The sequence below is a fragment of the Suncus etruscus genome, chromosome 8, assembly GCF_024139225.1.
Source record: "Suncus etruscus isolate mSunEtr1 chromosome 8, mSunEtr1.pri.cur, whole genome shotgun sequence".
In the NCBI taxonomy this organism is placed as follows: Eukaryota; Metazoa; Chordata; class Mammalia; order Eulipotyphla; family Soricidae; genus Suncus; species Suncus etruscus.
The window spans coordinates 97,179,134-97,251,222 of record NC_064855.1 but is presented as its reverse complement, the minus strand read 5'-3'; positions in this window follow the sequence as shown (position 1 = coordinate 97,251,222).

Genomic DNA, 72,089 nt, shown 5'->3' with positions numbered 1-72,089 from the left:
AAGTTGTAGATACTATCAAATACTATACAACCATAAAAATATTAAATAAGGCTATTCTCTGCAAATTTGATGGATTTGGAGGGCAATATCATAAGCAAAATGAGTCAGAGGGTAAATAACACTATTGAAGAACTCACTCATGTGTGATATAGTGAGAAACATGAGAGATGTATGGACAATATTAAATGATGCAAACCATTGATCCTAAATGATAGTGCCCAGAATGTTAATTAATGTAGTGAGTGAGTGGGGGGAGAGATGAGGTATACTGGAGGTGACATAATGTTGACCAAACACCTTGGATACTTTAATGGTGTATAGGTAAAGAAATTATGTGCATCAAAATATGTGCATTATAAGCATCACCACTAATGTAACATATGGTCCAAACTATCATAACAAAATTTGTTTAAAATTTTTTGATTTGGAGTCACAGTAGGCGATGGTCAGAGGTTACTCTTTTTTTATAATATCTTTATTTAAACATCTTGATTACAAATATGATTGTGATTAGGTTTCAGTCATGTAAAGAACACCCCCCTTCACCAGTGCAATATTCCCACCACCAATGTCCAAATCTCCCTCCATCCCACCCTACCCCCACCTGTACTCTACATAGACTTTCCAGTTCCCTCATTCATGCACATGGTTATGGTAGTTCTCAGTGTTGTTATTTCTATAACTGCACTTACCACTCTTTGTGGTGAGCTTCATGAAGTAAGCTGGAAGTTCCAGCCCTCCTCTCATTGTCTGTGAGGATTGTTGCAAAAATGACTTTTATTTTTCTTAAAACCCATAGATGAGTGAGACTATTCTGCGTCTCTCTCTCCCTCTGACTTATTTCACTCAGCATGATAGATTCCATGTACATCCATGTATAGGAAAATTTCATGACTTCATCTCTCCTTATGGCTGCATAATATTCCGTTGTGTATATGTACCACAGTTTCTTTAGCCATTCGTCTGTTGAAGGGCATCTTGGTTGTTTCCAGAGCCTGGCTATTGTGAATAGTGCTGCAATAAATATCGGTGTGAGGAAGGGATTTTTTGTATTGTATTCTTGTATCCCTAGAAGTGGAATAGTTGGGTTGAATGGGAGCTCAATTTCTTGTTTTTGGAGGAATCTCCATATTGCTTTCCATAGAGTTTGGACTAGACTGCATTCCCACCAGCAGTGGATAAGAGTTTCTTTCTCTCCATATCCACGCCAGCACTGATTGTTCTCGTTCTTTGTGATGTGTGCCAATCTCTGTAGTGTGAGATGGCATCTCATTGCTGTTTTGATTTGCATGTCCCTGATGATTAGTGATGAGGAGCATTTTTTTATGTGCCTTTTGGCCATTTGTATTTCTTCTTTGTCAAAATGTGTCCATTTCTTCTCCCCATTTTTTGATGGGATTAGATGTTTTTTTCTTGTAAAGTTCTATCAGTGCCCTGTATATTTTAGAGATTAGCCCCTTATCTGATGGGTATTAGGTGAATAGTTTCTCACGCATGGTGGGTGGCTCTTGTATCCTGGGCACTATTTCTTTTGAGGTGCAGGAGCTTCTCAGCTTAATGTATTCCCATATGTTGATCTCTGCTTCCTCTTGTTTAGAAAGTGCAGTTTCCTCCTTGAAGATGCCTTTAGTTTTAATGCCATGGAGTGTTTTACCTACGTCTTGTTCTATATACCTTATGGTATCAGGTCTGATATCAAGGTCTTTAATCCATTTGGATTTTACCTTCATATATGATGTTAACTGGGGGTCTATGTTAGCTTTTATGCAATTGGCTAAGAAGTTCTGCCAGCACCACTTGTTGAAGAGGTTTTCCCTGCTTCACTTCGGATTTCTTGCTTCTTTGTCAAAAATTAGGTGATTGTATGTCTGGGAACATTGTCTGAGAACTCAAGCCTATTCCACTTATCTGAGGGTCTGTCTTTATTCCAATACCATGCTGTTGTGATAACTATTGCTTTGTAGTACAGTTTAAAGTTGGGGAAGTAATGCCTCCCATTTTCCTTTTCCCTAGGAGTGTTTTAGCTATTCGAGGGTGTTTATTGTTCCAGATGAACTTTATAAGTTTTTTTATCTACTTCTTTTAAGAAAGTCATGGGATGTTTAAAGGGATCGCATTAAATCTGTACAATGCTTTGGGGGAATATTGCCATTTTAATAATGTTAATCCTGCCAATCCATGAGCAGGGTATGTGTTTCTATTTCAGTGTGTCCTCTCTTATTTATTGGAGCAGGAATTTATAGTTTTCTTTGTATAGGTCCTTCATGTCTTTGGTCAAGTTGACACCAAGATATTTGAGTTTGTGTGGCACTAATGTGAATGGGATTGCCTTCTTTTTTGGGGGGGGGTTTGTCACACCCGGCAGTGCTCAGGGGTTACTCCTGGCTGTCTGCTCAGAAATAGCTCCTGGCAGGCACAGGGGACCATATGGGACACCGGGATTCGAACCAACCACCTTTGGTCCTGGATCGGCTGCTTGCAAGGCAAACACCGCTGTGCTATTTCTCCGGGCCCGGGATTGCCTTATTAACATCCATCTCTTCCCTATCATTATTGGTGAATAAAAAGGTCATTAATTTCTGTGTGTTAATTTTGTAGCCTGCCACCTTGCTATATGAGTCTATTGTTTCTAGAAGCTTTTTAGGGTTTTCTAAGTAGAGTATCATGTCATCTGCAAACAGTGAGAACATGACTTCTTCCTTTCCTATCTGGATTCCCTTGATATCTTTTTCTTGCTTGATCACTATAGCAAGTACTTCCAGTACTATGTTGAAGAGGAGTGGTGAGAGCAGACAGCCTTGTCTTGTACCAGAATTTAGAGGAAAGTCTTTTAGTTTTTCTCCATTGAGGATAATATTTGCCATTGGCTTGTGGTAGATGGCTTCAACTAGATTGAGAAAAGTTCCTTTCATTCCCATCTTGCTGAGAGTTTTGATCAAGAATGGGTGTTGGACCTTATCAAATTCATTTTCTGCTTCTATTGATATGATCATGTGATTTTTATTTTTCTTGTTGTTGATGTTTTGTATTATGTTCATAGATTTATGGACGTTAAACCATCCTTGCATTCCTGGGATGAAACCTACTTGGTCATAGTGTATGATCTTTTGATGATGCATGGATCCTATTTGCCAGGATTTTGTTGAAGATCTTTGCATCTGCATTCAGCAAGGATATTGTCTGTAATTTTCTTTTTTGGCAGCATCTCTGTCTGGTTTTTGTATCAAGGCGATGTTGGCTTCATAAAAACTGTTTGGGTGTGTTCCCGTTTTTTTTTTTTTTTTTTTTTTTTTTCAATTTCATGTAAGAGCCTGCCTAGGATTGGTAGTAGCTTCTCTTGAAAGGTTTGAAAGAATTCATTAGTAAATCCATCTGGGCCTGGGCTTTTCTTTTTAGGCAGATGTTTGGTTACAGTTTCAATTTCCTCCATAGTGATGAGGGTGTTTAGATATGCTACATCCTCCTTAATTAAATGTGGAAGGTTATAAGTGTCCAAGAATTTATCCATTTCTTCTAGGTTCTCATGTTTAGTAGCATAAAGTTTCTCAAAGTAGTCTCTGATTACCCTTTGGATCTCTGAAATATCTGTCGTGATCTCCCCCTTTTCATTTCTAATACGGATTATCAGGTTTCTCTCTTTCTCTCTCTTTGTGAATTTTGCCAATGGTCTACAATATTGTTTATTTTTTTCAAAGAACCAACTTCTGCTTTCGTTGATCTTTCGGGTTGTTTTTTGGGTTTCCACTTCATTGATTTCTGCTTTCAGCTTTGTTATTTCCTTCTGTCTCCCTATTTTTGGTTTCTTTTGTTGGTCATTTTCTAATATTGTGAGCTGCATCATTATGTTATTCAGGTATGCCCCTTCTTCCTTCCTGATGTGTGCTTGCAAAGCTATAAATTTTCCTCTCAGGACCGCTTTTGCTGTGCCCCATATATTCTGGCAGTTTGTGTCTTCATTATCATTTGTTTCCAGGAAAGTTTTGATTTCCTCTTTGATTTCATCTCGGACTCACTGGTTGTTCAGTAGCAGACTGTTTAATGTCCAATTGTTAATGTTTTTCTTCTGTGTCCCTTTATAGTTCTCATCTAAATCCAGAGTCTTGTGGTCAGCAAAGTTAGCCTGCAAGATTTTTATCCTCTTTTTTTTTTTTTTTTTTTTTTTTTTTTGGTCTCACCCGGCAGTTGCTCAGGGGTTACTCCTGGCTCCATGCTCAGAAGTTGCTCCTAGCAAGCACGGGGGACCATATGGGACGCCGGGATTCGAACCGATGACCTTCTGCATGAGAGGCAAACGCCTTACCTCCATGCTATCTCTCCGGCCCCATTTTTATCCTCTTGATTTTATGAAGGTATGTTTTATGTGTCAGCATGTTTTCTATCCTGGAGAATGACCCATGTACACTGGAGAAGAATGTGTATCCTCTCTTTTTGGGGTGGAATGTCCTATATAAGTCTATTAGACCTTTTTCTTCTATTTTTCTTTTCAGGGCTAGTATGTTTTTGTTGAGTTTCAGTCTGGTTGACCTATCAAGTGTTGACAGGGCCGTGTTGAGGTCTTCCACGATTATTGTGTTATTATTGCTGTCTACTTTCAGATTTGTCAATAATTGTATTAGATAATTTGCTGGTCTCTCATTGGGTGCATATATGTTTAAAAGTCTGATTTCTTCCTGTTGCACATATCCCTTGATTAGTACAAAGTGTCCATCTTTGTCCCTTACAACTTTTCTGGGTATAAAGTTGGTGTCACCAGATATTAATATGGCCACCCCAGCTTTTTAAGGGTGCTTGGATGATTTTTCTCCAGCCTTTGATTTTGAGTCTATGTTTGTTCTGATTATTCTGGTGTGTTTCTTGTAGGCAACAGAAGGTTGGATCTGTCTTTTTGACCCATTTTGCCACTCAGAGGTTACTCTTGACTCTGCACTCAGATATCACTCCAGGCAGAAATTTAGGGACTATAATGGATGCCAGGAATTTGAACCTGAGTCAGCCACATGCAAGGTAAACTACGTACCCTCTTTGCTATCACTCCTGCCCTTCATAATAAAATTTTAAAAAGTAAAGTAATTTCCCAAAGGGTTAAGGGGGGATGGGGTGAAGAAGTTTCTTAAGACATTGGAGGGAAGAAAATACTGGTGTGGGGTGGGGTGTGGAGTTGAAACTTTATATACATAAAACCCTAATTAATGGTATTGTAAATCACTGACCCTACATTTAAAAAATTGAGAGAAATTTTGGGAAATTCTCAGTATCATCAGAAGTCAAGATAACTTAATCAAATATAATCTTTTCATGGTCATATTGACCTAGTTTAAGAAGCCACTCTGACTTAAAAAGCTGTCACCTGAATGTTATGATATTCTTATACATTATGAAAAGAACAAACTAAGAATTAATATTTTCATGATAGCACAGTGGTGGGGCATTAGTTTTCCATTCAGCCAACCTGGGGCAGACAGGGGTTCAATTATCAGCATCCCATGTGGTCCCACGAGCCTGCCAGGAGCGATTTCTGAGCATAGAGCCAGGAGTGCTCAGTTCCTGAGCATCATCGTGTGTGTGGCCCAAAATCCAAAATAAATTTTTCATGATAATTTCCACCTTCCAAAATAAATTCACTTTCCCATCCTGTCTTCATGCAATGAAATGCAGGAGATGGAAAAATATATAACTGCATGCCTTTATTTATCTATTAATATTTAAAATAATTTTTGGTAAAATAATATCAAAATAAACTTCAATTTACTATAAATTGTACAATGAAACACATTGACACTATATAGTAAAATAAAAATAAGAAAAGATTTTCAAAAAATAAATACAGGATATAGTGCATATAGAACAGGTGTTTTGTTTTGCTTCATTATCCTTTATTATATAATTTTCTCACCATAGGAAATATTAAAAGCACACTACAGTCTACAAATTCTAATTTTGTCCAAAATATAGAGATTGACATACTGGAAGATTTAAAGTGTTTCACGGTTAAGAGAAGATATACAAGTTGCACCTGTACATCTAAGGAATGAACTGGAAATAGTCATTCTTCTGCATTCTATTTGGGGCTGTAAAACTGTCTTAGGATGTAGTGTGGAGAATTCTAATTGTGTGTGAACAGAAACATGAGAGAAATGCAGAGAAAAGAGAGTGAAGGAAGAGACCTAAAAACTGATATTAGGCCATGAATTAGAACCTTTAAAATAGTCCATAATTCTTGTGATATTTGTTTTATATAAACTCCACATTTTCTCATATAAGTTTTTCTTTTCTCTTCGTTCAACAGACCCTACTGTCTGTTCCTTCTAAAATCAGAGCATCTCTGTAGAAAACTCCCCTGTATTCATGGACTTGTGCCTCTAGTCCTTCCCACATTTTTTCCTCACCAATTATCAATTATAGAGAAGTCTCCAAGGTCCTCCTCTCTCTTTATGTTCACCCATTCCAATTAGATTGGGAATATCCTGGTAGTCATTGCAATTATAAATACTGCCTTTCATTCTCAAATTTGCCCTTTTGGAAGAAACTCATTTATTTGGTTGCTCTGTTTGTGTTTTGTTTCGTTCTTGCTTTTCTTATCCTGATTTCTTCTATAAATCTGTAACTATTTCTGCAACATCAAAATACCATGTCAACATGATTATTAGCTCTGATCTCTCCAATTTCAGAAAGACAGTTCCATTGTGGTGCTATATATGATATTTGGGAACCATAGAATTACGAAGTTAAAAAAATAAGAAATCAAGTCATCTGTCCCTCTTTCTTGATTATCTGGCATTATTTTTCTCTTAAAAAGAAGTCAGTAAAGCTCAATACTTTAAAATGATCTTCTCAGTCTAAACCCAGAAGTTCTTCTAGGTCAAGATGTCCCAGTCTCATGTTTTTCATTTCTCTACAAAAGCACTTTTGACCTTAATCTCCTCTCTTCCAGCTATTACAAAATGCTTGCTCATAGTTGCTCAAAAATTAACAGTGATTTCAAAGAATTGCTAAATTAATTTAAACCTCTTAGCCTGGTTTTTGTAGTTTTGCATGTTATGTCTTCACTAACTTGATCTTTTACAGCTTTACTTTCAGAAATTTATGACTCTATCTACCCTTATTTTTTCATAGTTGACCTTGTCTTCTAGACTTCAAGTGTATCAATATACTTACATACAGGCCCATTAATTCTCTACTAATGATATATAATTTTTTATACTTTATTGCCTCATCAATGACATTACTTCAGCTAATATTCTTAGGTCCATTTCTATTGATGGAATCTTCACCTTCTGAGAAAGTCTTTCTTATTTTTTTCTATGCACTCAGAAATCACTCCTGGCTTTTCCTTTATATATGTATATGTGTGTTTGTGTGTGAATATATATATATATATATTCTTTTTTATATTTTTAATTTAATTTAATTTAATTTGTCTTGCTTCTGTTTTCTTCTCTTCCTTAACGTCACCTGTTTTGGTTTTGCTTGGCTACAAGAAAAAGTCTTGCCTGGGGTAATAGCTCAGATCAAAACCAGAGCACAGAGATGATGAAGCCTAACACTCTCACCCCCAAATGTACCAGCAATATAACATAGCACTATTTCTTCTTGCAAAGGCATACTAAAAAGGGAGAAATTTTATGTATAGAATCAAGCTCTTATCTACTAGGGATAAGAACTCATATCTTTCACAATATAGGGGCACCTCCCACCTTGAACGTATGTCATGTGGACCCAACTTAAACTCCAGGTGATTAGACAGCAATCATCCAAACCCAAATTCTAGATCCCAAACATAGAACTGACACAGTTCTCCACAACAGCTCCAGAAACCAAACTCCCTCTGGGATATTCTTAATACTGCTCTGACACCAACATGGGCCAGTTTTGATATGACATCCTGACAATGAGGAAATGGCAACAACTTGATAAGAGCAGGTTGTCTTACCTCACCACCTAATGATAAGATAAAATCAGAAGACACGTCATCCTTTGATCTGTGAAAAAAACCAAGATTGCTATCTACAAAAAACTGATTGTGACAACCATGACTGGGCAGAACTTATTCTGGGACCAATAAAAAGACCCTACGCCAGGCTTTGGCCTAAGACCTGTACAACAGCCAATATCTCTAATTCCAGAGGTCTGACTGTGACCACTGCAACTGAACAGAACTTCTGAAAACAATGAAAGACTCTATCCTAGGCTTCATCCTAGGATTGATGCAAAAATCAAGACCATCAACTACAGAATACTGATTAAAACAACAGTGATGGAACAGAACTTCTAGAACTGTAAAGAAAGACTCCATCGTAGGCTCCATCCTATGACCTGTGCACATACCAAGATCTCTAGCTACAGAGGCCTGATTTTATCATCCACGAAGGTCTGGAAATTTTCCAGCCACCACAAAAGGACCTAGAAGAAAGTAAAAGAACATGTTCGGAGCCTGTTATTATTCCCATGACAGTATTCTTCAAGGATGGAAAAACTTTTTATCTCTTAGGCCAAGGGATTTTTTCTAATCTCCCCAATATTTACTGTGCCTATGCAAAAAAAAAAAGTACAAATTAATTATTTTTGGTTTTGTTATTGTTGTTGTTTGTTTGTTTGCTTGTTTTCTCTATTTTTTCTTTTTCTTTTCTTTTTTTTTCTTTGTGCTTTGTTTTGTTTTTATTTCAGGACCGTAGTTATGGTATGGGTGTTGTCTTTATTGCTGTAGAGCTTTTTGGGTTTTTGTTTGATTGTTTGCATTATTGTCATGTTTTTCTTCCTTTTTCCCTTTCTTCTCATAAATTGATATTTATGGCCTTTAGAAGGACTCTGCCCATTTTTGCTTGTTTGAATCCCCCTCCCCATTTTTTTTCTTTCCTTCAAACAGAACCACATAACTTGAACCATCTTGTTCCACCTCTCAAGTTGAGGGAAAATAATGGAAGATACTTAATGTTCATAAGTAGAAACAAAAAGTGATCAGACTTTAACAAGAAATCCACAGCTAATGACAACAGAATCTATACCCAATCTACAACAACTAGACACAGAGGGGACCACTTATACTAGCAGCCTGGGGGTGGGGTGGGGTGGAGATATAGGAGGTATGATGGAAACAGGGGTGGAGGGAGGACATTGGTGGTGGGAATGCCCCTGATTCAATGTCATTATATACCTAAAATATTACTGTGAAAGATTTGTAATCCACTTTGGTCAAAATAAAAATTATTATTAAAAAATCGCTCCTGGCTTGGGGGACCATATGGGACACCAGGGGATCAAACCGAGGTCAGTCCTAGGTTAGCACGGGCAAGGCAAATGCCTTACCTCTTGTACCACTGCTCTGGCCCCTGAGAAAGTCTTTCTTGAGCACTTCCCCCACCTCCAGTAGGTTATGTCCTGATTCTCCATCATCACCATCATTTTGCATTTTTATACTTGTCTCTCTTTTCAGGACATTATAGAATAACTTCTGTAACTATTTATGCCTCTTTTCAGTTATAGCTACCTCTAAATCATTTACCTCACTATAGATAAATTACTTTTTCCAACCCTGAAATTTTTTATAGGATATATAAGTTTCAAGGGATTTTTTTTAAATGGCTTTTGATTTTCCCTAAGACAAACTTCAAACTTCTCAATATAATGTATAATAAACTATTTTAAGTACTCAAGTAATTAAAACTTTATAAAACATCTGATGAATACAACTTCGTACTTAATACTCTGTCTCATAACTCTTCCAAACTGGTTATTGAGTGTTTTGCTATTGTCTCTTCCCAACAAGTCCTTTCACACTCTGTTACTTCAATAGCTCAATTCTTTTTTATTTCCTTTTTTTTTCCTGGTTTTTGGCTCACCCCAGCAGCACTCAGGGGTTACTCCTGGCTCTATGCTCAGAAATCGCTACTGGCAAGCTCAGGGGACAATATGGAATGCCGGGATTCGAACCACCGACCTTTTGCATGCAAGGCAAATGCCTTACTTCCATGCTATCTCTCTGGCCCCAATATCTCAATTCTATGATCTAATTTTCTTGGCGTTTCCAACTCCAGACAAAATTAATAACTTTGCTCCTTGGGTACTACCAAATAAAACTAGTCTTCGCAAATTATAATATTATTACATTACATTTCATTTGTTTAGGTTTTATTTTCCTGCTATATTGTGATATATTAAGGAATATAGTAATGAAGTAACTGAGAGTAAAAACTCAAGATGGAAAATAGGTTCAAGTCTTTTGGGGGGGGGGCTTGGGGGCCGCACCCTGTGATGCTCAGGGGTTACTCCTGTCTATGCATTTAGAAATCACTCCTGGCTCAGGGGACCATATGGGATGCTGGGGATCGAACTCAGATTCTTTATGGGTCAGCCACATGCAAGGCAAACGCCCTACTGCTGTGCTATCACTCCAGCACCTGGGTTCAAGTCTTATCTCTGCTTCTCACTAAATTAAGTTAGTGAATTATGCGACAAAACAAGCAATCACATTGTCAGTGGTATATATAATAATCAACACTTTTTGTTCATTATTATATTGTAGACTGATAGTTCTAATTTAACGCAAACTCATGCATTTGCAGTCAGAGAATAGTCTGTAGGAATTGGCCAGTCTAGTTACCAGAGCTAATTCATTTTTTTGCTTTAATATTCAAAACTATACAAGGTCCAAAAAATTCAAAGGTAAAAACAATATATAGCAACCACTATTGTGTCAATAATATAGCAGATTATGATGCTCTTGACTATCCCACAGCCAGTCCAGATTTGTTCCCTGGCTCTATATATGGTTTCTCCAATCCTGTCAGGAGTAATCACTAAGTGCAGAGTAATGAATAGACTCCGACCACTGCAAATTGTGCCCCTCTCCTTAAACAAAACAACATGCATTATTTTACAGAACTTATATTCATAGCTACATGCTTAGCAGTGAAGGTTGGAGACATGGTTTGTAATACATATAAATGTTAGCATATATGTAATATTATGAGCCATCACATGCTTAGGACATAAACAACAGTGTAGAGAGTTCAAGTTTGATATAGTAGTAAGGAGTTGTTAATAATAGCCGTAGAAAACATTTATCAAGTGCTTAGTATATGATAGACACTGCTTGAAGTGGTCATGTCAGTGTACATTCATTTAATCATTATAATATACTACGAATTAACTGCTATTAATCTCACCACTCTTCAACAAACTAGAATCCTGAGAAAAGCACAAATTTTTTTCTTGTTTAAAAATTAAATGTGGGCCCGGAGAGATAGCACAGTGGCATTTGCCTTGCAAGCAGCAGGTCCAGGACCAAAGGTGGTTGGTTGGAATCCCGGTGTCCCATATGGTCCCCCATGCCTGCCAGGAGCTATTTCTGAGCAGACAGCCAGGAGTAACTCCTGAGCACCGCCGGGTGTGAACCAAAAAAACAATAACAAAAAAAAATTTAAATGTGGGCCAAGAGCCATAGAACAGCGGGTCGATAGCTTGCCTTGCACACAGCTGGCCTGTGTTAGACTCCCAGTGTCTCATATGGTTCCCCAAGCCCAAAAGTAGGGATTGTTAAGTGCACAGCCAGGAATTACACCTGAGCACTGCTGAGTGTGGCCCAATAAGCAAAAAGTAAAAGTTTAAGGTGAGTTAGATCCATATCTAGATAAAAGAGGCAATTGAATATGAATAAATGAATAAGTTGATTGCCTTGAATTTGGTCAGTCTGTATTCAATCTCTGGGATCACATATGGTCTTCCTTGCCAGGTGTGCCATCCTTAAAAATGTTTATTATAAAATCAAGACATGTAATGAAAGGTGGTAAATGAAGAGGAGCTCCCAAGATTCCTGTTTATAGAACATGAACATCTTATTGCCTATTAGAAATGAATGTCACCTTCATTGTGACTTTGGCGGTTTTCTAAATGGAGTCAAATAGAATATATATCTAGCTCTCAGAAGGATCTTTCCAGATCTACCACAGTCCATGGGTAGGAAGCTTGTCACAAGAGAGCTAAGTGCTGTTAGGGGAGAAAATTTGTTTTGACATCATTTTGACAATGATAGTTGGAAAGACTCACTCTGCAAAGAACTGTGTGCTGAAAGGAGATAAAGTAATATGCTTGATACCTCTTCAGTAACAATATTGCAAACCAAAAAAACAGGAGTGAGAGAGAGAGGGAAAGGAAGAGAGAAAGAAATGTCTGCATGGAAGTAGGCTGGGCAGAAGACAGGAGAGAAACTGGGGACATTGGTTGGAGGAAATGAGCACTGCTAAAGGACCATGTGCTGGAACATTGTATAATTGAAATCAATCATGGACAACTTTATAACTGTATCTCATGGTGATCCAACTAAAAATTAATTAAATTTAAGAAGAAGCAAAAGGAAAATAAAGAATATAAGTTTTCAGTGGTGCTTAGTTCATTTCTGCCTGTACCTTACAAGGAGAAAGAGGAAAACAAGTTAGAAAAAAATAAAGCTAGAAAGTACATTAAATTCTAGGGAAAAAATTGGAATAAATAGGATTTATAAGCAATTATTTCAAATACACGTACTTTTAAAACTCTAAGTGTTTTAGAGTAACAATATGTATAAATCAAGATATTGTTGACGAGTGATAAAGAAATGTAAATTATTACGAAGAAAACTTTTAGACCTGGAAAAATAGAGAAGTTAGAGTGCTTGCCTTGTACGTTGCTGACCCCATTTAAATCCCACATACCAGGAGAGATTCTTGAGCACAGAGCTAGGACTAAACCCAAAGCATGCCCATGTGTGGCTTAAAACCAAAATTAGTAAATGTATTAGTATGTATTAATGTCTACTAAACTAAAAATAAAAAGTCATTCACCATTACAACTCTGTTCAATTGTACTACTTTACATTAATGTCTATTTCCAGTTAGTTTCTTTTCCTCCCCTAATATGAACTGATTTCTTTTTCCTGCTCTAAAAAGGACCATATTCATTACAGATGAACATCTATTATGCTTATCTGTTGCTTACCTATCTTTTAAAAATGCTTTTCTTTAGTCAGAGAAATTGTTAAGCAGGTAGGATGCTTGCCTTGCACACAGCTGAGCCAGGTTCAATCCCTGGCATCCCATATAGTCCCCTGAGCCCACCAGGAATGATTCCAGAGCACAAAACTAGGAATAACCCCTGAGCACTGCCAGGTATGACCCCAAAACAAAAACCCAAAAATGCCTTTCTGAACTTTAAGAGACATACTAGATTAGTGAAATAGTTGTATGAGACATTTTAATTAACAATTGGGCTTTGAGCTACTCTGATGAAAAAAGAAACATCATTAAGAAGTTGATTGTGAGCTCTGGTACAGTGTAGCCTACAATTTAATGAGCAGTAAATAAATTTTGTTAAAGTTGGTATTTTTAATTAATATAATCAATCATCTATGAAGAATATCCCTCTTGATTGCATGATTTTATAACTATCCCACTTGTTTCAGTTCCTCCACAATTAAAACTGAAATTTAAGACTGCCTCATTCTTAAATATTCCACATAAAACCATCAGAGTTGGATTCGTAGGCAGATGATTCTCAGAGTAATTTAACATATTTATATGACAGTTTTACTGGTTGCCTTATTTTTCCAAAATAATGTAGTAGCCTGAAAAAGAATGGAACAGGGCTGAGGCAGTTTACATTTTTATTGCTCATACGATTTCCACCTGAATGAATACATATATCAACATTAAGGCCTCCAGTAAGCCTGGCGCTGTGCATAAACAAGAATGTACATTCACAAGGAGATCCCAAAGATGTCTGAAACCTAAGGATTCAAGAACACTGTAAGTAAAAAATAAAATAAAATTAACATCTTGAGTTGTCAACACGTCCAAATCTGATACATGTTGATCATGACCCTTCTCTCCATCCCATAAAATATAATAAATAGATGGTGTGAATTCAGACCTACAGGCCCGCACCGATAGCCCAGACTGACGTGGTTATAGGCAACTCTTTATGTCTGTTCTGACTTTGGCTTTTGCAGCTGCTGTTTTCTCAGTGTTGTCTCCGGGGCAGTTTCCTGTTGCCATAGTTGATGGCCTGCCCACGCCTGCCTGGGCCTTTCAAGTGTCAACACTCCCAGGCCGGCTGCAGTGGTCAAATGCTTGTTAATGAGATATAGCAGCTGGGTAGGGGTGAACCACTGAGACGGATAAAGGAATGCCGCTGGTGCAGGAAGCGATGCCTTTTGAATCTTTTCAGCGGGGTGAAAGCTTTCAAATCAAAGAGGGTATGTTGTATTCATTAATAAACCCAAGTTCCCATGCAGTCACATTAAAGCCAGCAGTTTAACTTTGCATCAGACAGGTGAATTTCCCCCCCTCGATTTTACCCTGGACAGACAAGGAGCTAGAAACAAGGCTTTCGTGTGGAACAAAACCTCACTTCCTCATCGGTGGGGTTGACAGGGCTGCTCAATCAAATCGGGGTTACAGCATTTTTTTTCTCCAATTGAGTCTTTTGTCTGTGTGTGTATTTGTGTGTGTGAGAGCGCGCACATCCACGCGCGTCTGTGCGCGTGCATGTTCCAAGCTCAAAGCTCTTAGCAACCATTCCTGGTCCTTTCTGGAGTTTTCTTTTTGGTAGCCAGAGCATTTCTGTCCCTACTCTCTCTTCTTTTAAAACCTGACTTTCAAGAACAGAATTAACAACTTCACAACTTCTTGGGGTGTGGGGACAAATTACCTCAAGGAAAGGGATAGGGCCCCCTATGGTCTGATACTCAAGAGGGAATATGGGAATCCACCCACCCCCAACACACACAAACACTCTCATATACATAACCTACCCCCATCCCAACTGATAGATAAAAATCCTTTCTCCAGGGGGCTGTGAAAGTTGGCAGCATTATGAGACAGATCCAACAGCTGGGAGAAGCTAGAAAGAAAGAAAAGCAAAAAGATATTAAAAGCATCTAGCAGGCCAGGAGGGTGTCCTGAGGTTTGTATTAAGGAAAGTAATGTTTTGTTTTGTTGTTTTTTTTTTTTAGTGCTTTGCTAAAAAGTGAACTCAAAGGGCATTAAAAATAGGCAACAATAAATAGTGCCGAAATGGATGGAGCCCTTCAGGGTTGTTGGAGAGGATTCAAAATGAATAACAATTTTAGAGGCAGGGATATGGAACTTGGAACCAACGGAGAAATAATCATGCAGGCTCCATTTTTTTCACTCTTCTTATGAATTAGCTAATAATTTGTCAGAGCTCTCTAAGTACTACCAAGCAACGGCTGCAACAGAAAAATGTCTAATGTCATTTTAACTGGAATTTCTTCCAGGAAATAAAGAAGCTGAGCAGAGCAGAACAGAACCAGTCTTTAAAGTCCTTCAATACTCAGAAACTGAGTTAGACTTTAATACTTCTAAGGCCTTTAAACTATATGGAAAGAGATAAGAAAAAAGCATTAAGAACGATAATAATGAGCTAGAGCTGAGCTAGAAAGATATCTTAATGAGTGTGTGTGTGTGTGTGTGTGTGTGTGCAGACTTCAAAGTGCTTGTATGTGCCCACAAGCATTGCATATGCGCTATCTTCACATGTGCATAAACACACATTTTTAAATTTGACCAGAGCACTATGGGTAATTTTCTGTAGACTTTTTTCACCAATTAAGATCTTTCATTCTGTAGAGTTGATAAATGGTTTATATCATTTATCACCATTACTGATGGATACTTCACTCTGTTTGCATGTTTGAATAGTCAGATCATCTCCCAGGATGAGATGACTTGGGTTAGTACTCTGACCTATCAGGTACTACCTGATAAAACCAATCAACTGCAGACTATTTAATCTTTTAATGTATATGCATACGTAAAAATGTGTGGTAGTTGGAGGAATGGGGACAGGAGGATTCCTTATTGGTAATTAATCCTTAGATCTAAGGAAAATTTCCCTAATGAGCTTCCATTAAGTTTAGCCATTAGTATTGTTCTATTGAGATTTCAGTGTTTAGTTTTAATATTTTGGTTTGAGGGCACAACTCAGTGTGCTCAAGGCCTTGAAAATGGGTCACTCCTGGCAGTGCTCTGGGAACCATATTTAATACTGGGAATCTAACTCAAGTTGCCTGTGTACAAGCCAACTGACTTAGCCACTGTTCTCTCACTCTTCAGTTGCAGTAAGTCATGTTTTAGAAGACATCTTGAACCTATGCCTCTTTATAAAGCTCCAGAACATGATCAGAATGGAGACCTGAAAAGCAGTCATTTCACAAAAGTCCTTAATTTGATATAAAGAACATCTCCTTCTGGAACACTCCCTTTTCAATCTCTCCTCTGTGCCAAGTTAAGCAAAGTCTGCATGATGGTGAGGAAATAAAGATTCTCTCCAGAAAAGTTCTGCCCAAACCTGGCAAATAATATTTTCTTAAAAGGCATTGTCCAATGGCTGTTTTTTAAAAACCTGTCTTGCCTTTATCCCAAGTTTTGAACACCTCCAAGAAGCTGCTGAATCTTGTTCTTCCAATAGCTATAAGTGTCTGACTCACCTGGAACCACTCTCTCTGCCCTGGCACCAGAAACGTGCCTGTCTTCTTCCCTGCAGTCAATCCAACCTGTTAAAATGGTGAACTGGGTATATACCAGAAGACCAAAACTTTCCCTCCAGGAACACAGAAGTAACTCTCCCAGCCCTATGAGCAGCACTCTCCTGTCTACTTCTGCCTTTGAATTCTTGACTTTTAGTTATTTCTTGGAGGGATAAAATCTTAAACAGCACAAAATCATTCCAGTTGTGTACGTTCCCCAGGGCATGCATGGATTTTATACAATAAGTTTGGTGTTGGGTACACAGTTGCCTTATTTTTCCAGACTTTCTTCACCCCCCCCACACACACACACATACACAAGCACACACACACACAAGCACACACACGCCTTCTTCACATCACTCTATACTTTTCCCTTTTATTTTCTTTCTTTTTTTTTTTCTGGCTAAGAAGGTTTCTACTCAAAACTGAAAATATTCTAAGTGACAAGTAAGTAGCCCCTTCTCAAATAAAACCTGCAATAACATGCCTGGATTACATTAAGGAATGCTGGAGGGGATCCCAAAAACCAGTGTTTGAACAGTCAACCTGACAGAATCCTAGGACACCATTGAAAGGGCTCCGGTTACCTCGCTGACTTAGAGCTAATCAGTGTAATCCGCATGACAGTACATTGTCTGACTTCAGGAACTGCTGCAATCCCCTGCGGTGGGGGCTAGGGGGGCACACTGGGAGTGTCCCAAGCCTCTGCCACAGTAATGCCACATGAGCTGCCTTTCCCTCTGGCTCTGCTTTTCAAAAATGTGGCCCAAGCAGTTTCATAGTGAGATAACTTAGATTTATTAAGGCAAGTAAGCTTAACATGGAGACAAAAACAGAGAAAAACCACAGAAACAGATCAATAGCTAATGTCCAAATCCCAGGAAAAAGAGTAGCAGAGGGACTAGGTTTCTTGGCAGGGAAAACAGATTGGTCTAGAAGAAATGGGGGGGCGGAAGGAGGGGGGAATGTTTGCCCCAGTTTCAACAGAATGAACGTGTTTCTAAAGGAGCTCTTCAGCTAGTTTTTGAAGGGAGGGTGGAAGGTGGGTTTAATCTCTTAAAGGTTAACTTAAATTTTCTTGTGGCTCTTTAGTCCATTTCTGAGAACTTGTCGCATCTCCCTTTGAAGCACAAGATTGTAAGACAAGATTCTCAGGGAGACAGAATGTGTCACCTCAAGGGATCTGGGTTGAATCAGGAAGCAGTTCGTCTTAGTCCCAACAACTGTGTTTTTTGTCAAATGTCCCACCCACTCCGGAAAAATAATCTCCTAATATTTGAGATCAACACTTGGTTAAAAGTACCCTTCTGATGTGAGATTCTTGTTTAAAACCATTTAATCAGAAGCAAAGGTAGGTATATTCACCCTTTGACTTGTCTTAATTTTAGACCTTACCTCCAAAATGGAAGTTTGATATAGAATTTCACTCATGTTTATTTTTATATTATGCAGACACAGGTTAAGAAAAATAAATAGTACTAGAGGGAGAGAAAAAGAAGGGTGGTAGAGCATTAAAATATATATTCTATGGGCTAACACAATTCTAAGTGAGATGAATAATCTTCAGTGTCTTGAAGAGCAAGATGGCCCTGTTGACTATCAGCCTAGAGTATGGCTAGATTACTATTTCTTATCTCTTGTTCAAAGCTCTACTTCAAAGGACTACTATCAACTGTTCAAGTAGACAGCAAAAACTCACAATACCTTAGAGCACTCAAGAGGTAAGAAATATGAAAGCATTCTTTCTTGAATTAGAGGTGGTTTGTGTGTGGCAGTTGAAGAGAAAATGGCTGCTCATTTAGACACAACACTGATATATTATCAAAGAAGCAAAGTAACAGAGCGGCAGAAACAAAATTAAAGTATACATTTGAAAAACAGTTAAGTTTCCCATTGTGCATTGGAAAACTAATTTATTCCAATAATTTTTTTCTTCTTTTTTTAAAATACAAGCCACTCCAGAGTTACTTAGCTAGACTATGTGGACTAGATGTTTTAGGACTTGGGTTTGACTCAAGAAGGATTAAGGATGCTTGGATTTCACTGGAGCTATTACCCGTAATGTTAAAGGGTCCACAAGATACTACATATCTACCACAAAGCTTTCTGTGCTAGGCCTGTGCACTTCCATTTGCACTATTTTCCTAATCCCAGTTTCTATGATTTTCTTAATGGTTTACCAAATCAAAAGTGATTTAACAACTATTGTCAAACTTTATTAAGGTTTTGGCAAAATCATAAAAAGTGAAATAAATGAGAATTCTGCTATAACAGAACGTATTCCTAGAGGCAACCACAATTTTGCTGTACAATCAAAACCACCAGGCTAAGACTGAATAGCCTTAGGCTATCATTCTAGCCATTCTTTATCTCTAACAGTGAACGTTATATGGAATGCTGATGCCTTCTGACTAATCTATTTTATGGATAAAAGGCACCTTTTATACAACATTATATCATTAATCACAGCTTAATTCGATAGCGTGTGCATGTATGCATTTTATAGTGAGGGAAGGAAGGTAACTAAAAATGAAGGAGCCAGAAAAAAACTCACAGAAAAAGTGGATGAACCTTCCTGGAGGGATCATATATATATATATACATCTATATTTTTTTAACCTAAAAACATTATTTTCTGATTGAAATTTTTTACCTCGAGAATACTAGGTCATTTCCTTCCAGGATAAGTTGTTGCAGTTCAACAACTCAAGGGAACTCAAAACAAGGAAGGACAGTATCAAGACAATGCAGGATGGTTTAGGGAAATGGTGCAGTGGGTGGGGTACATTTGCCTTGTACATGGTCAACCTGGTTTGAACCCTGGTACCACATATAGTCCCCCAAACACTGCCAGAAGTGATCCCTAAATACAAGGCAGGGAGTGAAACCTGAACAATGCTGGTTGTGTTCAACCCTAACCAACTCGACCCAAAATAAAGATTGTGCACTCAGTCCTAGGACTTTATAATGAACAACAAGCCAAGGATAGAAGGGATGCCTATGTGTTACAAAGGAGAGAAGGAACCTGAAATTTTTCAGGAACAATTTTTTATTTAGCATGATTTTTACTAGTTGTTTGATATGTAGAAATAAAGCAAGCATTACCTAATAAATTAAAACTTGAATTTAAGAAGTAGAAAGACATTATCTTTTTAAAGAATATAAGCGCTGCCTCAATATATTTTATATATGCTTTGAAGCAATAATAAAATAGTTTTTGGGCTAAACCCTTATCTTTAGAGATAAGGATTAAAGGACTAAACACAGTATACTGTATTTTTTCAAGTGCAAGGACAACAAGGAAGTTCTCTGTAGAAAATGCCCATCTGTTTGAAGCACTTTCTTTCATTTTTTTCACCTTTTCTATGTGTTGGACTCTTCCCTTTTCAGTGCTCTTAATATTTTGTTTTCCAGTTTTAGAAACTAATTTGGGTGATTTATTATGAAAAAAATTTATTTCTACAGGTTTTTATCCATGGATATGCTCTATCTCTTCTTCCTTTCATAGATCACACTAATAACTACCAAAACAACAACAAAAGAAAAGAAATACCCTAAGAGATCAATGGTGGAGCAATCATAAAGGAAGAAGTCAACTCTTTGATTTTTACCTTATCAGCACAAACCATGTTCCATTGTTCATGTTCGATATCAATTTTAGCTACTTCATTTCAAAACTGAACTTTATTAATATTCTAAGATTTTAAAACAAGAAAGCTATATAACTCATCTTTCTTAATTTATTTAACAGACTTTGTTTAAGTTGTATAGTTAAGGATGCATCTATTCCAAATTAATTTTAGCTGTTTTTCATTCAAGTCTATCTCTTGGCTATCTTGCATTGAAATTTTTATTCAAATAGTAATGCCATTTTTTTTAAAATTTCTTCTTCAGATTGGTAAAGAGAAAACAGACATATTTTTCATTTGATAGAAATAGTCCACATTTTTTATGACAAATACCTTTTTTGTAGATTATTAAATCAAATAAAATTTTTGTTCAGTTTCAAAGGTCTATATTAGAAGCATCTAATTTTCTACTGTGAGATCTTAGTGGCATTAGAGAGGTCTAAGGTAAGAATACTATCATGGTTTCTTGAAAAAGAGAACACACAAAGGGTGGGACCGGATGACTGAAATGTGACTGATATCATGCACTGTCTTTCCAATGGGTTGAGCCACAAGTTACATAAACCATGAAGATGATTGATATGATCAGATTAGTCATGCCAAGCTATAGTCTAGCCATCAGCTATAGACATCCAGATAAAGTCTCTATTGCTTCAACTCTCCCAGAAACTAATTGATTTTTGGAAGACATTACTGAGTACAGGTGTCCCTCATCTCAAAAAACAGAATAACAGAATTCTGACTATCAAAAACAGTTATGGGCCAGAGCACTAGCACAGTAGGTAGGGTGTTTGCCTTGCAAGCCAACGACCTGGGTTCGATCCAGGGCATCCTATATGGTCCCCAAAGCCCACCAGGAGTTATTCCTGAGTGCAGAGTGAGGAGCAACCCCTAAATGCTGCTGAGTGGTGATCCTCTCACAAAACAAAACAAACAAACAAAAAACAAAAAATAAAACAAAAAACAACCCAGTTATTAAGAAATAATTTGAACTGTGATCAATTTTCCCTCTGAATAATTCCTAAAGTATCAATGGTTGGGGTTTAGTATGCAAGGGTTAAAGCACATGCCTTGCATGTGGTCAAACCTGGTTAGATTATTGGTAGCATGGTACTCTGAGCATCACAGGAAGAACCCCATTTACCATTGGGGTAGTCTAGCACTGCAGTGCTGGAGAAGCACCATATTATCAGGCCCTCATATTGAATCAACAACCCAGTTGACAAAGAAGAATTGCCAAGTGTAGATCCAGGGTCCCCTGATCACAATTTGAGTGGTTACCCCAAAAACAAAAACATTGCTTAATTTGCAAAAACTTGAATTCTATTGAATGTTTTTGTGACACATCCATTGTTTAAAACCTGATCCATGAATTAAAGTCTCACTCAGCTTTTATTGAATTTTAAACTGAGAAACTCATTGAATTATAATTTCTGTTCAAATTCCCACTTTATAAAAAAAACATTGTACAACAAAAGATAACCAATTTAACCACACCATTCACACATCTTAGACTGAACCCAACTATCATTGAATATTAAACTTCTAAAATATAGATGCTTCACAGCCGTTAAACCCTTTTAAAATCTGAATATATGAATCATTCAATAGTCACAATTCAAATTTGACCTTTCACTTTCTTATCTAAAGAAAGTTTTATTTTCAAGTATCCAAGAATATTTAAACTATTCAAAATATTTCGAGAGAACATTTGGCACTTGTCACCCAAGCTCAATAGCTAACAATTGCTGCCACCTATAGGCCTAATATCAAGAGAAGGGTCTAGGACTTAACAGAGACTTTGCACAATTCAAAAGAAACTAAGTAAGTTATTTTTCTTATTTAAAGACATGGCTATTCCTTGATCATTGTTTGTCCGGCATCACCCTAAAACAAAATAACTTAAAAAGACACCATTTGTACTCAAAGAATGTGATGCATCACCTTAGAAAATAAAATTGCAATTAAAAATTTCATTGGTTTCATCAACCATAATTTCTTTCAACCACTTCATGAGAGACAAGAACTTTAAAAGTAGATTTTACACTCACCAAATGAATGAATGAAACAAAATAAATCAAGTTAACTAGGTCTTCAGTCACAACTGAAGTGTGATTATGTGATCACAATATATCATGTGAAAATAATTGCCACCAGGTGATTAGATAATTCTCTCATGTTCATTGGCATATATTGTTCGTGTGGTTTGAATTTAGGGAAAATATAGCCTCTCCCTTCTGAAAGTTCCATGAATTCTTTGATAGAAAAATTCGTGAAATATCCAAAAGATGTATATATGTGTGAAAAGACATATATATTATGTATTACATACTATTATATAATATATACATACATATATGTATTATAAATAATCTTGAGGCTTAAAGAGAAAAAATAGTGTACCTCTGAAACAATTTAAATGGAGGAACAGAGCAATAGCACAATGGGTAGGGTACTTGCTTTGCATGTGATTAGCCTGGGTTCAAATTTCTAACACCCAATATGCCCCACTCTGAGCACTGCCAGGAGTGATCCCTGAACATAGGGTGAAGAATATGCTTTGAGCACCTTTAGGTGTGGCTCAAAAACAATAGCTTAAATATAAGTAACTCAAAGCTCAAAGTCAAATCTCAGTCACTGTACTTCTTTGTTGTTGTGGAAGGTGACTCATTGAACTGGGGAGCCCTGGGAACAATTCCAACAATGTTCAGTGGGGTCACTGGACTTACACTCAGTGGTGCTTAGGGAGGCCATGCGGTGCTAAAGATCAAATTCAGGGCTCACATATACTTGGCACATGGTCTGCCATTCATCTCCCAAGTTCCAGAGAACTTTTTAAGATCATTAAAATGAAGATATAATACACTTTCAAATGAATTTTAATGTGAGAAAATATATAATATACTTATGTACATTTGTATTCATTGGATATATCAGATAAAAATATTACAATCTTAGCCCTATTATACATACTAATGTTATGATACTCTGCAAGCCTTTTAATAAATAGACTTGCTTTTTAATTTGTATTTACTTATTCTTTTTAATTTTAGGCACAGTGATTTACAACTATTACTGACAAGGTTTCATACATGCAATGTTTCAACACCATACTCTTCACTAAAGCATCCTGTTTCCTCCATCATAGTTTCAGGTTCTCTCACCTTACCCACCGATCTCTTTCCTCCATTCAATTTCTCCTCCTTAGTAAGCTTAGTTCTGTAGAGCAATTGTCAGGTTCTGTTGCCTTTGGCAACTTGTTACTACCTATGATTCTTTATTATTTGTAAAGTAGCGAGCTTAAAATGAACAATTTCTAAATTCTTTCAGGCTTCAAACTGCAGGATTCAGCATTTGATCTTATTACCTCACATTCTCATATCTATTAAACCATTATCTCTATTTGGGTAGTCCTTCTGGTGATACATAAATAGAGATTAAAGTCCTCCAGTTCAGTATTTTCTTTATTATTCAGGACACTTCAAGACCTCAAGAGAAGGGAAGTTTTGATAGCTAATATTATATACTATCCTTAATATACAAATTTCCAGGGCAGGGTGGAGAGATAGTACAGTGAGCAGGACACTTACCTTGTACGTGGTTGAGTTGGGTTTGATCCCTGGCATCCCATATATGGTCCCCTGAGCCCTCTAGGTATGAGTGATTCCTGAGCTCAGAGTCAGGAAGAATCCCAGCACCACCAGGTGTGACCCCTACCCCAATTTTTCCAGGGCCAAAGAAATAATAAAAAGAGTTCTGGTGCTTGCCTTGCTTGGGACTGAGCCCAGTGCAGTTCTCAACACTGCATATCCTCAGCACCCTGAACACTTTTAAGAGAGACCCCAAGAATAAGCCCTACACACTGTGGGGTATGTTTACCTCCTGGAAAAGAAAACAAAATTTCTCATTATTAATAAATTGTGTCCCTCATCCAAATTCAGGTTGAAGTCCTAAATCTTTGAACCTCAAACATGACAATGTTTAAACATAGGATCTTTTTTTTTTGGGGGGGGGAATGACATCTGGCAGCACTCGGGAGTGCTCAGAAATTGCTCCTGGCAGGCTCAGAGGACCATATGGGATGCCAGGGATGAACCAGAGTCCGTCCTGGGTCAGCCGCCTTGTGCAAGGCAAATGCCCTTACACTATGCTATCACTCTGGTCCCTAGACATAGAATCTAAAAAGAAATAAAGTAAATGAAAGCCCTCAGTGCAGAGTCTAATTCTATCTTTCTGCTGTTCATATCAAAAAAGAGGAAATTGATCACATAAAGAGATACCAATGAGTATTTTCTCACTAGAAAAAATAGATAGGACGTAATACAAGGGCACCAGAACAGAATAATAACTACATTTCAAGAAAAGAGGCTTCAAAAAACCCAGTCCTGCCATTAGCTTAATCTTTCAGTATCTAAAATGTGAAAAGAATAGATTTTTGTTGTTTCTGTTTACCAATTGTGGTATTTGTTATGGCTATCCAAGCCAACTATTGCAACTCTTCATAAATTAATCATATTCTTAGATTTTATATATAAAAACAGATAACACTTTCTTTGAAAGTTATCAAATTAAAACATGATATATAGAAAATATCTATTATGTATTGTAACACAAAGCAGTCATTCAATCATTATCCTTGATTCTTCATCTGTTGTAAATTATTGAGAAATCTTTAGAATCTAATTTTACTATGTTTTTTTTTAATTTTATTGAAACAATTGTGATCAACAAAATCCTTCATAGTTGAATTTAAGATTTACAATGAGTCAGGGCCCTTCCCATCACCAGTTTCAACCTCTCTCCACCAATGGCCCCAGAGTGCATCCTAGACTACCATTCTTTGTCCCCTGGCCTTCTAGTATAATTGGCCCCCTTTAAGTTTAGATTGTCAAATTTTAGGTCCCTTGATTTTATTATTGTTGACTTTGTTTGGATATTTAGTTCTGTCCTTACTTATTTTCCCACCAATGCATCCAAGACCACTTGGCCCTAGCCCCCAGCCTTTCTTTGATCCTTTCTTCTTAGTTTTATAGAAAAATGTGGGAATATATGGTCAAATAAAGTAATCTGTGTCCCAAGGTTCTATAAAAAAGGCAGGAGTCCCAATTTAAAAGATAAGATATTTAAAAGATCCAATAATAAAGGTGTGTGTGTGGCGGGGTTTTTGTTTGATTGATTGTGTAGGCACAGCAAAATATGGGGAAATAGAAAGGAAAAATATTTGGCCTAAAATCAGGGAGACCTTACCCATGAAGCATCCTGTCATAAGACCAACTACAGGCTCTAGGAATACTAGTTGTCTAACCCCAAAGGTTTTCTCTGTGGTCTCAGTAAAAGTTTTTCACAATCACAGTTTTTGCAGTCAGGTTTCTGTAGTTTGTGATCCTGGTTTTTGTATATATCCTACGTTGAAGTCAGTGTGACATGGAGCATCTTCTGGTTTCATCTCACCATTAGGTGGCAATGCAGGGAGCCCTGCTCTGAAAGCAAGTTGTTGCTGTTACCAAGTCAGCAAGGTGTCATATGAACCCACTCTGGAGCAAGTCAATGCCAGGGCAGCATTAGGGTCGTCCTTGGAAGAAGACTTATTCCTGGTGTTGGTGTAGGAAACCATGCTGGTTCCATAGAAGGCATCTAATATTCAGGGGTACATGGCCAATGTCTGATCATCTGGAGCTTAAGCCTAGTCACTATGACAAGTGTTCAGGGTGTAAGGCCCCACTGCAATATAACATTTTTGTGTTACTATCCCTATTAGATAAGAACTTGTTTCCACATGTAAGATTTCCCCATTTTAATGTGCCTATGCAAAAAAGGAACAATGCCACATGGTACTGGTGCATATAGGGGAAAAATAATAAGCCAAACAATCCCAATATCCTGGTTCTAACATGAACTCAGAGCACAAGGGGGACTTATCTACTAGAATTTCCTACTAATAGATCCAAAATAAAGGAATGGGGAAACTGCCTCTACATAAGAAGATAGGAATTATACCTATTAAGAAAATATGTCTAAAGAAATATTTAAAGGAGATATATATGTCCCTTTAAGTCTTTTGAAATAGTTGAACAGTCTAAGGAAAGAATAAAATCTGGAGCACAGCTCCAGTCTGACATGTCTTGTGGAGTCTGAAAAAAATGGTTCCCAGCAGTCACATATCAGGAAATGTCCTCAGCTAGGGGCTTCTCAGAAACCAAAACTGTTAGCAAGCAGCAGTCTGTAGTGAAGGAGGTGGGGGAAAAGGGGTCACTGAGAGCAAATCAGCAGCAGCAGCAGTGGCACCTTCTTGGACTGAGGCAAGGTGGACTGGGAATCTGTCTTCTTGCTTTGTTAGCTTGTTGGCAATTGGCTGGGGTGGGTTGAGTGTTCTAGTTCCTGAGGAGTAAAGAACTGCGGATAATAAGAGCTAAATGGGGGAAATATCAGATCTAGGGTGAGAGAATGAAAGAATAGAAAATTATTTGTAAGGTAGTGGTAAGCAAAAGGGGGTGGAGGGACTATATATAACAGGAGGAAGGATAATATACAACATAGACATTATTTATATTACAGACTAATATTGCACAAACATTGAAGTGGCCAACATATACACTCATGCACACACAGGCAGACACTCAGGATCAATCTATGGGTTAGAGTTGAAAAGATGACCCAGATGGAATGTGTCAGTACTCTTAAAAATATGTAAAGCCAGCAAATCAGATAGAAAGATTTTCCATTTTCTAGACCAATCATAACTGGTGAGAATTTTTACCATGTTTTATGTTCTTTTAGTTACCTGTTCTTTATGTATATAATTTGACAAAATATTTTAATAAAATTTTGATATATAGCATATTTTTTAAATCATATATTAAACTATATTTGGGCCATATTCTTGCAAATTCCTAAGCTTCCCCTAAAATGCTCCATGAACTCACTATTAGATAAACACTTTGAAATCTAAAAGTGCTTTCATTTTTATCATATGTATATATTCTGAGTCTTTTTTAAACTTTTATATCACCAAATCATCTTAAATCTTTTTTATTTTTTATTTTTTGGGTCACACCTGTTTGATGCTCAGGGGATACTCGTGGCTATGCGCTCAGAAATCCCCATATGGGACGCCGGAGGATCGAACCGCTGTCCATCCTATGCTAGTGCTTGCAAGGCAGACACCTTACCTCTAGTGCCACCCTCCCGGCCCCATCTTAAATCTTTATGTTCTTTTTTCAATCTTTATCAAGGTGCTTATTTCTCTAACCTTCATTTCTTTTCCCACATTACATCTCTGAATTATAGTCTATTCTTGGATATATTAGTATAAGGTTAACTCAGTATTTTTTTTTAATATCTATTCTGGGTACCTAAATGTATCTTAGTGTACCATTGATTGCTAAATAGAATAGAAAACAGTTATAAAGAGAAAAGTGTGTCTCTGCACATTTCCAAGTTTCTTTTTTTTTTTTTGTTAATCCAAGTATATAAAAATTATTGAAACTCAGGTTCTACTTTTCTTTTTTTTTTGTATTTTTTTTATTTAAACACCTTGATTACATACATGATTTAAAGTTTCCTTTTGCAGGTTTTTATTTAAAATAGAAATAAATTGGGCTAATTAAAATAAAATCAATAGGGGCCGGGCGGTGGCGCTAAAGGTAAGGTGCCTGCCTTGCCTGTGCTAGCCTTGGACGGACCACGGTTCGATCCCCCGGTGTCCCATATGGTCCCCCAAGCCAGGAGCAACTTCTGAGCGCATAGCCAGGAGTAACCCCTGAGCGTTACCGGGTGTGGCCCAAAAACCAAAAAAATAAATAAATAAAAATAATAAATTAGGAGCATTAAATATATTTAAAAAAATAAATAAAATCAATAACTAGACTTTGACAATCGAACAAATTTAAAGAAGCAAAATGTTTCATAAAAGTACCTTTAACTTTCTTATTTGGGGGATCCAATGCCATCATTATTTGATTTTCCTTTTTCTCCTTTCTTCCAATCATAAAACCAAAGCAGAAGTCCATAGAAAAAAAAAACCGTAATGAAAACAAATGGAAGTTAAACTTTTTGAAAACTTTGGAAAATGATCTGTTCTGGTTCATTTCAAATATTTTTGGCAAAGATCCAGGATCAAATAAGCACTAAGGTTGCATGTCCACAGGAAAGAGTTCAGAGTATATACAGTGTAAAAATGTATGCAGAGCAGAGAGCTGAACGATTGCCCATTGAAGTCAGAACTGCATTTGGTAACAGCTAAGATCAGAAATTTTCCTCATATATATTAGAGAATTTCAACTATCATAACTCTACCATCTAGAGATAACAAAATAACATAAAATTCAAAAAGGAAAAGCATAGCTCTAAATTATTCTAATGATTTGGTTACAAATAGTAAAAATTATAAATATATTTGAGAAATAACAAAACTAGTAAAAGAAACAACTAACATATCAAATTTTGTTTTGTTTTGTTTTGGGACCATATCCTGTGATTGATTCTCAGGAATTACTTCTGGCTTTGTACTCAGGGATCACTTTTGATGGTGCTGAGGTCCAAAATGAGGTCCCAAAGATCAAAATTTAGTACATTTTTTAAATTTTAATTTTAGTTCGGTTCCAGTTATTGTCAGTGGAGGACACAGTTGATTAGTTATCTCAATCCCACTCAGAACTCTTACTTTTTGTTTGTTTTATTGTAGTTTTTGTTTTTGGGGAAAAGACTGTTGGTCTATTGTAGCAAGGTTACTGAATTCTGGAGTGATATGTAAAGCCAGTGAGAAGCTTCAGTCAACTTTTAAAATAAAAGTTTTCCATAAATGTAAATAATAGTGATCAAAAATTTAATTTAGGTCTTTTACCATTATTTTCTAACAGTAACTCTGTGGAATGAAGGCCACCTGCTAAATATAGGAAAACTCAAAATAGAGAATTTCATTACAGGGCAAGTTTTGGTCTGCTTAATCCCACCTTCTTGCTTCAACAGATAAGTCTTTTGTTTTAAATTCAGTTTTAAATTTGAATGTTCTGCTAATCAAAGCCAAATATAAGAATGACTGTTATCAAATTCTTTTTTTTGTGTGTGTGTGTGTGGCAGGTTTTTTTTTTATTAAATTTATTTAAACACCTTAATTACATACATGATTGTGTTTGGGTTTCAGTCATGTAAAGAACACCACCCATCACCAGTGCAACATTCCCATCACCAATGTCCCAAGTCTCCCTTAGCCCCACCCGACCCCCGCCTGTACTCTAGACAGGCTCTCCATTTTCCTCATACATTCTCATTATTAGGACAGTTCAAAATGTAGTTATTTCCCTAACTAAACTCATCACTCTTTGTGGTGGCTTCCTGAGGTGAGCTGGAACTTCCAGCTCTTTTCTCTTTTGTGTCTGAAAATTATTATTACAAGGGTGTCTTTCATTTTTCTTAAAACCCATAGATGAGTGAGACCATTCTGCGTTTTTCTCTCTCTCTCTGACTTATTTCACTCAGCATAATAGATTCCGTGTACATCCATGTATAGGAAAATTTCATGACTTCATCTCTCCTGACAGCTGCATAATATTCCATTGTGTATATGTACCACAGTTTCTTTAGCCATTCGTCTGTTGAAGGGCATCTTGGTTGTTTCCAGAGTCTTGCTATGGTAAATAGTGCTGCAATGAATATAGGTGTAAGGAAGGGGTTTTTGTATTGTATTTTTGTGTTCCTAGGGTATATTCCTAGGAGTGGTATAGCTGGATCGTATGGGAGCTCGATTTCCAGTTTTTGGAGGAATCTCCATATCGCTTTCCATAAAGGTTGAACTAGACGGCATTCCCACCAGCAGTGGATAAGAGTTCCTTTCTCTCCACATCCCCGCCAACACTGTTGATTCTCATTCTTTGTGATGTGTGCCATTCTCTGGGGTGTGAGATGGTATCTCATCGTTGTTTTGATTTGCATCTCCCTGATGATTAGTGATGTGGAACATTTTTTCATGTGTCTTTTGGCCATGTGTATTTCTTCTTTGTCAAAGTGTCTGTTCATTTCTTCTCCCCATTTTTTGATGGGGTTAGATGTTTTTTTCTTGTAAAGTTCTGTCAGTGCCTTGTATATTTTGGAGATTAGCCCCTTATCTGATGGGTATTGGGTGAATAGTTTCTCCCACTCAGTGGGTGGCTCTTGTATCCTGGGCACTATTTCCTTTGAGGTGCAGAAGCTTCTCAGCTTAATATATTCCCATCTGTTAATTTCTGCTTTCACTTGCTTGGAGAGTGCAGTTTCCTCCTTGAAGATGCCTGTAATGTACTGGAGTGTTTTGCCTATGTGCTGTTCTATATATCTTATGGTTTTGGGGCTGATATCGAATTCTTTAATCCATTTGGATTTTACCTTCGTACATGATGTTAGCTGGGGGTCTAAGTTCAATTTTTTGCAAGTGGCTATCCAATTGTGCCAACACCACTTGTTGAAGAGGCTTTCCCTGCTCAATTTAGGATTTCCTGCTCCTTTATCAAAAATTAGGCGGTTGTATGTCTGGGGAACATTTTCTAAGTATTCAAGCCTATTCCACTGATCTGAGGACCTATCCTTATTCCAATACCATGCTGTTTTGATAACTGTTGCTTTGTAGTACAGTTTAAAGTTGGGGAAAGTAATTCCTCCCATATTCTTTTTCCCAATGATTGCTTTAGCTATTCGAGGGTGTTTATTGTTCCAAATGAATTTCAAAAGTGTCTGATCCACTTCTTTGAAGAATGTCATGGGTATCTTTAGAGGGATGGCATTAAATCTGTATAATGCCTTGGGGAGTATTGCCATTTTGATGATGTTAATCCTGCCAATCCATGAGCAGGGTATGCATTTCCATTTCCGTGTGTCCTCTCTTATTTCTTGGAGCAGAGTTTTATAGTTTTCTTTGTATAGGTCCTTCACATATTTAGTCAAGTTGATTCCAAGATATTTGAGTTTGTGTGGCACTATTGTGAATGGGGTTGTTTTCTTAATGTCCATTTCATCCTTATTACTATTGGTGTATAGAAAGGCCATTGATTTTTGTGTGTTAATTTTGTAGCCTGCCACCTTGCTATATGAGTCTATTGTTTCTAGAAGCTTTTTGATAGAGTCTTTAGGGTTTTCTAAGTAGAGTATCATGTCATCTGCAAACAGTGAGAGCTTGACTTCTTCCTTTCCTATCTGGATTCCCTTGATATCCTTTTCTTGCCTAATCGCTATAGCAAGTACTTCCAGTGCTATGTTGAATAGGAGTGGTGAGAGAGGACAACCTTGTCTTGTGCCAGAATTTAGAGGGAAGGCTTTCAGTTTTTCTCCATTGAGGATAATATTTGCCACTGGCTTGTGGTAGATGGCCTTCACTATATTGAGAAAGGTTCCCTCCATTCCCATCTTGCTGAGAGTTTTGATCAAGAATGGGTGTTGGACCTTATCAAATGCTTTCTCTGCATCTATTGATATGATCATGTGGTTTTTATTTTTCTTGTTATTGATGTTGTGTATTATGTTGATAAATTTAAGGATGTTAAACCAGCCTTGCATTCCTGGGATGAAACCTACTTGATCGTAGTGGATGATCTTTTTAACGAGGCATTGAATCCTATTTGCCAGGATTTTGTTGAGGATCTTTGCATCTGCATTCATCAGTGATATTGGTCTGTAATTTTCTTTTTTGGTAGCGTCTCTGTCTGGTTTAGGTATCAAGGTGATGTTGGCTTCATAAAAACTATTTGGAAGTGTTTCTGTTTGTTCAATTTCATGAAAGAGTCTTGCCAAGATTGGCAGTAGTTCCTCTTGGAAAGTTTGATAGAATTCATTAGTGAATCCATCTGGACCTGGGCTTTTGTTTTTCGGCAGACATTTGATTACTGTTTTAATTTCATCAATGGTGATGGGGGTGTTTAGATATGCTACATCCTCTTCCTTCAACCGTGGAAGATTATAAGATTCCAAGAATTTATCCATTTCTTCCAGGTTCTCATTTTTAGTGGCGTAGAGTTTTTCAAAGTAGTTTCTGATTACCCTTTGAATCTCTGTCATATCAGTAGTGATCTCTCCTTTTTCATTCCTGATACGAGTTATCAAGTTTCTCTCTCTCTCTTTCTTTATTAGGTTTGCCAGTGGTCTATCAATCTTGTTTATTTTTTCAAAGAACCAACTTCTGCTTTCGTTGATCTTTCGGACTGTTTTTTGGGTTTCCACTTCGTTGATTTCTGCTCTCAGCTTTGTTATTTCCTTCTGTCTTCCTATTCTTGGGTCCTTTTGTTGAGCATTTTCTAGTTCTATTAGCTGTGTCATTAAGCTACTCAGGTAAGCTCCTTCTTCCTTCCTGATGTGTGCTTGCAAAGCTATAAATTTTCCTCTCAGTACTGCTTTTGCTGTGTCCCATAAGTTCTGATAGTTTGTGTCTTTATTGTCATTTGTTTCCAGGAACCTTTTGATTTCCTCCTTGATTTCATCTCGGACCCACTGGTTATTGAGCATGAGGCTGTTTAACTTCCAGGTGTTAAAGTGTTTCTTCTGAGTCCCTTTGGAGTTCACAAATAATTTCAGAGCTTTGTTGTCAATGAAGGTAGTCTGCAAAATTTCTATCCTCTTGATCTTATGGAGGTATGTTTTATGTGCCAGCATGTAGTCTATCCTGGAGAATGTCCCATGTACATTGGAGAAGAATCTGTATCCAGGTTTCTGGGGATGGAGTGTCCTATATATATCCACTAGGCCTCTTTCTTCCATTTCTCTCCTCAGGTCTAGTATATTCTTGTTGGGTTTCAGTCTGGTTGACCTATCCAGTGTTGACAAAGCCGTGTTAAGGTCCCCCACAATTATTGTGTTGTTGTTGATATTATTTTTCAGATTTGTCAACAGTTGTATTAAATATTTTGCTGGCCCCTCATTCGGTGCATATATGTTTAGGAGAGTGAATTCTTCCTGCTCTACGTACCCATTGATTAATATAAAATGTCCATCTTTGTCCCTTACAACCTTCCTGAGTATAAAGTTTGCATTATCTGATATTAGTATGGCCACTCCAGCTTTTTTATGGGTGTTGTTTGCTTGGATAATTTTTCTCCAGCCTTTTATTTTGAGTCTATGTTTGTTCTGACTATTCAGGTGTGTTTCTTGTAGTCAGCAGAAGGTTGGATTGAGTTTTTTGATCCATTTAGCCACTCTGTGTCTCTTAACTGGTGCATTTAGTCCATTTACATTGAGAGAAAGAATTGTCCTGGGATTTAACGCCATCTTTATTTCAAAATTTGGTGTGTCTTTTGGGTAGACTTGTCTTAGATTAGGTCTTTCAGTTTTTCTCTTAAGACTGGTTTTGTGTCTGTGAAGTTTCTGAGCTGTTTTTTGTCTGTGAAACCATGTATTCTTCCGTCAAACCGGAAAGTGAGTTTTGCTGGGTATAGTATTCTGGGTGAAGCATTCATTTCATTCAGTCTTGTCACAATATCCCACCACTGCTTTCTGGCATTGAGTGTTTCTGGTGACAGGTCTGCTGTAAATCTCAGGGAAGCTTGCTTGAACGTGATTTCCCCTTTTGATCTTGCTGTTTTCAGAATTCTGTCTCTATCTGTGGGATTTGTCATTGTGACTAGGATGTGTCTTGGGGTGGTTTTTCTGGGGTCTCTTTTGGTTGGTACTCTTTGGGCATGCAGGATTTGATCACATATATTCTTTAGCTCTGGGAGTTTCTCTTTAATGATGTTCTTGACCGTTGATTCTTCCTGGAAATTTTTTTCCTGGGTCTCTGGGACTCCAATGATTCTTAAGTTGTTTCTGTTGATCTTATCATAGACTTCTATTTTCATCTGTTCCCATTCTTTGACTAATTTTTCCATTGTCTGCTCATTTGCTTTAAGTTTTTTGTCCAATCTCTCCTGCTGTATGGAATTGTTATGTATCTCATCTTCCACAGCACCAAGTCTATTCTCAGCTTCTGATACCCTGTCCCAGAGCTTATCCATTTTGTCATTCACTTCGTTTACTGACTTTTTCAGTCCTGTTAGTTGACATGTTATTTCAGTTTGGAGTTTTGTGATTTCTGTCTTCATATTTTCTTGGTTCTTATTAGTGTTCTGTTCAACTCTATCCATGGTTTCTTTGAGTTCTTTGAACATATTCCATATTGCTAGTCTAAAGTCCTTATCTGAGAGTTTGATTAGTTGGTTGGTCATTATCTGGTCCTCAGAATTGTCATCTTCATTCTCTATGTCTGATGCTGGCCTGCGTTGTTTCCCCATTGTCACACTTGTATTGTGGGTTTTTCTACGTGTTGTGGTGGTATTCATTGTCTATATGATGCAGGCAGCACACTCCTCTGGCTCCTCCCTTTCTGAATGGGCTGACTTGCCTCTAAGGGAGGGGAGTCCTCCGTGGATGAAGCCTCACACTGGGTCAAATCTTAGGCCCGAGCATGCAACAGAGAAGACAGTCAGGAGAGAAATGTTTGCTTCTGTGATATAGCGCTGTTTTTAGTGTGATTTTTTTCTTCTTGTTGCAATGGAGTTCTTTCCTTAGAAAGAGTGCACGGCCCGCGTAGCGAAGTGGAGTGGCCGTGCTCCGCTGGAGCCTCTTTTTGCCCCACTCGCAAGAGTTTCACGCAAGAGGACAGTAGACAGACATAGACAGGTCACACTCACAGTTTTTCACAGTTGGGCTCTACTGGGCCGGTGTACTTTCGCGGATTTTCCCCGCCTGGTGTCACACACAGGGAGCCGGCTTTTGCAAAGCTTTTCCAGTTTTCATGCTCTGTAGTCCCTCCCTGGAAATGGCGTCTGGGCGAGCGAGGTTTCTGGAGCCTCTTTTTGCCCCACTCGCAAGAGTTTCACGCAAGAGGACAGTAGACAGACATAGACAGGTCACACTCACAGTTTTTCACAGTTGGGCCCCACTGGGCCGGTGTACTTTCATGGATTTTCCCCGCCTGGTGTCACACACAGCGAGCCGGCTTTTGCAAAGCTTTGCCGGTTTTCATGCTCTGTAGTCCCTCCCTGAAAATGGCGTCTGGGCGAGCGAGGTTTCTGGAGCCTCTTTTTGCCCCACTCGCAAGAGTTTCACGCAAGAGGACAGTAGACAGACATAGACAGGTCACACTCACAGTTTTTCACAGTTGGGCCCCCCTGGGCCGGTGTACTTTCGCGGATTTTCCCCGCCTGGTGTCACACACAGGGAGCCGGCTTTTGCCTCAAATTCTTAAAAGGAGTAACAAGATAATTTATTCTATCAATAAGAACAAGTTGCACTCATGCTAGAGGCCTTCTCCCTAGCTTGGGGAGTGCTGGGAGGGTTGGCAGGCCCCCAGCCGTTTTCCTATTTCTCCCCTGGACTACAGGCTTTCCCTGGGTGCTGGCTCAGGTGGACTCTATAGTGGTCCTCAGGCTTCCCCCCTTTCTCTCCCTACACTAAGGGGGAGGAGGGTGGGCAGATGCAGCATTGGTGTATGTCAGGACTTTCACTGGTAATGTTTTTTCTCATTGGTCTCCATTTTAAAAACCTATATATATAAAAACCTACTATATATATTGAAAATAAAAATGAGAATATGGACTCTCAGGCTGGGAAGAGACCAGTACTTTTTTCCTACTTATTTACTCTGAGCGGCCTCTAGGCCTCTTCCTACTTCATTTTGTAACTGTGGTTGCTACCATACTAAGTTTCTGATTAGTTCCCACTCAAATGCATTTCTTGATATGGAACTGCGGGGAGTCATTTTGCAGACTCCAGAAGGCTAAATCACAGACCAAAGTGGTGTCCAGGATTCAGCACCCTCCTCCCAACTATTTCTAATGACATAAAAGGGACATGCATATCTCCTTTGAATATTGTAGATATATTCCTTTACCACTACAACTATTATTGAATATCCCCTTAAACGGTGACAATTGTGTCCACTGTCTTTGTGAACTGTTCAATAAGGAATTTTGGGGGCCGGCAAGGTGGCGCTAGAGGTAAGGTAGCGCCTTGAAAGCGCTAGCCAAGGAAGGACCGTGGTTCAATCCCCTGCTGTCCCATATGGTCCCCCCAAGCCAGGGGCAATTTCTGAATGCTTAACTACGAGTAACCCCTGAGCATCAAATGGGTGTGGCCCGAAAAACCAAAAAAAAAAAAAAAAAAAGGAATTTTGGTGAAAGAGTCCCTCAGTTTAATGCTTATGTTTGAACCAAGTCACGGGGATTGTTGCACTTGTTCTTGTGGCCCCCATATGTGTCAATAATGCCACATGGCATTATTCCTTGTTTCCATAGACACATTAAAATGGAAAATACTATACATACAAATAAGTTCTTATCTAGTAGAGATAGGAACACACAAATCTTGTAGTGCAATGAGACCTTACGCCCTGAACATTGACATGATGACCTGGCACAGGCCTCTGAAGTATGGGCATTCTCCATTCACCCCGAACCAGGGAAGCCATCTATGAAACATCCAAAGTTGTCTATGACATCACCTGGAAGCAATCCTCTACCAGGGAAGACCCTTCTGCTGCTCTGACATTGGTCTACTCAAAAGAGTCTTCCCTTAACACTGAGAAGACTTAAACAACAGCAACGACCTGCGTACTGGACAGGGCTTTCTGCATTGCCTTTAATTGTGAGTTGAAATTAGAGGACACTCCACACCATCCTGACTTCAATGTAGGATATACAGATTCCAGGATCTTCAATACAGAAACATGATACCAACAACAGAGACTGTGTGAAAAATAAAACTGTATTGGCACTACAGACAATGACCTGGATTGGACAAACTAGTTTGCCTCGAGCCTAGAGTTGATCTTATGTCAGGAAACTTCAGGGGTAGGGTCTCCTTGTATTTATGCCAAGGCTTTTCCTTTCTATGCCCCCTATACTTTGGTGGGCACATACAAACAATAATTGCCACTCTAACACCATTTTTACTGTGCTCCTTTGACTCTAAACCTTAAAAAAATCCACTTAAACTTTTGAGGTTAACTTAAACTAATATGCATGTGCATGGAAAAGTAAAAAAGCTACTATGCCTTCAAGTTTAAGGAGTTACATAAATTTTATGGCTTTAGATTGCTTTGTGTACCACTAAAAATGTTATAATGTACTACAATCTGGGGTCTTGAGGGACAAAGTAATTGTACATGGGTTCTGTTTTATTTTTCTTAATGTTCTTTGACTGTAAGTTCAAAATTAAGGTGTCAGCAGGGGGATTTCTTCTGAGAGCTCTGTTTTTGGGTGATTGTCCTTCCACGGTAATTTTACCTTGTTAAAAAAAAAAGAACGAGTGGCTATAGGGGCTGGAGAGATAGCACAGCAGTAGGGCGTTTGCCTTGCACACAGCCTATCCAAGACAGACAATGGTTCGAATCCTGGCATTTGATATGGTCCCCTGTGCCTGCCAGGAGCGATTTCTGAGCACAGAGCCAGGAGTAACTTCTGAGGACTGAAGGGTGTGTCCCCAAAACAATATCAACAAACAAATGAGTGATTGCAAATAGTGGAGCAAAGCAGTTAGGGCAGAGAAGGGACCACTATGACAATGATAGCTGGGATAAGAACTGGGTGATACAGTGGTGTTTGCCTTGCAAGCAAGCAGCCGATCCAAGACTTAAGGTGGTAGGTTCAAATCCCGGCATCCCTTATGGTCCCCCGTGCCTGCCAGGAGCTATTTCTGAGCAGATAGCCAGGAGTAACCCCTGAGAACACTGCCGGGTGTGGCCCAAAAAACAAAAAACAAACAAACAGAAAAAAACAACAACTGGGTGGTAGATGAAGATAACATGATATCCAAGGTGCCCATCCATTAACAACAATGCAAACCATACTGTCTAAAGAGGCAGCAAGGGGGGAAGGAAAACTAGAGACATTGGTGGTGGGAAATATTCATCAATGAAGGGTAGTTATATTGTAAGACTGAAAGTCAACCATGAACAATTTTGGAATCACAGTGTTTAAATAAAAGGGAAAAAAAAAAGAACAGGTTGCAGTTAAAAAACAATCAGAGAACAAAGTAATTCTTGCGGTTTTAGCATAAGATTTTCAAATTGTGAAAACATTAAATGATCTGAGCATATATCAGAGTCATAATTCTTTGACTTTAAAATTAAAATTCAATACATAAAATATAATAAATAAAATTTTAAGAAATTGTAAATAAATCCAGTGGGCATTATATATAGCCCAACAAGATCTCCAACAACGAAAAAAAAAAAAGAAAAAGAAAGAAAGCACACTAGAAAATATTATCAAAGAAATTGAGGGGAAAGAATTTTCTTTTGAAATAAAGTATACCATAATGTAGACTGAAAGTTAACATGTGTTGAACGAAATTTAATGAGAAAGTATCTATGCCTTAGCATTTATAAAAAAGTTTTAGAATTATAAGGAATAATAGAGTTAGTAAGATTGCATGACAGAAATAATTACAAAGAAACTTATCCGACTTCTCACAATCAACAGAAAATTATATTAAGAATTTAGTAAGACATTTAAAATTTATAGGTAAGTGATTTTGAAAAGATTTTTTACTCAGGCAAACTATTTTAATACTTGCATATACTAAAAACTCTGCCTCCCTTCTTGCTGTTTTACCTATTGACAGCTTTTAATCTCGACCAAGAATCTGCCTCTTGCCTAAGATTTATGGAAATCTATATGAAATTTACTTTCTTTTTTGGCACTGGCAAGAAGTTCAAACACTCACTTACACCTTAACCACAAAAAAAGGGGAAATTTCATTAGCTCTTCCTTCAATTAAGCCACTTATTACTCTTTGGATACCTGTTCTGCTATATCTTCAGAAAGTCTCGTGTAAGTAATAAACACTTTACTCCATCTTGTTTAATGTGAGATGTCATCAGTGACTAGATTTAAACTAATATTGCTTATTAGTTTAAGCAATAAAATGAATAAATAGGTAATTTATCCTACCCACAACAAGGCAACCATAAAAGATAAGTGAAATAAAAACATTTATGAATATACAAAATGTTAGAAATCTTATTTTCTATGTAACTTTCTGAGTGAGATAACTGAGATACAGACGAGATAATTTGGAAAACAAAGCTAGTTAATAATCTGGAGTTAAATGAATAATAATTGTTTCTAACTCATCAACTATTCTGAGAATAAAATTAGTTTGTATATGTGCTTTATTAAAAAATTAAATCACTATATATATACAGTTAAAACTGTTGATAGTTAAACTTCAGTACAAGTACCCACACCCACTTTACCAGTGTTCATTTCCCAGCATGTTTCCCTAGTTATCCTGCTGGGTGTGGAGGGATTCCTTTGGTAAATCTGCTGTAATTCTTAAGGACACACTTTTGTACTTAGTTTTTCTATTTTCCTGTTTTCATTATTCTATTCATATGGTTTACATTATTCTGATTAGGCTGTGTATTGGAGCATTTATTTTTTTGTTATTTTGGGGGGGCACACGCAGTGACACTCAGGGGTTACTCCTGGCTATGCACTCAGAAATCGCTCCTGGCTTGGGGGTCCATATGGGTCCCTTTGGGATCGAACCACGGTCCATCCTAGGTTAGCCGCGAGCAAGGCAAATGTCCTACCACTTGAGCCATCGCTCCAGTCCTTGAAGCATTTTTATTTGAGTCTTTTTTAGCTGGTACCCTTTGGGCCTCCCATATGTGGGTACATACAGTCTCTAATAATGGGAACTTCTCACCAATGATATCTTTAATTGCTGCTTCTTTATAGGGTTGTCTTCCAGTTCCTCTGGAACCCATACAGTGCTTATGTTGTTCCTCTTGGATTAATTCAAAAGTTCTCTTGTCAGCTGTTCATTTATGTTACTATTCTTTTTTATTTTCTGATATCATCTATTTGAGCTCACTGATTCTGTCCTCAACAGCCGTTATACTCTGCTGGTGAGACCCTCCAGTGAGTTTTTCATTTTGTCTACCAAGATTTTAGTTTTGTGATTCTGTTTGAAGCATTCTCATTTCTGCTTTCATGTCACTCTTTTGTTTATTGGCTTTCTGTTCCATGGCTTCTTTGAGCTCCTTGAAGTGCTTCAAATTTTATATGTAAAGTTCTGATCGATTGAGTCTGCCAAGCTACCATCTTTGTTCAGCAGGCATGTTTTGTTTCCCCATGATCACTATTGCAAGTTTGGAAGTGTTTAATATAAATTGTTCTGTGACTAAATTACTAGAAGAAATGTGTGACCTTGGCAGGAAGTGGAACTGTTATGTTCTACTCAGGGTGCTGATCTGGAAAGCTAAATAGCTCTTCTGAGTCACAAAAAGAACCTCAATGTCACTGTCTGACTCAGTTTATCAGGACTGTCTAAAATTAGATTTATATGTAAATTTTATAAAACATTGCTAAGCACAATAAGCATTAAACAAATATGCACTAGTAAAAAATTTAAAACAAAAATAAGTCAAATAAAATCAAGTACAACTAGAATCTCAGAGATGTTATTAATAGGTACAATCTTGGGTAAAGTAGGAAATTCAGTACTAGATTAATAGCATATTGATTATAATAGAGTAATAGTAATAATAAATGTATGCCATAAGCTATTAGAGCATTATATACAATAATCCAGTAGTATTCAAACTATGCCCCCTGGGCCACATATTGTATTTGTTTCCTTTTGTTTCTTCACTTCAAAATAAGATGTATGCAGTGTGCATTGAAATTTGTTCATAATTTTTGTTTTTACTATAGTCCGGCCCTCCAACAGTCTGAGGGACAGTGAACTGGCCCCCTGTTCAAAAAGTTTGAGGACCTCTGAGATATAATCCATGTCTATCAGGAAAAGTGTTGTGTGATTTTGTTGTCATTTTTGGTATGGGGACCATACCCTGCAATACTCAGGGGTTACTTCTACCTCTACCTTAGAGATTACCATGGGTGATGCTCAGGGGACTGTATGGGATGCTGAAGATCAAATCCAGGTTGGACATATGCAAGGCAAGCACTTGACCTGCTGTACTAATGATCTGGCTCCCCAAAATATGTATTTTTTTTTTCTAAATGCTTATGTGACTCCTATAATAGCAGGATGAAGGATGTCATTTTAACCATCAAAAAGAAGGAACTGTTTTGTGCCTATTTTTCAAGCACAATGATATAGCTAGGAATACAATTTTTGTTCAGAGATATCGCTCAATGTGCTAATATGAATATGGGAACCCCATGTTTGATCCTTAGTACAACATCATTTCCAAACAACACCAGAAGCAATCTCAGAATGCAACCCCTGATCCATGAGTAGCCTTGAACACTGCTGGGCATAACCTCTTCAAAGCAAAGAAAACAAAAATGAAAAATTCAGTTCTCTAACAGTAGCTACGCTCAGGGTTACTAGTAATATTGATATATAACATTGTTAAGCTACAAAAATGAAATTTATTTCTGTGAGGTTATTATAAATTTGAGCCAGTATTTTTTTTTAATTTTTATTTTGATCATATTGGCTTACATATCTTTCACAGTAGTATTTTAGGTACATATTAACATTGAATCAGGAGAATTTCCATCACCAAATTTGTCCTCCCCCCACCCCCGTTCCCTTCCTGCAACCCATATACCCCACTATCACCCCCCCCCCGGTCTGCTAGAATAGGTGGTCCCCTCTTTGTCTAGCTTACAGTTAGTGATCATATATCTGTTTGGTCCTGGTACCCTCCCTTGTTTCTCCCTCTATTTGAGAGACAGAGCTAGATAATTCAAGTTATGTGGTTTTGTTTGCAATAGAATGAGGAAGGAAGGAAGGAAGGAAGGAAGGAAGGAAGGAAGGAAGAAAGAAAGAAAGAAAGAAAGAAAGAAAGAAAGAAAGAAAGAAAGAAAGAAAGAAAGAAAGAAAGAAAGAAAGAAAGAAAGAAAGAAAGAAAGAAAGAAGAAGAAAGAAGAAAGAAGAAGAAAGAAAGAAAGAAAGAAAGAAAGAAAGAAAGAAAGAAAGAAAGAAAGAAAGAAAGAAAGAAAGAAAGAAAGAAAGAAAGAAAGAAAGAAAGAAAGAAAGAAAGAAAGAAAAAGAAAGAAAAGAAAAATCAAATAAGCTAAAAATGGGCAGAGTCCTTAGAGGCTTTCAACCTCACTTTGAGAGAGGACATGAAAAAGGTAATTGAAACACCACAACAATACAGAAAGAAATATCAAATTAAATATCCAGTGAGCACTACAGCAATAAAGACAAGCACCACACAATAGTCTCGTTCCTGAAATCAACCATGCTGGAGTGCAAAAAGAAAGAGAAAGATAAGATAAAATAAAATAAAATTGGAGACATCAACTTCAATATCTATACCAAAATAAAGAAGTCAAAAAATAAATCAATAAATCAATATATATGTGAATAATATGATTATTTTGTGCTTCTTTTTCTTTTTCCCCCTACATAGGCACAGTAACTATTGGGGATAGAGGGAATTTTCTTGGCCTAGAGATTCAGGGTTTTTCCATCCCTGAAGTATACTGTCATGGGATTAACTATAGACTCCTTGCATGATCACTTACTCACCTCTCTGTGCTTTTCTGGTGTATGGAAGACTTCTGCTTCGTCATGGATGGTAAGATCAGACCTCTGTATCTAGAGATCTTGGTGTCTGTACAGCTCAAGGAATGGAGCTGATGATGAAGTCTTTCTTTGTGTTTCTAGCAGTTCTGCTTCTTTAGTGTCGTTTTAATCCATCTTCTGTAGTTGGTGGTCTTGGTCATTATGCTGCTCCTAGGATGGAGCCTGGGATAGAGTCTTTTGTTATGTTTTCGGAAGACCCGTTCAGTTGCTATTGTCTCAGTCAGACCTCTGGAATTGGAGATCTTGTTTGTTGAACAGACTGCAGACCAAAAGCTAGGCAAGAGCTTTTTGTTGTTGTTGTTGTTGGTGGTGGTGGTGGTGGTGGTGGTCCCGGGATGCGTATTGTCCATTCCTGGTTGTATCAACCAGTCATCTGTAGATAGTGATCTTGGCTTTTGCACAGATCCAAGGATGACATGTCTTCTGATTTTGTCTTGTCGTTGGCTGGTGAGGAAGGACAACTTGCTCTTAGATCAAGTTGTTCCCATTTCCTCGTGGCCATACTGATGCATGTTGGTGTCAGAGCAGCATTAAGGATGTCCCGGAGGAAATTTGGTTCCTGGAGCTGTTGTGGAGAACTGTCATTTCTATGTCTGGGATCCAGGAGTCAAGGTCGGTGCCTAATCCCCTGGGGTCTAAGTTGGTTCTACATGACATACGTTCAGGGTAGGAGATGCCCCTGTGTTGTAAAAAAGTATGAGTTCTTATCCCTAGTATTAAGAGCTTGTTTTACACTTAGAATTTCCCCTTTTTTAAATATGCCTTTGCAGGAAGAAGTGGTGCTACATTATATTGCTGGTAGATTTGGGAGTGGAGAGAGAAGAAAACAGACACACGACAAAAACTAAAAAGATATATGCTCACACATATCTAAAGAAAAAAAGTTTAAATAAAAGACATAATTAAAGGAATAAAGTGGGACTGGGAGAGATAGCATGGAGGCAAGGCATCTGTTCTTCCTGCCGAAGGGCAGTGTTGAGCCAGTATTTAAGCTTCTTTTCTTTTATACTTTGGATATATTAAAACATTGTTCAGTAGAACACACACACAAACACACACACACACCCCCCTATATATGTAACACTTTACTCCACGTTTTTCCCCTTCAAAGCAGAATACTAGTAACTACATTGTCTTTACCCGAGTCACAATTTGCTCAAATAATCCTCATTTTTATCAAGCTTGAAAAAGTTGACACTTAATTCCTTTATTAACTAAGAACCCCATCAGCTAGCATTGCATTTAGTAGAGTTTAGTGTCCGAATCATTAGGTTGCCTTTGAACACAAGATTCAGTTCTTGGGGACAAGGTTTAGTTCTAAAGGGTTTGTGGTCATTGACATATCCCTTAAAAAGAGGAACAAATCCAAGGTCAATGACAAAAATCAAGGTTAAGCTAGACTAGAAAGAAAGGAAAGGTATCACTCAGTATCAATTGAGTCACTGATCAGTGTCAGGTTTGTGTGACCACTTCACATACATCATTCCAAATATTTGTACTCATCACATATGAGGAGAGGAAGCAACTAAGTAACTGCCCAACAGTACATAAAGCAGTGTTTGAAAAGAAAATATTACAGACACCTTGATTAATAATAAAAAAGATCAAAAGAGGGACTGGTCTGGTGGCACAAACAGTAGGGCATTTGCTCTGGCCTCAAATTTAAGGTCGCAAAGAATCTCACACTCTATAGGAGGAATTTCAGTTATTATTATCAATGATATTTGGAGTTCTTGCTCTTAAGTATTAAAATGGAATCAGAGCTGTGGTACAACATGTAAGGTGTTTGCCTTGCATGCGCTAGCCTAGGATGGACCTCGGTTCGATCCTTCGGTGTCCCACATGGTCCCCCAAGCCAGGAGCTATTTCTGAGTGCATAGCCTCAAGAGTAACACCTGAGAGTCACCAGGTGTAACCCAAACTAGAAAATTAATAATAAAATTAAGGAGAGCTTCTGAAGATATAGTACAACAGTTAGGTCATTTGGCTTTCACATAGCCGCCACTAGTTAAATCTCTGGACAACATATGGTTTTCCAAACATCACTAGGAATGATTGCTAAGAACAGATCAAGGAGTTACTCCTGAGAACACTTGGGAATGGTTCAAATACCCCTGTATTTCCACACCCCATCCCTTCCCTGGAACTCCACAACTGAGATTAACAAATCTGTTTGGTAACCAAAGGCCATAAATGCCCATTCTTTACAAAAAATATCAGCCAATATCAGCATTTAATCTGTTTACTCACTTAATACCATCAACAAAATTTTGCTATATAGTCCAGGCAAACGGGTCAATGACTGTGAAACTTTGCTACATAAGAGATAATGTGAATTTTTCAAAACTGAAAAATAACTGAAAAAAAAAACCCTCTTTCCTTCAGCAACCATTGAAAACCAATAATTTCCAATGATTTTAAATATAGAGAGTGCTTGAATCAAACAAATGAATTTTTTCAGGTTTGGGTATTCTTTGTCATTTTGAGCTCATTATGTTATTCTCTGGGACCTAAAATAGATTTTTAAATGAATATTAAAAGTTACAATTTGGGACTGGAGAGATAGCATGGAGGTCAAGCGTTTGCCTTTCATGCAGAAGGATGGTGGTTCCAATCCTGGCATCCCATATGGTCCCCTGTGCCTGCCAGGGGCAATTTCTGAGCATTGAGCCGGGAGTAACCCCTGAGCACTGCCGGGTGTGACCAAAAAACCAAGTTACAATTTAACATTCTATTGATTTGGCTACGAGATTTCCTGTTTTTTAAAGGCTTGCAATGTCTTATAATATTACAATGATTATTATTACTATTCGTCAAGTGCATATATCAAGGTTAGCTCTCCTAATTCACAAGAAATTTACCAGACATCCACCTGGTTTATGTATTATATATACAGTGCTCAGCAGTTGGTACAGGCACAATCTCAGAGATGGAAAAATTCCCATTTAACCAATCCAGGCTTAAAAACCATAGTATAGTTATGGCATTTCTTTTCTTTACTTCACAGAGTTTCCAAACCTGATAAAGCCTTCTTCTTAAATATGATATGAAAAGTGCAGCCTCAAAATCCAGGGGTCTGTACATTACAAGGGAAAATGATCTGTTACTCCACAGGATCTTTGGTAATAGATAATAAAACTTTTAGACTGAGAGCATCCCTAAACCAAAGACAACCACGTACACATCTTCAAAGTTCTTTATCTTTAATGAATTAAAACATAAGACCAAAGTATGATTTTAGAATGCTGAACTATTGCCATCACACTTCTGCAATTCAAGTCAAATATTAAGCTATTGTATCATTCCTTAGATTTTAAAATCTTGAACGATAGCATTTACTATTATCAAACAACTAAATCAAAGATTTATAATGCAATTCTTCTACATCATTGGGTCAGGTTTTTTGAGACTTAATTTACAATTAACCCTTCATTTGCTGGCTCATGAGTCTGTTCACTTCATAATGAACAAAGATTCCTCTTGGAAATGACAGTCCCACTTTTATTTTCATACCTCTACAATTAGTCATAAGATGTAGTCTCTCAAATCAAAAACTACCCTATTCATCTTACAGAAAGTGTACCTTATGCGACAGCAAATGGAGGATAAACGAGCTTTGTACAACATTTAGCCGTGCAGATTCTAAAAGGAGGAGGGTTGGCTTTAAAACTCAAAATTTAAGGTTATCTAATCGTCTAAGCCTCACCTACCTCATAGAATAAGATGCAATATTGATGTTATGAAAGCATGGTTAGAGTGAAAGAAGCTAATGCAGGAAAGATTCCTAGCATAGTCTAAGTAGGCAATCAATGCTTGTCACTAGCACACACCCTATTGAACAGTTTTATCTTGACTTCAACTTCCTTCCAAGTCTTGAACATCTTGCCAGAATTCTTTGAACAAAGTGTGAAGTGAACAATGAATTTTAGTTGAAAAAATATCAGATTATTTTTACTTTATTAATAACACATTTTAATTTTTATATATAATTTATATTCTCATTTACTGAAAACTATCTAATTTAAAACAAAAACAACAACAAAACTATCTAATTTATAAATAAATTGAATGAAGCAGATGGTAGAAGATAATACATATGAATAGAATTTGGAATAAGAATAGCTCACTTAGCAAATCAGTTTCTATATTGTGATACATTAACAAAAGTGATTTAACAATAAAAGCTTAGGAGTTCACGACATCTTTCAAACTGGTTTCTTTACTTATTAAAGAAACAATATAAAGTAAATAAAAATAATTTATCCAAAGGTGCAATTAGAAAATTTTAAGATTAATCAATTGCTCTTAACTAAAACTAATTTTATCCATAACTAAAAGAAGCCCAAGTATCAATTTTGATAATAAATCTAAATACACAATAAAACATAGCTTGTTTCAACTTTTCATTTTTTTACTATGCATGGTATTGTACCATAAGTACATACAGAAGATTAAGAAAAATAGAAAAAACAATCATAAATGTAAATAAATGAGACTTGCCTGCTCATATATATTTGAAACAAATATAACACAAACTGTAATAACTAATTTTCATTAGAATTAATGCTTTCTTTGCTAACACCATGTCATAATTTTAAAAGATGTTAGCAATCTGGAGACAGGAATAGAAAACAAAAGCTGTATTTTAAAAATCTCTTCACTATCAGCATGCATTTATCATCTGTATCTGCTCAATTAAACTGATAATTAACCCAAAATAACACCTCAGTTAAAAATACATAAGTGTGAAGTACAAATAACCTAATGCCAGAATATAAAAATAGCTTCCATCAAGCTTTCGGTAGCACTAAGTACATACTATGAATTTGTTTTAGATTATTGCCAAAGAAAAACTTTCATAAGGTTTGTCACCCATTTTTATTTAAGAGTTGACAACATTTTTCAGAGTAAGTTTTGTATCAATTTAAAGTATTATACATGATTGTACATTTCTTTGGAAAATCCTCAGTGTTCATAGTTGGTTCAATATCTTCACAACTTAATGTTTTATTGGACATCATTCAAAGTGTGATGGATGGACATCTACATAGGATGCAGGCATTAACCTTAACTGGACCTGAGTGACTCACATATCTTGATTTTAAAAACTTATATAGGAAATAATGCAAAGTAAAAATGGTCTTTTAAGAAATAAACAAGAACTTAAAACTGTAAGGAAAATCAGAAGAATGTGTGTTAATACTAATTTTTTTTAAATTTATTTAAACACCTTAATTACATACATGATTGTGTTTGGGTTTCAGTCATGTAAAGAACACCACCCATCACCAGTGCAACATTCCCATCACCAATGTCCCAAGTCTCACTTCGCCCCACCCGACCCCCGCCTGTACTCTAGACAGGCTCTCCATTTTCCTAATACATTCTCATTATTAGGACAGTTCAAAATGTAGTTATTTCCCTAACTAAACTCATCATTCTTTGTGGTGAGCTTCCTGAGGTGAGCTGGAACTTCCAGCTCTTTTCTCTTTTGTGTCTGAAAATTATTATTACAAGAATGTCTTTCATTTTTCTTAAATCCCATAGATGAGTGAGACCATTCTGCGTTTTTCTCTCTCTCTCTGACTTATTTCACTCAGCATAATAGATTCCGTGTACATCCATGTATAGGAAAATTTCATGACTTCATCTCTCCTGACAGCTGCATAATATTCCATTGTGTATATGTACCACAGTTTCTTTAGCCATTCGTCTGTTGAAGGGCATCTTGGTTGTTTCCAGAGTCTTGCTATGGTAAATAGTGCTGCAATGAATATAGGTGTAAGGAAGGGGTTTTTGTATTGTATTTTTGTGTTCCAAGGGTATATTCCTAGGAGTGGTATAGCTGGATTGTATGGGAGCTCGATTTCCAGTTTTTGGAGGAATCTCCATATCGCTTTCCATAAAGGTTGAACTAGACGGCATTCCCACCAGCAGTGGATAAGAGTTCCTTTCTCTCCACATCCCTGCCAACACTGTTTATTCTCATTCTTTGTGATGTGTGCCATTCCTGGGGTGTGAGGTGGTATCTCATCGTTGTTTTGATTTGCATCTCCCTGATGATTAGTGATGTGGAACATTTTTTCATGTGTCTTTTGGCCATGTGTATTTCTTCTTTGTCAAAGTGTCTGTTCATTTCTTCTCCCCATTTTTTGATGGGGTTAGATGTTTTTTTCTTGTAAAGTTCTGTCAGTGCCTTGTATATTTTGGAGATTAGCCCCTTATCTGATGGGTATTGGGTGAATAGTTTCTCCCACTCAGTGGGTGGCTCTTGTATCCTGGGCACTATTTCCTTTGAGGTGCAGAAACTTCTCAGCTTAATATATTCCCATCGGTTAATCTCTGCTTTCACTTGCTTGGAGAGTGCAGTTTCCTACTTGAAGATGTCTGTAATGTCCTGGAGTGTTTTGCCTATGTGCTGTTCTATATATCTTATGGTTTTGGGGCTGATATCGAGGTCTTTAATCCATTTGGATTTTACCTTCGTACATGATGTTAGCTGGGGGTCTAAGTTCAATTTTTTTGCAAGTGGCTATCCAATTGTGCCAACACCACTTGTTGAAGAGGCTTTCCCTGCTCCATTTAGGAATTCCTGCTCCTTTATCAAAAATTAGGTGATTGTATGTCGGGGGAACATTTTCTGAGTATTCAAGCCTATTCCACTGATCTGAGGACCTATCCTTATTCCAATACCATGCTGTTTTGATAACTGTTCCTTTGTAGTACAGTTTAAAGTTGGGGAAAGTAATTCCTCCCATATTCTTTTTCCCAATGATTGCTTTAGCTATTCGAGGGTGTTTATTGTTCCAAATGAATTTCAAAAGTGTCTGATCCACTTCTTTGAAGAATGTCATGGGTATCTTTAGAGGGATGGCATTAAATCTGTATAATGCCTTGGGGAGTATTGCCATTTTGATGATGTTAATCCTGCCAATCCATGAGCAGGGTATGAGTTTCCATTTCCGTGTGTCCTCTCTTATTTCTTGGAGCAGAGTTTTATAGTTTTCTTTGTATAGGTCCTTCACATATTTCGTCAAGTTGATTCCAAGATATTTGAGTTTTGTGGTACTATTGTGAATGGGGTCGTTTTCTTAATGTCTATTTCATCCTTATTACTATTGGTGTATAGAAAGGCCATTGATTTTTGTGTGTTAATTTTGTAGCCTGCCACCTTGCTATATGAGTCTATTGTTTCTAGAAGCTTTTTGATAGAGTCTTTAGGGTTTTCTAAGTAGAGTATCATGTCATCTGCAAACAGTGAGAGCTTGACTTCTTCCTTTCCTATCTGGATTCCCTTGATATCCTTTTCTTGCCTAATCGCTATAGCAAGTACTTCCAGTGCTATGTTGAATAGGAGTGGTGAAAGAGGACAGCCTTGTCTTGTGCCAGAATTTAGAGGGAAGGCTTTCAGTTTTTCTCCATTGAGGATAATATTTGCCACTGGCTTGTGGTAGATGGCCTTCACTATATTGAGAAAGGTTCCCTCCATTCCCATCTTGCTGAGAGTTTTGATCAAGAATGGGTGTTGGACCTTATCAAATGCTTTCTCTGCATCTATTGATATGATCATGTGGTTTTATTTTTCTTGTTATTGATGTTGTGTATTATGTTGATAGATTTACGGATGTTAAACCAGCCTTGCATTCTGGGATGAAACCTACGTGATCATAGTGGATGATCTTCTTAACGAGGCATTGAATCCTATTTGCCAGGATTTTGTTGAAGATCTTTGCATCTGCATTCATCAGTGATATTGGTCTGTAATTTTCTTTTTTGGTAGCGTCTCTGTCTGGTTTAGGTATCAAGGTGATGTTGGCTTCATAAAAGCTATTTGGAAGTGTTTCTGTTTGTTCAATTTCATGAAAGAGTCTTGCCAAGATTGGCAGTAGTTCCTCTTGGAAAGTTTGATAGAATTCATTAGTGAATCCATCTGGACCTGGGCTTTTGTTTTTCGGCAGACATTAGATTACTGTTTTAATTTCATCAATGGTGATGGGGGTGTTTAGATATGCTACATCCTCTTCCTTCAACCGTGGAAGATTATAAGAGTCCAAGAATTTATCCATTTCTTCCAGGTTCTCATTTTTAGTGGCGTAGAGTTTTTCAAAGTAGTTTCTGATTACCCTTTGAATCTCTGTCATATCAGTAGTGATCTCTCCTTTTTCATTCCTGATACGAGTTATCAAGTTTCTCTCTCTCTCTTTCTTTGTTAGGTTTGCCAGTGGTCTATCAATCTTGTTTATTTTTTCAAAGAACCAACTTCTGCTTTCGTTGATCTTTCGGATTGTTTTTTGAGTTTCCACTTCGTTGATTTCTGCTCTCAGCTTTGTTATTTCCTTCTGTCTTCCTACTCTTGGGTCCTTTTGTTGAGCATTTTCTAGTTCTATTAGCTGTGTCATTAAGCTACTCAGGTAAGCTCCTTCTTCCTTCCTGATGTGTGCTTGCAAAGCTATAAATTTTCCTCTCAGTACTGCTTTTGCTGTGTCCCATAAGTTTTGAGTGTTTGTGTCTTTATTGTCATTTGTTTCCAGGAACCTTTTTATTTCCTCCTTGATTTCATCTCGGACCCACTGGTTATTGAGCATGAGGCTGTTTAACTTCCAGGTGTTAAAGTGTTTCTTCTGAGTCCTTTTGGAGTTCACAATAATTTCAGAGCCTTGTGGTCAGCGAAGGTAGTCTGCAAAATTTCTATCCTCTTGATCTTATGGAGGTATGTTTTATGTGCCAGCATGTAGTCTATCCTGGAGAATGTCCCATGTACATTGGAGAAGAATCTGTATCCAGGTTTCTGGGGATGGAGTGTCCTATATATATCCATTAGGCCTCTTTCTTCCATTTCTCTCCTCAGGTCTAGTATATTCTTGTTGGGTTTCAGTCTGGTTGACCTATCCAGTGTTGACAAAGCCGTGTTAAGGTCCCCCACAATTATTGTGTTGTTGTTGATATTATTTTTCAGATTTGTCAACAGTTGTATTAAATATTTTGCTGGCCCCTCATTCGGTGCATATATGTTTAGGAGAGTGAATTCTTCCTGCTCTACGTACCCCTTGATTAATATAAAATGTCCATCTTTGTCCCTTACAACCTTCCTGAGTATAAAGTTTGCATTATCTGATATTAGTATGGCCACTCCAGCTTTTTTATGGGTGTTGTTTGCTTGGATAATTTTTCTCCAGCCTTTTATTTTGAGTCTATGTTTGTTCTGACTATTCAGGTGCGTTTCTTGTAGTCAGCAGAAGGTTGGATTGAGTTTTTTGATCCATTTAGCCACTCTGTGTCTCTTAACTGGTGCATTTAGTCCATTGACGTTGAGAGAAAGAATTGTCCTGGGATTTAACGCCATCTTTATTTCAAAATTTGGTGTGTCTTTTGGGTAGTCTTGTCTTAGATTAGGTCTTTCAGTTTTTCTCTTAAGACTGGTTTTGTGTCTGTGAAGTTTCTGAGCTGTTTTTTGTCTGTGAAACCATGTATTCTTCCGTCAAACCGGAAAGTGAGTTTTGCTGGGTATAGTATTCTGGGTGAAGCATTCATTTCATTCAGTCTTGTCACAATATCCCACCACTGCTTTCTGGCATTGAGTGTTTCTGGTGACAGGTCTGCTGTAAATCTCAGGGAAGCTTGCTTGAACGTGATTTCCCCCTTTTGATCTTGCTGTTTTCAGAATTCTGTCTCTATCTGTGGGATTTGTCATTGTGACTAGGATGTGTCTTGGGGTGGTTTTTCTGGGGTCTCTTTTGGTTGGTACTCTTCGGGCATGCAGGATTTGATCACATATATTCTTTCGCTCTGGAAGTTTCTCTTTAATGATGTTCTTGACCGTTGATTCTTCCTGGAAATTTTCTTCCTGGGTCTCTGGGACTCCAATGATTCTTAAGTTGTTTCTGTTGATCTTATCATAGACTTCTATTTTCATCTGTTCCCATTCTTTGACTAATTTTTCCATTGTCTGCTCATTTGCTTTAAGTTTTTTGTCCAATCTCTCCTGCTGTATGGAATTGTTATGTATCTCATCTTCCACAGCACCAAGTCTATTCTCAGCTTCTGATACCCTGTCCCAGAGCTTATCCATTTTGTCATTCACTTCGTTTACTGACTTTTTCAGTCATGTTAGTTGACATGTTATTTCGGTTTGGAGTTTTGTGATTTCTGTCTTCATATTTTCTTGGTTCTTATTAGTGTTCTGTTCAACTCGATCCATGGTTTCTTGGAGTCCATTGAGCATCTTCCAAATTGCTAGTCTAAAGTCCTTATCTGAGAGTTTGATTAGTTGGTTGGTCATTATCTGGTCCTCAGAATTGTCATCTTCATTCTCTATGTCTGATGCTGGCCTGCGTTGTTTCCCCATTGTCACACTTGTATTGTGGGTTTTTCTACGTGTTGTGGTGGTATTCATTGTCTATATGATGCAGGCAGCACACTCCTCTGGCTCCTCCCTTTCTGGATGGGCTGACTTGCCTCTAAGGGAGGGGAGTCCTCCGTGGATGAAGCCTCACACTGGGTCAAATCTTAGGCCTGAGCATGCAACAGAGAAGACAGTCCGGAAAGAAATGTTTGCTTCTGTGATATAGCACCGTACTTAGTGTGATTTTTCCTTCTTGTTGCAATGGAGTTCTTTCCTTAGAAAGAGTGCACGGCCCGCGTAGCGAAGTGGAGTGGCCGTGCTCCGCTGGAGCCTCTTTTTGTCCCACTCGCAAGAGTTTCACGCAAGAGGACAGTAGACAGACATAGACAGGTCACACTCACAGTTTTTCACAGTTGGGCCCCACTGGGCCGGTGTACTTTTGCAGATTTTTTCCGCCTGGTGTCACACACAGGTAGCCGGCTTTTGCAAAGCTTAGCCGGTTTTCATGCTCTGTAGTCCCTCCCTGAAAATGGCGTCTGGGCGAGCGAGGTTTCTGGAGCCTCTTTTTTGCCCCACTCGCAAGAGTTTCATGCAAGAGGCAGTAGACAGACATAGACAGGTCACACTCACAGTTTTTCACAGTTGGGCCCCACTGCGCCCGTGTACTTTCGCGGATTTTCCCGCCTGGTGTCACACACAGGGAGCCGGCTTTTGCAAAGCTTAGCCAGTTTTCATGCTCTGTAATACTAATTTTTTTATGAAGAAAAAATGCAAAGAAAGAGGACAGGTGAAGTTATAGTGGGAAGATGGTCACCCATAAACAGAATTTTCAGAAGAAATCCCCTTGCTGACACCTTAATACTAATTTATTAGTCTAGAATTTATATATAAACTCTACTGTTCCTTAATGGTTTCATAAAATGCTGCTCCCTGATTTTATTTTGTGAAGGGACATTTTTACTCTAAGACCATTCTCCAATGATTCCATGATTTTGTTTTCTTATAAAACTTTTTCTTTGAAATTACTAAGTATTTTTTTTTTCATTTTAAATAGCATGTAGATTTTCTGCTTTCTGAAGAGGTAGATTGTTAAATTTTGCTTTAAAGGAATATCTCTCTCTCACTCTCATGTTTCAAGGATTCAAGTCATAGCAAAGAACTCTTCTGCACTTACAAAGTCTAAAGATACAGAGATATGGAGGATCTAAGTTTCAGATAAAATTATTTTGTTGCATTTTGCTGTGTTTTGTGCCCTGGACTTTGTAAGTAATGGTTCTTTTCAAAGTTCCGGTGGAGGAATTTGAACAGAAAGGCTCAAATACACAGGACATTGTCTTTCTGCTGGATGAAGATAGAGAAACATACCTAGTGGAAAGAATTAGGGGAAACTGACTTATAGAGAGTTGGCTGGAAGAGGTAAAAGTTGGTTTCAATGCATTTTTAATAAAGACCACACTGTAGTCATTATAGAAGATTGAATTCTGTTGATAGAGTGATTTATATTGGGAAAAATGGAAAGAAAGGGGCCAAATGGGGTGGGGGCGTATAGGCATTATTTCCAAAGTTCCATAAAGTTCATTGCCCTTCGTTTATATGATAATATAACTACTAAGATAAAAATTTGTGTCTCTAATGAATGAATAAAGAAGAGTTGGAAGATATGGGGACAAAGTGATAGCACAGTGGGTAGAGCATTTGCCTTGCATGTGGCTGATTGAGGTTCAATCCCCAGCATTCCATATGGTTCCCCATTCCTGACAGGAGCGATTTCTGAGCCCAAAGTTGGGACTAACTTCTGAGCGCCTCTGAGTGTGGCCCCAAAACAAAACAAACAAAACAAAAGATGAAGCCTTGCCACTACAACATTGATGGATTAGAAGGTAACAATTTTATTGAAGTAAACCAAATAAAAATAAGTACCATAGGAGCAGGTGCGATAGCACAGTGGTAGGGCGTTTGTCCTACTGGCGTCCCATATGGTTCCGCAAACCAGGTGTAATTTCTGAGCGTAGAGCCAGGAGTAACTCTGAGCGCCACTGGGTGTGGTCCAAAACAAAAACAAAAACAAAAATAAGTACCATATCATTTTACTTATACAGAGAAAGCAGGCAAAAAGGTGAATCAAATAAAACAAACTCTTGGACTCTAACAGTAATAAATGGTTACCACGAAGAAAATAAAAGTAAGGAAATTGGTATATTGAGACAAAGGGGACAACTTGATGGTGAAGATAGAATTCAAATTTTAGTGGTAAATTAACACAATACATGCTCATCATTATTTTTCAGCAATGCATATCTAAAGTTGCTCTTACAATGTGACTGCTATAAAATAAAACCATGTCAACAGAATAAATTTTGTTCAAGTACTGGAGAGAATACAATATAGTTAAGACACATACCTCAATTGTAAGCAACTCCAGTCTGACCTCCTGTACTACATATGACTCTCAGCGTGATTCCGGAGCACACAGATCAGAGGGTGGCCTAAGACCTCAAATAAATATCAACCAATAAATTAACAAATGAATTGTGTTCAAATTTCTGTTAAAAAAAAACATCATATCAGCTAATATGAGAAGTTATTTACTTCGGCATAATGGATGCTAAGTTTACAATTAAGTAAAAGAATAAACTTAAAAAGGAAGCTTTATGTTTAACCCCAAAATTTGCTAGAAAATAACAAAATTTCTAGTTAAAGAAAACCTTAAATTAACTGTTATATTAAGAATGAATTTAGTAAATGATCACACTCATATGTAGAATATGAAAATGTAGTGTGAGAATAATACCAAATACAATAGAAATGATGGGGTGCATGCACTTAGGATGTATAAGAGATAACTTTGAGAATAATTGTTAGAAATGATCACTTTGGACAAGAATTAGATGCTGAAAGGAAGTAAAGTGATATGCATGTTGCCCCTTCAGTAAAAGTATGGAAAACCATGATGCCTAAAAGGAAGAGAGAGAAGAAAAGAGAGAAGAAAGAGAAGGAGGGAGTGCCATAAAGACAAGCTGGATGAGCTAAGGACAGGTGGGAAACTGGAAAAATGGATGGTGGAAAACAAACACTGGTAAAGGGATTAGTATTAAAAATTTGTGTGACTGAAACTCAAATATCACCAGCTTTATAACTATATTTCATTGTGATTTAATATTATAAAATAAATTTATCATTGGAGCAATAATACACTTGCCTTGTATGTGGCTGACCTGTGTTCAATTCTTTGCACCTTTATGGTCCTCCAAGACAACTAGGAATGATCCCTAAATGCAGAAACAAAACAAAACAAAACAAGCAAAGAATTTAACTTAAAAACAGCCCTTATTTTACCTTTACTTTTTAAAAACAACAACAACAACAATAACAACATCAACAACACAATATTTTTAATAGTGGAAACTGGTTTCTCTTCTAAATAATTAAGGTCATGAAAATTAGCATTTGCAGTATTGGAATTTATCTAGCCTCTAAGAAGAGTTTCTGGATGATTTTCTGAAACTATATAAAAATCCAAGCCTTAACAAGTTTTAACTTTTTCTGATGGAATATTTTTACAACTTTTTAAAGATTCTCAAAACAATCCAATGTTCTCCAAAATGGTTGAAATCCAGAAAGTATCCCCAGTGGAGATCATTTTCATCACAGGAATTGACTAGACTAGAAGTTCTCTCTACTGAACTATAGGAGAGAAGGCATCATTAAGACTAGGGTTCTCACTCTCCCCTAGTAGGGTGCATTCTTCTGCCTGGAAAGCAGGGAGAATAAAAATCACATTTAGTCTCTCAAACTACCAGTTATGCAAAGAATAAGAGTAATCCCTCCATCTCCTTCTTTGGCAAACCATGTTCCAGCCAAGAACCTAGACTGCTTTCTACAATGTTGAAGAAATATAACAAGATGTTTCAAAGCACTAACTTAGTTATGATTTATAGAATTCAACTCTTCGGAAAGGTTTGAAAGTTGAATTTGACAGTTCCTTTAATAGGCTGTTTTTCACCACATCCTTTTCTTTTTCTTTCACTTTTCTCTTGTTATTAAAAATTATTTTCATTTTCCATTTACTTTTCTATATGTAACATTGCACTATAACATTATATAAGTTTAAAATGTGAGTCACTGAAAATCGAATGGGCACATATGTTAAGATTATCAATATTCCAAAAAAAAGATGATCAATATTCCAATTTTTAAAATAATATTAAATGTAGCTTTTTTGAGAGCCTGTTGGAGAATAATTGGACCTTCTTTAATATTGCTGATCCTTTCTTGTTTCTAGTGTTTCTTTTACTTGTTAGAACTCAACTATATAGATGAGTAAAACTATGCTTCAGTAGTAAATTGATGAACATTTTAGCAAATTAATATTTTTACATTACATCTTTGATTATATCATCTTTATGCTTAGTCATAAACCTGAACTTTTGGTAAAGGATTAATCAGAATTTGTATAAAATAATGTTTTAGTTTATGAAACTGCTAAATTGTAAGCTTGGAGTTCAAATAAAAATCATTTAACTTAAAATAAATTACTCTTGAGGCTGGAGCCATGGCACGAGCCATAAGGCGTCTGCCTTGCACACAGCAGCCTAAGATGGACTGTGGTTCGATTCCCCGGCATCCCATATGGTCCCCCAAGCCAGGAGTGATTTCTGAGTGCATAGCCAAGAGTAACTCCTGAGCGTCACCAGGTGTGGCTGAAAAACCAAATAATAAGTACATAAATAAATAAAAATTAATTATTCTTTATTCCAATAGACACAGAGGCAAGGGATATTCTTCTGAGTGTCATGTGCACCTTAGATTCAAATATCAGGATCTGATCAGAAACTGATCTTCTAGGGACATTTTTTAAAGTAAGACGCTACTGAAAGCCCTTTTTCTCAAGCTATTTAGAGAACAGTATTGCTTTTCTTTTATCTCAATCACTTCGTGATTTCATTGATAAATAGTAGAAACTTGAATCACAAAAATATATGAAAGCCGAGATTATGTGAAGGAGTATGCATAATAAAAAAAAGTCCTAATACATTACATCAAATAATAATTCTTTAAGTGTTATATTATTGTGAATTTCTTTGGTTTTTAAGAAGGAAGATATTATTTTATTCCCCCTTTGTTTTTTGAATCACACCCAGCTCTGCTTAATCCTGGCTCTGTGGTCAGTGGTCACTCCTGGAAGACACAGGAGACCATATGGGTGCTGGGATTGAACCTAGGTTGGCTATGTGCAAGGCAAACACCCTACATGCTGTACAATATAGATATTCTTTTCTTATAAAGATTCTCTGAGTGTTAGTAGAAAATGATGCCCCACAACAATGGAGCTACCCTGGAGTGTCTCCAAAAATAAGTAACTTCTTAAATGCTTAGTCTAAATCTACTTGATTCCTTCCTCGTGTTTTTGCCAGTCATCCACACCCACTTTGTTCAGGCCCCCCTTCAGGTCTCTCCTCTATATCTCAGCTGAATGTTTTCTTTTTACTTATTTTCTCTGCTGGACTTAAGTGATTTGGTTCTTGAGATGAGTTAGCTCCTAGATTGCTTCTTGGAAGGATACTACAAGCAGAAACAAAAGAATAGACTGATCTCTAGAAGGATTGGTAAGTAATCAGAAAATGAGACAGATTTTGGAGATTAAGAAATTTGTTTGGAGACAGATATGTGAGTGTCTAAATATTAAAATATGCATATGCTGTATTGGCTAGTAGTGCTTGTCCCATTTGTCAACACACGAAGAATAATGTTTGCTTCTTCTTGTTGCTATGGGATTAAGTGAGATGATATATGTAAAAAGAATTCCACAATGTCTATTAGCAAGATACTTTGCAGTCGGATGGTTGCATTACATCTGGCAGTGCTCAAGAAATACTCTCAGTTGTGTGACAAGAGGAACATTTTGGCAGTGTTTGGGGGATCATGTAGTGTAGGGGATGAAAGAAGGCTAAGCTATATGAAAGGCAAACACTTTAACTACTACACTACCTTTTTAACCATATTGGCTAGATCTCTGAAAATTTAAAATTACTATATTCTACTTATAGACTAGAATTTGTATATTTACTGCAGAAAGAAGTGAAAGTTCCCAAGTCATATATATATGTTTTTTTGTTCACACTTAGAAAATGCTGTTTAGAGTTGTTTTAGCTTATTGGATCCCAAACACCATTTCACCTACTATTCTTGAAACTTCTTAAAGATATTGCATTTTATAGGCTTTGATATATCCTTTAATAGATCACAAAAGTTTTCAAAAGCAAATTATTCATAATATCTGTTGGAGACAAAGAAATTTGTTGATAATAACTTGTTCTCACTTACATTCAAATGTGATGGCCGAATCTGCTGATAAATGATAGTGTACTCTAAGTTACTTGAACCATGATGATATTTCTCTCAAATTCCCCATAGAGTTTCAGCTATAAGGAAACTACTAAAAATCCCATGTTAGGTTGAGCCATATGAGAATAGAAGGGAAGGCAGAGACCTACCATTAACCTTTGTCTTCTCAGTGTATTATTTGAAGACCCCACTGAGTAGAATAGTGGTTTCTGTGATAGAAGGTCTGGAGATACACTTTATTCTATAACATTTCACAAATATTTTGAGGTTTATTTTACTCAGTAGTTAGTTCAGATTTAAAGGAGGAAGATTAGGAGAAAGAGCGTGAAATAAAATACTATTTTCAGTCATAGATCTTTTAAGAGTATTCTATGAGTTAGAGGCCCTTCTCCATAACAAAACACAGTTAAAATCTCCAGGGGTGATGGTACCAAACCATATGTTTTTAATAATGGTTAGTGCGCATATTGCCTTTCCAAAATGTGTATTTGATCAGATTGTCCAGAGGCTCTACACTTTAAAATGATATATTATTGGAATATTCATAAATAAGTTAGTGATTTTATGAAAAAAAAAAAAACTAATTCAAAAGAGACACATACTATCTAAGTCAAAAATTTATGTGTGTGTGAAAGAGTTTTTTCACTGCAAATTAACTGCTAATTTATCTAACTATTTTGCTTTTGTTTGTTTTTAAGTTCCCAATGATCTCAAAAATAGATTTCCCAATGGTTCTGGAAGTTTCTTTGTTGGCGATGCCACTAAAGAGAAATCTTCAAGATAATCTTGATATCTGGAATAGTGTATGTCTTCATATTGCAGGAAACCTCGAAGAATGTGCCTGGTGTACTGAGAAAATCCTATGCTTTGTAAACAGCCTCCCTCAAGTTTAATCTGCAAGTGCTCTCTTCCTGATTTCATCAATACGGTTACTATGCGACTTTAAAAAATTCCACTGCTCTAGGAAAACTTCTGTTTCCTTTTATGCCCAGATTTAGCAGGTTTTCAAAGCCCTTCTTATTAAGAAAAGTTGTGGCTGGAAAAATGGATAAGTAGTTACAACTATTCCAGGAAGCTATAAATATTCTGGTTTAAGACATTTAAGAAATTATTCTCTCCTTTATTGTCTCCTGGGGCCCACCTACAACCGGGTGTTGCCCTCCCCAAGTGAAGTGGATGGTCCTAAATGATCATAGGTGGGTTTTAAAAAATAAACACAAAATTAGTTTCACACCTACTTAGACAGCTTAGAATTTTAATGTGTGAAGTATGCCAGGACTCTACAGTGAAATAAAGCTTTGCATTCAAACTGATGTTGGCCAATCAGAAAACAGGACAGAGTGCTGCCCATTTCATAATTAGGGAGCATTACTCCAAGTTCTAGATTTGACTTATTAATGAATAAAGCATTTCTTGACCCAGTTTTCCCATTTATTCTTAAGAACCTTGTTTTCAAAAAGTGTTAAAATAGCATAAAGGCCCTGATTTATGCCCACCAAATCCAGGAAATTCAAAGTTAATCCTCGGACTTATTTGTGTCTAGTTTTGCAGCAAACATTCTATATAAAACCATGCTCTGTTCAAGGAGAACCCAAAGTCAAGAGTCTATTGCAAACTTTCCTTCCAACTTGACTTGTTCAACTTCAAATTTTTAAATTGTATGTTGAAGTATGTCTATTGTACTTCTCTCTCCTCCATACCTTCATTTTCATCTTCCTTACCTATCTTTGAGTCTACATTTTGAAATCTATGAGATTTGGTCAGACTGAAGAAAGCAAAGGCTTTCACTGACCAAGAGTCTCTCAGGGGTGATAACTCCTAAATTGAAGAAAAGCTGACAGTTCAAACAAAGTCCCCTTCCTTGAGCCATTTTTATATATACCATAACATGAGGAATGTTTTTACATGAAAAGAACTCACTACCAGAAACAGTTGTATATAATTCAAAAGAACATTATTCCTAAATCTCTCCCTAGAATGCTATCTGGATCCTACATATAAACAATTACATTTCTATTCATCCTAAAAATTAAATTTATAGTTTAGCTATTTCAGCAGATTTTTCCTGCCTTAGATTCTCCTTTTCCCCCAGTAAGACATTGATGGGGAAGATTCAGATCTTGAAGATCTTTCTAGTCCTTTGAGATTAGGTCTCTGTAAATTCCCGAATACATAATAAATCTCCAGTTTAAGAAAATATTTTTGCCCCATTTGGCATTTAACATTTACTCATGTAAATTAGTTGAAATCCTGGTTTTACACATGATAATGACAGTTTTGAAAATATAAGCTAGCTTTTCAATTACTAATCCTCAGTTTTCTCACCCACAAAATGAGGAACATTATGAGATATAACGCACATTAAGGCATTGTTTCAAGTATTAGAGGATAGAAAAACTTAGAATGGGTACTTCATCTGATTATTAAAAAGTGTTAAATATATATTAGCTAGAGTTATTGTTCCTTACGTAAATGTCACCATCCCAAAGATGGATATAAGGTATTTTATTCCAGGAATAATATACATTTTTTATTCTTGACAGGTGCTAAAATAAAATAAAATTCTTGTATTTCAGTATCCTAAAAACAATATAAATTCAATAGTGTTTTGTCAACTAATTTTTTGTTACTGCTTTCTGTCTGATTTGTCAGTCTTTACCATTCTATAGCTAGTTTCATCATGAAGATATAATTGCTGCCAAGTCTACTCTTAAATAAGCCCTGGAATATTCTAAGTGGTTTCAAATTCACTGCTGTATAAATAATTTTAGTAGAACAGCCTAAAATCCAAGAGCATTTTAGAAATGCGCTGAGCCCTACCCTGTTCAAGAGGTACATACTCCATAAAGGATAAAATGAGCTGAAGTTAAAGTCTGTCTACTTTGGAAGCCCTGTGTCCATTAGAATAAAGCCTCTCAATGTATATGCTGTGTTTGTATTTGTCGTTAGTTTTGTAGAGAAAAATGAGGAAGGTATGGGAGAAAATTGAAAGAAGATATAAAGAATGATGGAAGGAAAAAAAGAAAGTGAGCAAATTATGAGGAGAAAGAAGGAATACAGAGATTTAAAAAAAAGACACTGCACAAGGGATGTAGTGATATGTATGAAGGAATGGGGAGACATAGAGACAAATGACTATTGTGATCCCTAAACTATAAAGTTTTACTTAAATATCTAAATGTGTGGCCCGCTTTCTGGGTCTCAAAATATTAACAGAAAGCATGGAAATCACTCAAAGATGGTTGAAACCCAAAGGAAGTTTCACTCTGAAGTTGAAACATAAACACATACTTTAACTATATAATTAGATTACCATTCTTATATGATGGAGATTTCCGTTGCCGGATGAAAGATGATGGGTTCTCAGACTCCAGAAATAAATCATTATTTCTCGTTTGACCACTTTGCAGAGTCCTTCCCAATTTCAGAGAATGTATATCTAATAAATATCTTATTAAAATATGGTTTATACCAGGTGTTGTTTTCCACCTGCACACAGCAGATTTCTAAAAAAAATATCAAAGTTCTGCAGAGGAAAAGGACAATAGTGCAGCGACATTCCAACGGACTGAGTCTGCAAAATGAACATTATTTCACAAGGAACTTTCAATTCTGCACCAACATTCCGTGGCATGTGGAATAGCTTAACATTCAGCTGACTTGAGAATACAGTGCCAGTTACAAACCCTGGCTCCACTGAGGAAACCAATCAGACATCAAGTTTAAAACGCAAAAAAGTAATATGAATAGCCTTCTGTGAATCTGAGGTAAAGGCTCGTGTTGTTAGGAGTTACTCAACCTTCCAGACAGATCTGAGTATGTAGAAATTGATTAACACACCCAACTTCTATTCCACCTACATTTGTGAAATGTAGCTAGTTCGTGTCTCATAGGCGGCTTTTATCTGTACCCTAAAAGGATTTTCAATGAAGAAAAAGAGTAGATCTGTTTCTGAGGGCAAACATTTGCAAAGATCCCAGTAAGATAACTGTTCCCAAGTTAGGGTTATTGTAGTTAGGGCTTTTGACTTTCACTGCAAATGGAATCAGCAAACCTCATGGTGGCTGCTTCTCTGACAGGCACTCAGATTTACTGGAATGCTTGAGTTCCCACAAGGGAAGAAATCATTTCCTGTGAATTCCAAATTCTGCAGGTTACTGAAATGTAGCCATTTCCTCCTCTTTCTGAGTACCCTCCCTTGCTATCTCTCCCAGGGTTACATTCCTCCCCTCTGAAGCTGTGGACATCCCTGGCCTGTTTCCATGGTAGCACATAGCAGCAGACGCCTTTGCCTGGGTCCTGGGCCAAGAACTTTTCACTCTTAGAAAACATATTGGCCTCTAGAATTTCAGTGTGATTTGAAAACAGATACTTCAGCTTTCAAAAAGTCCTCTTGTGGAATTTTCAGATCTGTTATGATTTAAGTCATGCCCTATCACAAGATGGAAAAACAGAACCTATGAAGGTTCGAAAGGTGGAATTAATGTAAACCTCCACATGTTTTCCTCGCAGGGACATTTAGACACTCTGAAAGCAGAATTATATGAGACATAGTGGTGTCATAGAGTCAGATAACTTAAGTTTAAATCACGGTTCACAGTTCAAGCACTACCGGCAGTTTAGTTAGTATCTTGATTCTTGAGTCTCATTTTTCTTATTTATGTACTGTAGCATTGAGAAGAGAAAAACCAAGCTTGCTGTTATGATTGTTAGGAAAATTAAATAATATATATATAGATGATATACATATATATATATATATGATGTCTAGCATAGTATAGTTTGTCAATAAGTAATAGTTTCATCTGATGTAAAGTCAAAGTGGTTAAAGGACTTGATATCAAAAGAGAATCATTATCAGAATGAAAATTTATGTTTTCGAACTTGTTCAATGACCTGTTAAACTAAATCACCTCCCTACCAAGTGGCTGTCTCTCCCCAAAGATTTTTAAAGAATTTAATTCTCATGTCATGTCACAGTCAGTTGGCTAAAGAATGTCATCCCCCCACCCCCAGACAGGAATTTTCTGGTGCATATATATTAAGTTGGGAAAGTTGAAATTTACTTTTTTAAAACGTGTTATCTACCATCATTCTTACCCTTGCTTGCTCCTTGAGTCCTTCAGTCCAGCTCTAACAAGCTCTGGTTGTTTAGTTCCCCCCCACAGAATAGTTCGCTATCTCTTCTTAAGCCCCACTCTTTCTTTAGAATTGAGATCAAGATCTTTATAGCACACTCAGAAACAATACCACCCTCATTTTCTCTAAAATGTAGAGAATTTATGGCCTGTAGGAAACAATTTTACATGATATCTTTCCTTATTGTTCTTTGATTTCAGTACTATATTCTTTGTGCACAAAGACCATTTCCTGTTTGATTCCCCCTAAGTTGCTAACCAGGCATTTGGCACAGTGTAAGTATATTTCAGAATCAAATATGTTTTTATTTTCTCAATTAATAACAAATGATGAAGTGAAATTACCACCTGTTTTATAATAAAATCATCTACCTATCAAGACTCTGCATAAATGTGACTTTAGCAATAACTTACTGTTGCTCATTTTCCCCAGCTCCTGCTTGCCTATGCCTACTGCTAGGCATCAGAAAAAGGAGACTTAAGACTGTGCTTCCTGACACTAAATGTAAATTCTTTCTGTCATTACAGGAACATAGGTGATGATGCAGGCACATACGTATGTTATTTTTACTCTAAGGAATAGAATCAAACGGCTCCAGCAAAATTACAGTGGGTAGGACTCTTACCTTGCACACAGCCAACATGGGTTCAATGTCTAATAGCACATATGGCACCTCAATTCCCTCCAGGAGTGAACCCTGAGTGTAGAGTCAGGAATAAGCCAAGAGCACTATTGGGTATAGACCAAAATCCAAAAAATCTAGAGAATACCAAAGTACAACCACTATTAAAATTTGGAACTACAAAACTTATTATGAGTCTATAGAGTTTAGAGTTTATAAATGCAAAAAAGCATGAGTTAGGCTAAGGGTTGGGAGAATAGAGAATACCTGATCAAGGGAAGAGGATACAGGAGATAGGACAAAAACGGAGGTGTAGGGAGGACAATTTGGTGATGGGAATCCCCCCTGATGTTAGGTAAATATTTAACTAAAATATTATTGTCAACAGTATGTAAACCACTATGATCAAAATAAAAATTATATTTAAAAATATCTCTTGACCAGGGTATATTTGAAGAATGTCTGGTGAAAAGTTTCAGGAGGCTGGTAGAAGGTGTTAGAACTTTTCTTTTTGGAATTTAAAAGCTTTATCATTCTACTATTAATTGCTAGATCTTTTATGTCTGTGGTTCGAACATTTTATGATGTATAAGTGTCCTGAGGTTTATAAACCCTTTAATGTGTATAGTATGTTTATCTTTAAATATTTTCCATGGGCTTCTATCATTATTTCAAATTGACCTTTCTGTTATACATTCCCAGATTGGTAATTTATTTTAGCACTTCTGTTTTGTTTTTGGGCCCACCTCTGGCATTGTTCAGGCATTACACCTGACTCTGCACTCAGGAATTATTCTGAGGTGGGCTTGGGGGACCATAGGGGATCCTGAGAATTGAGCCCAGGTTGGTTGTATGTGGTACCAGCTCTCTAGCCCAATTTTTCACCATAATTTTGGAGTACTAAGTACTGTTACTAATGAGATACAACAGAAGAATGAATGAACATAGATCATAGTAGCTATAGATACTGTACACCACAAACCAAAAATGAAATAAAATGTGGATTTTAAACTTTAAAAAAAAAAAAAGAAAAGTGAAACCTCAGTTAGTCTAGATAATGAAGAGCATAAGTCACTAACCAAATGAGAGTATATAAAATTTCTATCAAAGACACTGATGGTCAATATTTAGTCTAAATGCTTTTAGTTCTGTTCCTATGTAAAAAAAAAAAGTATATCTTTCTGACTGCACTCAAAAATCACTCCTGGCAGGCACAGGGGGCCATGTGGGATGCTGGGATTCAAACCATCATCCCTCCTGGATTAGCTGCTTGCAAGGCAAACATCCTACCACTGTGCTATCTCTCCGGCCCCTACTCTGTTTTTCTGTACATGACTGTGATAGAGTATTCAGTTGCACGGAGAAATTTTTCAATTATTTCTCTCTTAAACTATTACTAGTAATTTTAGAAAGATATTTTTTATCTTAAACATTTGCATATACTTTGCAATATCCCAAAGGGAAAATTCCTGGAAGTGGAGTTGCAAACCTATCATTTTTTTTTTTTTTGCTCTCAATTCTATATTTTCCTTCCTGTTACTGGTCCATGTCTTCTCTTCTTGGTGCTATGTAGCTTCCATTTAATCTACCCAAGTTGCCTTTTGCTTTTCGGTGTCTCAGCAGATAGATCTATCTGCTTAGTCTGCACCGACACATTCCATGACTTTCCTTTATGTATTGGGCTCAGACATTGAGTCATAATGCAAAGGATTGGAAGATGAGTTTGAGGTTTATATTTCTTTATCACCTCCAAAACCTAGAAGATTTGCTATGGCTAGAATTCTTCTACCAAAGATTTGCCATGATAAAATTCTTCTACCAAATACCACAAATCCTCTCAAGGCATCCCTCTCCACATAAATCTTCACCCTTTCTCTATTGAGGTTCTGGTAACAACTCTCTCTGCTCAATTCATGAATTAGGAAAGGAACAGATACAGAAATCTCTCTCATATGTGGGGAAAGATAACAAGAACTATCCAAAGGCAACATAATGTGGGAACTGACCGAGAAAATTGAGGTAGGAGTGGATTGAAGGTAAGAGGACAGGGTTTATTTGGGTAAAAAGACTGGTGCATTGGTGATTGATTAGTGTGATGTTGGAATTATGTATATGAGAAACCATTATAAATAATGTTGTGGGGGCCCGGAGAGATAGCACAGCGGCGTTTGCCTTGCAAGGCAGCCGATCCAGGACCAAAGGTGGTTGGTTCGAATCCCGGTGTCCCATATGGTCCCCCGTGCCTGCCAGGAGCTATTTCTGAGCAGACAGCCAGGAGTAACCCCTGAGCACCGCCAGGTGTGACCCAAAAACCAAAAAAAAAAAATTGTGAACCAAAATATATTTTAATTAAAGTAAAATAGTTAAGTAAAAGTACAGTAACAAAGTCCACTGTAAGTTTTCCACAATGATGCAAAGTCCCTTGTGTTCTCCTAATTCTGTACACCAAACTCTGTAAGTTTATTAAAACCCAAAATTGGGGCCAGAGTGGTGGGGCAGGGCTTAAGGTGTCTGCCTTGACAAAGTCCACTGTAAGTTTTCCACAATGATGCAAAGTCCCTTGTGTTCTCCTAATTCTGTACACCAAACTCTGTAAGTTTATTAAAACCCAAAATTGGGGCCAGAGTGGTGGGGCAGGGCTTAAGGTGTCTGCCTTGCACATGCTAGCCTAGAATGAACCAATGTTCTATCTGTGCCATATAATCCCCCAAGTCATGAGAAATTTCTGAACGCATAGCATGTGCATTGGTCACTATATGAAAGGAACATCATTTGTAGCCCTACTCCTTCCTTTGCTGTTTCTTTTGTACTTTCTCTATATTCTAACATTGAAACTATACATGGCCAGTGCTGGTAACTCTTTTCTTTGATAATATTTATTCTCAGTGACACTTATTTTTAGGGCTTTATCTATTATCTCTGTGAAAAGTACTTCCAACTATATGTTTCCACCAGTATACTCAACACTAAAAATTAAGTAACACAACAGCCAAAGTCTCTATTTCTTTTTTTTAATATAATTTTTATTTTGATCATAGTGGATTACATATTGTTGACAATAATATTACAGGTTCACATTTACATAAAATCATGGGGTTTCCCATCACCGATTTGTCCTCCCTGCACCTCCGTGTTTGTCCTACCTCCCATATCCTCCTCCCTCACCCCCGGTGCTGCGAGAAATTGTGGTCCCCTCTGTACCTAGCTTACTACTTAGTAGTCTTGGTCTTGGTGCCTCCCTTATTTCCCCCCTCTAACTGGGAGAAAGGACTACATAGTTCAAGTTATGTGGTTTTATTTGAAAAAGAGAAAAGTAATAAACTGGGGTAAAAGTCTAATATGCCGAAAATGGGGGGAATCCTTCTAGAGGCTCTCATCATCGGTTTGAGAGATGAAGGAGAAAAAGAAGATGAAACACCCCAACAGTACAAAAAGAAGAGTCAAATAAATATCCAGTGAGCACTCCAGTGATAACGATAGGACCACACACACACACACACACACACACACACACACACACACACACACACACAAAAAGCCATGGTCTTGAGTTAAAAAAACATGGCAAGCACCTAAAGAAAGAAAAGAAAATAAGAAAAGAAAAAAAAAACCAATATAAATATAAATGGAGACAACAACTTCAATAACCATACCAAAACAAAAAAATCAACAAAAAGTAGATAGGTAAATAAAAATAAAAATAATAATAATAATAAATGAAGAAAAAAATATATATAAAAGATAAAAATGTTTTGTGCTTTTTGCCTTTTTTTTTCCCTCCTGCACTGGCACAGTAAATATTGGGGTCATTCGAAAAGAAATTCACTTGGCCTTAGCGCTATAGGGTTTCTCCATTCTTGGGGTATATTGTCACAGGATTAACTATAGACTCCATTCAGATTTATTTACTCTACCGGAGGTGCTTTCGTGGTGTTTGGAAAACTTCTGCTCCATCCTGGGTGATGAAATAAGACCTCTGTATCTATAGATCTCAGTATCTGCACAGGTCCAGGAGTGGGACTTATGATGAAGTCTTTCTTTGTGGTTCTAGAAGTTCTGTTCCCTCCGTGTCATTTTAATCCATCTTCTGTGGTTGGTGGTCTTGGTCTTTGCACTGATCCTAAGATGGAACTTAGGATAGCGTTTTTCATTGTGTTTCCAGAAGCTCCATTCCGTTGCGATTGTCTCTGCCGGACCTTTGGAACTGGGGATCATGGTTATTGTGCGGGTCATAGTTCAAACCCTAGACTAGGGCTTTTTTTATTGGTCTCAAGATATATTCATTCCAGTCATGGTTCTAGCAGCCAGTCATCTGTAAATTGCAATCTTGGCTTTTGGACTGACCAAAGGGTAACAAGTCTTCTGATTTTGTCTTATCGTTAGCTGGTGAGGTAGGATAACCTGTTCTTAACCTGTTCTTAGGTCAAGTTGTTCCCATTTTCTTTGTTGTCAGGATATCATATTAGAGCTGGCACTTGTTGGTGGCCCAGCGGTATTAAGGATGTCCCGGATGGGATTTGTTTCCTGTAGCTGTTGTGAAGAACTGTGTCGATTCTATGTCTGGGATCCAGCGTTCAAGTCTGGATGGATGGTGTCTAATCACCTGAGGTCTAAGTTGGGTCCGCGTGACATATTTTCAAGGTAGGAGATATCCCTGTATTGTAAACAAGTATGTGTTCTTATCTCTAGTAGATAAGAGCTCTTTTTTTATATGTAAGATTTCCCCTTTTTTAGTGTGCCTTTGCAAGGAGAAATGGTGCTACTTTATATTGTTGGTGCATTTGGGGCTGGACAGAGAAGAAAACAGAAACAGCTCACACATCCAAACAAGATAAAATTAGGAATAAAAGTATATGTGCTCACATATGTATACGTAGAACAAACATTTAAAAAATGAATTAACAAAATAATTATAGGAACCATGTGATGCATGAGACTACCTTACTTTTGGGGAAAAGCAGGTAAAGAGGTGGTACAATACCGGTCTTATACTTATGTTGGAAGTATAGGTTTCCCCGTTGTATTTTGGGATTTTCTTGTGGTGTGTGGATTCCCAGGCACCTTTCCATCACTCCCCCTGACCTTCTTGAGATTGGCAAAGGAATTGCGGCAGTGAGGTCTTGTAGGAGTTCTTGCATTGGGGATACTTTTAGAGCTAAGTCCGGTTTCAAGTAACAGTCCACGGTAGGGGGATTTGGTAGGGAGGGCCGTGCAGCATGAGTCCGCAGGGGAGTTGGTTGCCTTTTCTTGCGGGGGCGAGGTCAAAGCCTCTATTTCTATACACACTAATTCTACTAAAACTTGATTTTTAAACCTGCAAGCATATACTTACAATTCCACTTGTCTGGCTTCTTCACCCAAAATTTTTAGGCCCACCCTTCTCTCTCCTACAATATATATTCAGTCCATCAGAAAATCCTATGAACTATACCATAAACTGCACAGAAATCCAGTCTTTCCAACCAATCTGTCTTATCTTCTCACTTAGATGGGAGAAATGCCTATAAAAAAGATTTATTTTCACTCACTCACCCCATTCCCATCAGATACATCCTCCAGAGCAAATTATGTCATCTATCTATTCAAAGCTCTACTTGTCATCTAATTCAGAACAATGTTAATGTCTTTCCAAATTACCTGTAGCACTCTATGTCATTCTACATTTTTACATCTCTCCATTCTTATCTCATACCCCCTACACCTCACAAATTGTGCTCACTAGTCTTTAATCGCATACCAAGCATGCTTTCATCTTAGAGCCTTTGCATTTATTATTCTTTCTTCCTGGAATGTTCCTGGAATGTTCTGCTAGATATTCACAAAGATCACTTCCTGACTTCTTTAATACCACTGCTTCAACATGATGCTATCAGAAACCCTTCCTCTTGTCTTGAAAAGCATGCAACTAATCCCACCTTAACCTGCTCCTGTTTTTATAGCAGCAGTCACCACTTGTTATATTTTATGTTCATTTTTATGACTTTGTGGCCTTTTGCTTGCTACTAGAATTAAGTTCATTGGGAACAGGAATAGATTTCCCTACCATTTTGAACAGTATCTTGTATGTAATAAATAAATAGATGAAAAGATCATTTTTCCTTTAGATTTTTCTTGTGAAAACAAAACATATATGAATGAAAAAATAGCTAAATGTAGTCTCACTTATTCATTAGTGAATTTCAATAAATATTAGTAAAATATCATTCTTATTTTATTTTCCCATTCACTTTCTTCTACCCACTTCCTACTAGCTCAATGTAAAGCCAATTTATGTTTGTAATAACATCTGTACATTAATGTGAATTTTAACTAATATTCATAAGGTATGCATTTTATTCTCATGATGTACAGTGTTTAAGAGCAATTGCCTCATCTTTTTTTTTCTTTTGGTTTTTGGGTCACACCTGGCAGTGCTCAGGGGTCACTCCTGGCTTTACACTCAGAAATCACTCCTGGCAGGCTCGGGGGACCACATGAGATGTTGGGATTCAAACCACTGTCGTCCTGCATGCAAGGCAAACATGACTTACCTCCATGCTATCTCTTCAGCCCCAGCCTCATTTTTTTTTAATCAAGCTAGCAAATTTGATCATATAAAAATAATCAGCTATTCTTATTGGTGAAAAGCATCAGAATTTATTCACATTAAAATAATAAATAATGAATTAAAAGAAAATTCTTTAGATATGTGATAATGTCGTTTATCTCTTATAATTTCAAACTATTTAACCAAAATGTATTGGTCTGTATATTTATAGTTTTATCTTGAAAGTGCTTCTCATATAATTATGCAAAAACCTTGTATAATTATCAGTATATACTATGAAAAGGCATATTGGAAACAACTAAGAATTTTCAAGAAATATAATCCTTTCTTGAGTTTTAATAAGAGGGTCTGGTGTGTATGAGAGAAAAGAATGAAAAAACTAAGTTATATATCCCTAGCCTATATTTTTTCAGCTTGGCCAACACCATCAACAA